Source organism: Muscardinus avellanarius (genome assembly GCF_963383645.1).
Source record: "Muscardinus avellanarius genome assembly, chromosome: 2".
NCBI classification, from domain to species: Eukaryota; Metazoa; Chordata; class Mammalia; order Rodentia; family Gliridae; genus Muscardinus; species Muscardinus avellanarius.
Genome location: NC_137787.1, coordinates 66,369,275 through 66,441,363, shown reverse-complemented (window position 1 = coordinate 66,441,363; position 72,089 = coordinate 66,369,275). Strand labels below are relative to the sequence as shown.

At 43.4% G+C, this 72,089-nt stretch overlaps 2 protein-coding genes across 2 annotated transcripts in view; one reads left to right on the top strand and one right to left on the bottom strand.

Moving 5' to 3' along the window:
* The window catches only part of LRP2 (LDL receptor related protein 2), a gene marked incomplete at both ends in the record, with an annotated part of 215,934 nt that extends 205,196 nt beyond the window's left edge, over nt 1-10,738 (bottom strand). The window contains one exon of the mRNA XM_080688848.1: nt 10,678-10,738. Within this exon, the coding sequence (XP_080544974.1) occupies nt 10,678-10,738 (61 nt within the window). The remainder of the gene's footprint in view (nt 1-10,677) is intronic.
* A 51,464-nt stretch (nt 10,739-62,202) lies between these two features.
* On the top strand, nt 62,203-62,442 carry LOC308259348 (cyclin-dependent kinases regulatory subunit 2-like; the record flags this gene model as incomplete). Its single annotated transcript, XM_080690296.1, has 1 exon — nt 62,203-62,442. One exon carries the CDS (start codon nt 62,203-62,205, stop codon nt 62,440-62,442), a length of 240 nt encoding a protein of 79 aa, XP_080546422.1.
* Nucleotides 62,443-72,089: the final 9,647 nt, after the last annotated feature.

Genomic DNA, 72,089 nt, shown 5'->3' with positions numbered 1-72,089 from the left:
AAGGAGAGTCTGAAACAAGCATGGAATTCCAGGAGATACTAAGGAGAGGCCAGCAAGGAAGGACGGACACCAGGAGAGAGCAGATTTTTGGGAACCAAACTAAGCACTTCATGAAGGAAGACAGGAGCCACCGTGGCTATAAGATCAGAGTTAGGATGGAGGTGCAGCTCAGTGACAGAGAGAGCACTTGCCTAATGTGTGCAAGGCCCAGAGTTTCATCCCAACACTGGAAAGAATAGTAAGACCATCGCTGAAAGTGGATCGCTAGATTTAGTAACATTATGGTCAGCAATGACTTAGACAAAAGAAATATCTGCCAAGACTGAGAGAAGCCAGGTCTGGGAGCATACGCCTCTAACTCCAGTACTTGCGAGGCCGAGACAGGGGGATCATCGATTTGAAGCCAGCCTCAGCAATTTAGCAAGGCCCCTCAGAAACTTAGCAAGATTCTGTTTCAAAATAAAAATTAAAATGGCTGAGGGTGTGGCTGGGAGCTAGAATGCCTCTGGGATCAAACTCTAGCATCAAAAAAAATAATAATAAGGAAGAAGAGAAGGAGGAGGAGGAAGAGGAAGAGGAGGAAAGAAAATGAGTGGAATGAATCTTAGGAAAAATCAGGGAGAAATTACAGTGTATATACAGACAAACCTGTCAGAATTTTGATGTAAAGAGAAAAAAAAATAGGGTGGTATCTAGAAAGAACTGTAGAGAATTTTGCAAAAGAGAAAAGAGACGATTGCTGTGAGTTGAGAGGAAAAGGCATCTAGCCTTAAGACAGTCTTGGACAGGAAGTTCTTCCAGAACTACAGGAAGACTGACTGTGTGGGCTAAAGCGGAAGTGATGGCAGTCCAGTCTGCCAGGCTGTGGAGTGAGTTCTCTCCCTGTCGCTTCTATCTTCACATTTATAAAAAGCAAAGTCAAGCTGGGCGTGATAGCACCTGCCTGTAGTCCCAGTACTTGGGTGACTGAGACAGGATAGCAGGTTCAAGGCCAGCACACAGTAACTTAGCAAGACCCTGTTTGAAAATAAAAATGAGCCAGGCGTGGTGCTGTGTGCCTGTAATGTCAGTACTAAGAGGCTGACTGAGACAAGAGGATTGCAGGTTTGCGGCTAGCCTCAGCAACTTAGCAGGATCCTCAGCAATTTAGAGAGACCTTGTTTCAAAATAAAAAACAAAGTAGGGCTGGAGGGTGTCGCTCAGAGGTAGAATGCCCCTGGTTTCAATCCTCAGCATCAAAAAGTGGAGGAGAGAGTGTGTGTATGTTTAGGACCTGTCACACTGGCCAGGGAGAAACCTGCAGTACCAGGTAAGACCATCTCCTAAGTCTCAGTTTACAAAACTCAAAAATGAGAGGGGTTAACTGAATCAGTTGTTCCCAAAGTGTTCAACCCTCAGACCCACCTGGAAACTCTTCAAAATAAATTTTCATACCCATGATTTGTAAGTGTGAGGTTTCAAAATAAAATAGGCTTGGGAGTATAGTCAGAGGTAGAATGCCCCTGGATTCAATCCCTAGCACCCAAATAAATAGATAAATACTAAAAGCTTTTTAAATGTTGAATTCCTGCTAGGTATGATCAAAAAAACCACATCACCCCATTTGCCTTGGCAGCCATACTACATCTATATGGAATAGAGACTAAAAACGAAGCTGAAACCTAGAATGGAGTCAGAAAAAACACAGAGGGAACTGGAGCCCCAACAGCATCTCACCTGAACTCCACTCAGACTCCGGGTTTTCACAAACGTGAGCCAATAAATTCCCTTTATTGTTTAAGCCAGTTTGAGCTGGGTGCTCTATTTCTTGTTTCCGGAGGGGGGAGTAGATTGTCTTCCAAACTCTTCTCTGAGTCAAAATTAATTTGGTGTGGAAGTACACACTAGCATTTTTCTCCTATAGTAAGGTTAAAATGTGGGGGAAATTGACATATTTCACATAAGGTATTTCCATTCTTTTATTCAACATTCAGGATTTCCTTATGGAATAAATTCTTTTCATGTTTTTAGCCTATACTTAGAAGAGTGTTTCCTTGCTAATTAGATAAAAACCAAAGCACCGAGAGGGGCATAGTGGCTCGTGCCTGTAATCCTAGTACTTGGGAGGCTAAGACAGGAGGATCACAAGTTTGAGACCAACTTGACAAAACTTCAGCAATCTAATGAGACCCTGTTTCAAAACAAGAAAATATAAGGGCTAGTATTGTAGCTCAGAGGTAGAATGTCCCTGGGATCAATCCCCAGTAACACACACACCATTGGGCCCAAAGTGACATGCAAATCCATGAAACAGTAAGGTACAATGTCTTTTTCATGGGAATCTGAGAAATTCTAGCAAAACAAAATTGTAGGCACTTTCTCTTCCCTGTTTTCAGGTTTCCTCAACACCCACTGAGCCCTCAAAATTAAGTATGTTGGAACTCAAAATTAACCAGCAGATAAGTTCAATGAAGACTGATTTTCAGAGTTTGGAGGAATCTTCATGTGTTATGTGCTGATGCTACACAAACTTAAAAGAGACCTCTGGGTATTGCTTACAAATCTGACTTGGATCCCAAGATCTGGACAATAAACTAGCCATTGTATCCATAGAAACAGTGGCTTAACTTCTCAATGCACAGAATGGTAATTACATTTCCCTCCTTTCATTCATTTCTCACTGTTTCCTATAACCCTGGGGTCAAGCATGACCTGACGGCTAATGACCAAAAGTATTGAGATTTCAAAGTGAAACTTCAAATTGTCTAATCTGTCATTTTCTGGGAGAGACACTTTTCCTTCATCCTGTTTCAGTGTTGTCCTAAATCAGAAGTGTCCAAATATAAAAGTTAACCATCTTAGTTTAGGAATGATAGCGTTTCCATTTTCTCTACACATGCTATTAAAAATAAGAATTTGCCGGGCGTGGTGGCCACGCTTGTAATCCCCCGCTCTTGTGAGCCGGAGACAGGAGGATCGCACAGGTTCAAAGCCAGCCTTGCTGGCTTAAGAGACCCTGTTTCCAAATAAAAATATAAAAAATTAGGTCTGGGAGTGTAGCCCGGAGGTAGAAGGGCTTCCAGGAACCCCAGTACCACCAAAAAAAAAAAAAAAAAAAAAAAAAAACCAAGCATTAAACTGGTCATTGTCAACATGCAGCCCCAAGCTCTGATGCTGAACATGTCAGATCTTTTTGATAACAGTGAGGTTCTGATTGGGGTGAACTGTGCTAGAACTGGAGAGCGATACTCTCTGAACACACATGTAGAGTTGCCATGCATTCACTCCTCAGCTCTCATCTTCCCTAGCCTTTCTGTAGTATTGCTACTATTGACTCACCAGCATACTGTAGACACATAATACTAACAAATGGGGAATGAACCTGGGTAGTATCCATATTTTAAAAATTCCTCAAGATCACAAAGTTAATAGGATAGGATACGACCATTAGAGTTATACCAGTGAACATTCCAAACTCGTTTTCTCATTCTAGAATAGAATTACTAGTACTAGAAAGTAGTACCTTTTTAGTTGTTCTATATTCATCTGTCAACTTTGAGAATCCTTTTACTTTAAATTCAAATTTTCATATAAACACCCTCTACTTTGGGGACAGAGAGTTACTAGGGATTGCACCCCCAGCCCTTTTTTAAATTTTTGTTTTGAAAAAGGATCTTACTAGGTTGCTGAGAGTCTATACACCAATGAAACTATCCTCAACCCTGCAATCCTTCTGTCTCAGTCTCTCAATTACTTGAGTTACAGGCATGGGCCACTTTACCTGGCTACCCTCTGCGTTTTACTTACCCTGTTCAAATTATTAGGATTTAACAGACACCCAAAGCCAATATAACACAGGAAATACATCTAGGTTCTTAGTATCATTATTTTAAAATTATAATAAAATTGAATTCAATTTCTTGGTATTTAAATTTAACTCAGGGCATTCTACCTCCAAGTTATACTTGTAGCCCTTTTAATTTTGAAACAAGATCTCACTAAATTGTTAAGGGTCCCATTAAGTTGTGAGATTGGCCTCAAACCTGCAATCCTCCTGTTTCAGCCTTCCAAGTGCTTGGATTACAGGCATGCATCACCATGCCTGGCTGAAAAATTTTAACAACCTGCCAGTGTTCTTAGAGTGCCTGCCTTAGAAAACGTACACAATGATTAACCGATTAACCATAACTTAATAAGTACCTTGAATAAGACCAAAAACATAGTTCTTCCTCCTCTCATCCACCTCCACCCACTCCCGTGTTAGCAGGAATTGAACCCTGGGATGTTCTGTGTCTGAGCTACACCCCCAGTGCTATTTTTATTCTTTATTTTGAAACAGGACCTCACTAGTTGCTGAAGCCCTCACTAAGTTGCTGAGGCTGGCCTCGAACATGCGATCTTCCTGTCTTAGCCTCTCAAGTACTGGGACTACAGGCATGCACCACCATACCCAGCTAAAAAATCTAGTTCTACAGCTGTCTCCTCTAAAAACCCAAAGGTCTTCAGAAATGCGCTCTGATGGTCCAAGAGTTTGCAAAATGGCCCTAAAGGTGTGGTCGTGGGGAGCTGGGCCCTGATGAAGCAGACATTCTGGGCAAGGTGAAAGCACCCGGCACACGGCTGCTTGAATCCTATCACAGGATTCCTCTTTGGCCTGGGACGGGAGGCGGATCCAATTTTTTTAAAGATTCACTAAGGCCACCTACGAGTCATACTTTGCCTCATCTGATAAGATGAGAAATCTTCTCAACCAAAGAGGGTGGTGACATGTGCTGGACAGGTATCTAAAAATGGTCAAGTACAAAGAGGAGGAATGTGGTGACTCAGATTCAGATCTTTGACTATCACAGGCTACATACCCTTAGGCAAGATACTTAATCTCATTGGTCCCTCCTGGGTTAACTGCTTATCTGTAAAATAATTCTAGCAGTTGATATCTAAAGTTCCTTCCAGCTGTAAGTCTAAGTTTCTATTGGGCACATTATTCAAAGGAATTCAGGCAGAAGCTTTATAAAGAATAAATAAACAGGCTATTTAGTGAGGCCCTCTGCAACTCAGTGAGGCCCTGTTTCAAAATTAAGAATAAAAACTAGGGCGGACAATGTAGCTTGGAAGTAGAATGCTCCTGGTTTCCATCCCCAGTACCACCAAAAAATAAAATTAAGAATACAAAATAGGCTGGGAGTAGCCATGTATAGGTTAGAGGTAGAATGCCCCTGGGTTCAATCCCCAGTTCTACTTTGAAAAAAAAAAGAAAACACAAGTCAACTGCTATGAAATAAAAAACAGCAGCCAAGAAACAGGCATATGATGCAACAAAAATGCAGCATGTTTGCTATTGGTCCCAGGTTCTTTTGTTTGTTCATGTGTACATGTGTGTGTGTGTACACATATGTGTACGTTACTAGGGATCAAACCCAAGGGCATTTAGCATCAAACTACACCCTTTTTACTTTTTGGTTTGGGTCTCAATAGGTTGCTGAGGCTGCCCTCGAACCTGCAATCCTTCTTTCTCAGCCTCCCAAGTACTGGGATTATAGGCAGGTACCACTATGCCTGGCTATAGTTTTTTCAATGCTGGGTATTCAACCCAGGGCCTCCTGCAGGCTAGGTAAGCATTTTATCACCACGGTGCATCCCCAACCCACCTTATGATCCTTTTAAACATATGAAACATAAGAACCTTACTGGAAAATGTACTTGTCAAAAAGGTAATACTACCTCCTTAAGGCATCTTCATATTTTTGCTAAATTAAAGAATATATCTTTGTTTAAGGCCAATACAGTTTTCTCAAAAAAAAAAAAAAACTTCCCAGTAACTGCTGGAATCTGTGATATCCTCAAAGAACTGTTAGTGGAAAATGCTTTAAAAATTTTTTTTCTGAGCCAGGCATGGTGGCTCACACTTGTAATCCCAGCATTGGGTAGGCTGAGACAGGAGGATCACAGATTCCCAGCCAACCTCAGCTACTTAATGAGGCCCTCCACAACATAGTGAGACCCTGTTTCAAAATTAGAAATAGGAACGCAGGGCATTGTGGCACACACTTGTAATCCCAGCATTGGGTAGGCTGAGACTAGAGGATCACGGTTCGTGGATAGCCTCAGCTACTTAGTGAAGCCCTCCGCAACTTAGTGAGACCCTATTTCAAAATAAAGAGTAAAAAATAGGGCAGGAGGTGTAGCTCAGAGGTTGAATGCCCCTGGATTCCATCCCCAGACTGGCAAAACAAAAACAAAAACAAAAAAAGGAATAAGAAATTGGGCTGGAGGTGTAGCTTGGAGGTAGAACACCCTTAGGTTCAATCCAATGCTGGGGGAAAAAAAAACCAAAAACAAAAATAAAAACACTTTTCTATGTACATTTGAAAGTTGGTAATATAAACAGTAAAAGATTATATTCCTTTTTTTTTTTTTTTTTTTTTTTTTGCTGTACTGGGGATGGAACCCAGGAGCATTCTAACCTCCCAGCTATACACCTCAGGCCCTATTTTTTATTCTTTATTTTCAAACAGGGTCTCATTGAGTTGCAAAAGGCCTCACTAAGTAGCTGAGGCTCTCCTGGAACCGCATGTGCCACCATGCCCAGCAGTATAATCCTTTAAGTATATATATTGACAGGCTGAGATAAGAGGATCACAGGTTCAAGGACAGCCTCCACAATGTAGTGAGGCTTTCAGGGCCATTCTACCTCCAAGCTACATCTCCAGCCCTATTTTTTATTCTTTACTTTGAAACAGGGTCTCACTGAGTTGCAAAGGGCCTCACTAAGTAGCTGAGGCTGTCCTAAATTGGGATCCTCCTGTCTCAGCCTCCCAAATACTGGGATTACAAGTGTGTGCCACCACGCCTGGCTGTGAGATCCTATCTCAAAACAAAAACATAAAAAGGGCTATGGTAGCTAGGAGGTAGAATGTCCCTGGGTTCAATCCCCAGTGAAACACATACACACACACACACACACACACACACACACACACACACAGTATTATATAAAAACAACTACTAGCTCATGTTCATTATATGCCTATGCTATGCTAAGCACTTTACATATTTTAGCTTTTTATGCTCATAAAATATCGCGGGATACATTCTCTTATTATGTGTCAATTTTACAATACTTCTCCAAGGTCACAGCTAGAGGATGGTTAAGCCATTGCTGCAACCCAGATAGTTTAGCTCCAGAGTTCAAGTCCTCCTCAATTTATTCTTGAAAACATTATGCAAACTATGAGAATATGAAAATATTTTTAATTACATATATAATTCTTTAAAGAAATACTAACCATGGGAGACTTAAAGTTCTTCATTTTTGATTTCTAGTTGTACAAAGTTTGCAGTGGTTTCCAATCCAAAACATAGTACTTAACTAAAGGCATTTATGATTTTATCTCATTTTGCTTCATATGATAAACCAGGATGAATAAAAGGGGAATATAAAAATCTCAAACTACCAGGTTAAGGACATGGTGAGGGCATATAAAAATAATCAAGTATTAAGACTAGGAATGAAGAGACGTGGGTTTAGGTCTTAGAAACCTGAAGTTTCTGAAACAAAACATATCCACAGTAACAGGTAAAATGTACCTAATATGGTAAAGACTTTTGTTTTTGGGGGGGTTTGGGGGGTTTTTGTTTGTTTTTTGCAGCACTGGGATAGAAATGCCCAGGAGCATTCTACCTCTGAGCTACACCCCCAGCCCTATTTTTTATTCTCTATTTTGAAACAGGGTCTCACAGAGTTGCGAAGGGCCTCACTAAGTAGCTGAGGCTGGCCGCAAACTGTAACTGTGATGGTGACCCTCCAGTCTCAGCCTCCCAAATGCTGGGATTATAAGTGTGCACCACCACACCCAGATGTATGGTAAAGACTTTCAAAATGCCCCTCTGCTCCTTTAGTAACTTTACACATGTAATTTAGGGAACATGACATTTTTAGTACAAAAGAAAAAAAGAAACAGAGCCATATACTTGTAGTGGTTAAATTAGACTCTAGAGTGAGAATTCTTTAGGTTTGCCTCATAGCTCTGCCATTTTCTAGCACTGTAACCATAGGCAAATTATTTAATTATGCCTCTATTTCCCACCCACCCATAAAATAGGGATGAAAATGCTTACCAGAGACATGATGCAGCCAAATGTTGCATGTTTGTTATTGCTCCAAGATCCTCTTTTTTTTTTTTTTTTTTTTCGGAACTGGATATTGAACCCAGGGGCATTCTACCTCCAAGCTACTCCCCCAGCCCTATTTTTTATTCTTAATTTGGAAACAGGGTCTCATTAAGTTGCAGAGGGCCTCACTAAGTAGCTGAGGCTGGCCGTGAACCTGCGATCTTCCTGTCTCAGACTCCAGAGTACTGGATTACAAGTGTGCACCATTTTGCCTGCTCCAAGATCCTTTTAAAATACAAACCTTGCCCAGTGTGGTGGAGCACACTTGTAATCCCCATGCTTGGGAGGCAGGGACAGGAGGAGCACACAGGTTCGAAGCCAGCTGTGCTGGCTTAAGAGACCCTGTTTCCAAATAAAAATATAAAAAATAGGTCTGGGAGTGTAGCCCGGAGGTAGAAGGGCTTCCAGGAACCCCAGTACCATCAAATAAATAAATAAATAAATAAATAAATAATTAATAACCTCATGTAAAGATGTACTTTTCATTAAAGATGATACTAAGTCTTACAGGTATTACTAGATTTTTATTGTATTAAGGAATATAACTTTGTTTACAGTCAATACTGTTTTCTTAAAAAAAAAAAAAAAAAACTTCAGAGTACATCCCAGAATCTGAAGTCCTCAGAACTGTTAGTGGAAACTGCTTAAAAGACTTTCTATATATATTTGAAAATGGGTAGTATAAATAATATACAAAAGAGTGCCTTACTTTAAGTAGATCTGCCACATATGTAAGTGTATGGTATGTTATTACTAGATCTTATGATCATAGAATGGAAAATACATGGATATAAACTGTCAAGAGTAGGTACAGGTATTTAATGACTAAACCATGGACTGAGAGGGGGAAAAAAATGTATGTTCTGGATGGATAAGACTCCCTAGATGAGTCAGGGCGAGATTTCCTTCTGCCCGGCAGAGGCAGTAATAGAAATATATAGTAAATTCTATCACCTATCACCGTATTTAGCACGTGAGATCTAGATAACCCTAGGCACCACGCAAACCCCTCACAACGACAATAAACCCTCTTTCTGTGTTTCCAACGCTCAGAAAAGGTGTTTAAAGAAATAATTATTAACAGTCTCACCCTGACTCTCCTCCCTCTCCAAAGATTTCTGCAATACCAGCGGGGTTTGTTGGCGTTTCCAAACTTCTTCCCAGGAAGTCTGAAATGGGTGCTGCTAGGAGTTGCTGTATAATTACTTACTTGATTCTCTCTAAGAAGCTTACGCTAAGAATTGAAGAAAGAAAGCAGATTAACCGTTTGAATACATGCCACGGCCCATCCACAAGCCCTCCCCTCTCTTCTCCATAAATGGGGGCTTCCACAGTCCCCACCCGTCATCCCCAATATGTGATCCCGGGAAATCAATTTATTGCTTTGGCTAATCCTGCAACAATGGGGGTTTCATTTTTATTGTAGGGCAATTAAGTTGTCCGACGGGAAGGAGCAGGAGAGGAAAGGGGGGACTCCCCCATCCCCGCAGACAGATTAGTCCCCGCGGTGGCAGCCGCGTCCGCTGTCTGTCTGCTGGTGGGTCACAAGCAGCTCCAAGCCGCTACCTAGCAACGCAAAGCCAGGGAGAGAGCTCGCGGGTTCTCCTGCCGCCTCCGGCCCTTCCCATTCATCCCGGCCGACCGGCTCGCTCGCTCGCTCCCACTTGCTCTCTCTCTCTCTCTCTCTCTCTCTCTCTCTCTCTCTCTCTCTCTCTCTCTCTCTCTCTCTCTCTCTCTCTCCTTCGCTTTCTCCCCTTCTTCCCTCCTTTCCTCCTTTCTACTTTTTGGTCGTTCCCCTCCACTTCCCTCCCTTTCTTCCCCTCGCCCCGCTTCTGTAAAAAGAAAAGTCTCTGACATCTTGAGAGAAGTTGAATGCGGTACTAGAAACTTTCTGCATTCGAGCCCCAAAACCCTGGCGGCGCAAACGGGCCCCATTCATCAACACAAAAGCCCCCACCTCCCAGTTGGAAAGGAAAACTCTTCAAGAAAATGCTCCAAGTATATCAGCCGCTCTCTCGGCCAATCCTGCCTCCGGCCTTATCAGGCTCGTAAACGATCGGCATCGTGAGATGCGGTCTCTTGGGGGTCACGGCGCGACCAGGTTTCTCGGGTGATGGGAGGGGGCGCCTGGCCGGCCGCCCTGGGCGCGCTCGGGGACCTCCCCGCCGGGCGCTGCCCGCGGAAAACTGCGCCCGAGCTGCGCCGAGGACCGCTCAGCGCCGGCGGGAACCCGGCCGCGGGAGCCGGCTCCAGACCCGCGGCGCGCTCCGGGATTCCTGGATTCGCCGGCTCCCGCTGCAAAGTGCTTTCGGGAAGGGTCTGGACAAAACCCCGTGGGAACAAAGACGGGGGTCCCGGTGGGGTGAGCTGTCACCGAAACCGGCGGAGCTGCATTCCGGGCTCGGGCGGGCGGAGGCGCGCGCGGGGCAACCTGAGCGCCCCGGGGGACCGCGGCTCCCGCGCCGCCCCCCGCGCCCCGCTCCCCAGACCCGACGCTGCGGCGGGACCGGAGGTCCCGGAGCTTACCTTGGCCGCCCACCCGCGCCAGGCACGCGGCGAGCGCCAGCAGCAGCGCCCCGCGCTCCATCCCCGCGCCGGCCCGCGCCTCGCAGCCCCGGGAGGTGGGCGCGCGTCTCTGCGCCCGCAGCTCCTGGCTCCGTCGGCTCCCGCAGCCCGCACCTCCGCTCGCGCCTAGTGGCAGAAAGCCTGCCCCGACGCCCGAGGCATCCCGTTTTCTACCCGCGCCAGTCCCCACCCTCCAGCCAGTGCATAAAGCCCTTTAGACCCGACCGCCCCGGAACTAGCACGCGGGAATCCGGCGGGGCAGCCCAGCGCCCGGCCCGCCCCCTGCACTGGGCGGCGGGGAGGACGGGGCTCGCCCCCTGGCGCACACTCGTGCGCGCACGCACGCCTCGCTGTCACACCAGTTGACAGCCGTACACGTCCGCACACGACCCGGCCACCCGCACCCAAACACCGGCGACAGTCACTCTTGGGCACGTTCACGCGCGGGTGGGTTCATCCCCCCAAAGAAGCGGGAGGGACGGCCCCCGGGGAGTCTACCAACCCACACGGCCTTAGAAGTGAGCCGTGGGGGCGGTCAAAATAGAGCAAGAAAAATAAGAGGCGGAAAAGAAAAGAAACGCCAGGCGGAAAAGAATAAGGGAAAGAAAAAAAAAAAAAGGGAAGGGAAGGGAAAGCCGGGGACGGGAAGGGCAGGGGTTCCAGAGCCGGAGCCGCGCCTTCCCTCCGCGCCCGGCCTCCCCAGGCGCCCGGACCCGCTCGGTGTGTTTTTACAGGCTGGACGGTGGCCGGTCACTGTGGAGGACATGATTGGCTTGCTTGGGTTTTCTTAAGCCACAGGTGTCACGGCCAGATCGAGCATCTAACAAGTTCATTCGTTTTGAATTAAAAGTATGAGTGTCTTTCTTTTCCGTGTTACCCGAGGGCTCAGAGCACCCCGCCGCGGCCCTCTTTGGGGGGCCGCTGGGCTGGCTGGGGAGGGGGCCCCCAAGAGCGGAGCCAGAGCCGCTTCAGGCGCCCTCGGAGCCGGGTCCCCGCCCCTGCGCGACCCCCGAGCGCCCAGGAAACAGGAGATCCAGCTGGCCGCTGCTTCTGCCCCGGGCTCCCGGAGCAGTTCACCGCGGGGCGGTGTGGCCGGGACACTGCGTGCAGGTCCAAGGAGCCGTGACGCCGGGCAGCGGCCGCCGCGCGCCCACGTGGCCCCCGGACCTGGCCGCCGCCCGCCCCCTGCGCGCAGCCCCCAGGCTCCGCGGCTCCGCTGACACTGACAGTCGACAGTCGGGGTCGCGTAGCTCCGTGGGCTTGGTGGGGGGTAGGTGTTACTTTTGAAAAACAAGACACACGACTTAGATTTAAATGGAGTGAGGATGTGGCGGGCGGTCCCTGCACTGGGAAACCCAGAGTTGGGTGCTCAGGGCAAAATCTCTGCAACTCTCTTTGCTTCCTGCGGCGCGGCGAGGAGGAGGGGGCCGCCCGGGGACCCCAGGGGCCGGAGGGGAGGCCCCGGGCGGAGGAGGGAAGCGCGAGGGGGTGCGCTGCCGCCCTGCATCCCCGCCCGTGATTTATGCGGTTCCCGGCGGCCGGGGCGATGGTACGAGACCGCGCCGGGGTCAGGCCGGTCCGACGCCCGCCCCGGCCGCGCTGCACTGTCAAAGAGCATCCCTGCACCTCCGGGCTACAAAGAGCCGCGGCCGGCGCCCGGCGGGCAGGTGGGAGGGAACGAAGGAGGGAGGGAGGGAGGAGGTGGGAGGGAGGGGCCCGGCCTCCTCCCGGAGCGCGCGTGGATGCGCAGGCGCAAGTGTGCGCGTGAGTGTGTGTGTGTGTGTGTGTGTGTGTGTGTGTGTGTGTGTGTCTTTTCACTGTAGCGGTTGGGGCTCCAAACATTCCTTTCTGCACTGAAGAGTTTTCCTCATTGTTGCCGTCTGCGCTCCCGTGTTGCCAACTTACTGGAATTCCTGACGTGGTTGCACAGCGGGGCTCGGGCTGACCGGAGGAGCCAGCTGCGTTTGAGTGTGGGGCCGACCCCGCCGCTAATCCCAGAATAACGCAGAAGCGGGAAAGAAGAGAGAGGAGGGGGCAGAAAAGAGTGGGTATGGGGGACCACAGCACGATCGTTTCTTCTTCACACTTTTCTAAAAAAAATAAAAATAAAATAAACTCAATGTAATCCCAAATTCATGTCTTTGTAAACAGCCTGCACCTTGCACGTGTTTGCCTGGGGTATCCATACCGGCGAATGCTTGTTGCTAGGTTTGGAGAAGTAAACCTATGGACGCATCTAGGAAAGTCCAGCTGATTCATTTGTGATGTAAACCAACACCATTTCTCCACAAAAGTGCTCTTTTCCACATTTTTCTTTTCATATATATATATAGGACTTTATAAGCAGTTAACCGAAAAAATGACAAGGGAAAAAACTGAAAAGTGAAATTCGTTCTAGCAAATTTATGTTAACTGACTTCCTTAGTACTTTTTTTTTAATTTGCTTATCTACAGTATTTTGCTTGCTCATCTAAACACCTAATTACTGGAAATATTTCAGAGCATCTGTTTCTATCCTGAACCAATTGAATGCTTCCTGCAGTGAGCCTGAGGGTGTAAAATCTCCTTAGGTAAAGTCCAGCTTCAGTTTACTAATCACCCAACCCCGATTTTCCTCCTGAGTGTCATATACCCAACTGCCTACTGGACAGCTTCAATCCAATATCCTAAGGTCCCAAACTCAACATGATGGAGCCTGAACCATAAAGCTTCAGTACCTACATTTTAAAAAATCCACTGTACAGGCCAGGCCAGAAATTGATGTCATTTTCTCCACACCCATATGCAAATAATCATGCAATTCTGTCAACCCAAGTTTCTCAATCCATTCACTTCTTTTTCAAATCCACCCACTTTTCTCAGCCTTTTTGTCAGTAACCATCAACCTCTCCCCTTCCACCTATTTTCCATTCAGCAACCAGATACATCAAAGTTTTATCTATGTGCAACTAGTGCTTTCCAACAGAAGTAAAAAAATCCATTAGAGAATTGTAAAATCAGTTCAGCAGATCAAGGCAAGAATTATTTTCAAATGAAATAAAACAGAATAGAAACCAAAATTAACTTTCATGTGAAAAAGATATTTTCATCAAACTACTGTGTCAGTCTGTGTGTACATGTGACATGTGTATATGCTGACATATATGTGTCACCATGCAAAATCTATTTCTCATATACATCTCATTTGGAAAAGTTTGATGTCTCCTCCCACAAATTACTTTTTTTTAAAGTAGTACCAGGGATTGAATCCAGGGAAATGCCACCTCTGAGCTATATCCCCAGCCCTATTGTTGGCATTTTATTTTGAAACAGGTTCTCACTAAATGCTGAGGCTGGCTGCAAGCCTGTTATCCTCCTATCTCCCAAGTACTGGGATTATAGGCATGCGCCACTATTCCTGGCTCCACAAATTACTTATTAATCAAAAAGGGAAATGAGTAACTTTAAGCCGACAAACCTGGCAAATGTTTTAATAGGGTCTATTACTACTTATGTATAGTAAGGTCAACAGATCAAGAGACAACTACCATTGAAAATACAGTTCATGATGAGAACACAGTGTAGACAAACATGGCTGCTCCAATTGCAACCCTAAGGTTGGAAGAAAGTAACATCCAGAAAAACAGGGACTGGATGGAGACCCCTCCAAGGGACTCCACAGACTACTGAACTACCATGCTGCTAATGCAAGAGTATGCCTCAGGTCAGCTTCAAGTCTGGGTGTGTGTGTGTGTGTGTGTGTGTGTGTGTGTGTGTGTGTGTTGTGTGTTGCGCTAGGGGTTGAACCACAGGCATTCTACCCATGAGCGACACATCCAGCCCTATTGTTTTTTGTTTTTTTGTGGGGTTTTTTTGCGGGTCTGGGGATGGGACCCAGGGGCATTTGACCTCCAAGCTACACCCCCTGACCTTTTCTATCCTTTATTTTGAAACAGGATCTCACTGAGTTGCAGAGAACCTCACTAAGTAGCTGAGGCTGTCCGCGAACCAAGATCCTCTGGTCTCAGCCTCCCAGATGCTGGGATTACAAGAGTGTGCCGCCATGCCTGGCATATTTTTTTATTTTAAAACAATGCTTCACTAAGTTGCAAATGGCCTTGCTAAATTGCTGAGGCTGACCACGGACCTGCCATCCTCCTCTCTCAGCCTGCCAGGTATTGGGATTACAAGTATGCACCACCACACCAGGATGTCAGGTCTGCTTTTGAGTGCAATTATTACCACAAGCCCTCCATCTTTACCTAGGTCTCTGGCTAAGCCTGGGTCAATTTAGTGACAGCAAATAACTAAACAAAGAAATCTCTGGGACTGTACTTAGAAAGGTCACATAATAATTATTAATACTAATATCAATACTACTAATATTAATAAAGTGATGACTATGTGGGGAAAAAGAAGAAATACCAAAGAAATACTATACTCACAGATCCTAAGAGAAGGAGTATACACTATGTCATAGGAGACCACACAGGAAGGCAGAAGGGAAGAGAGAAACTGGGGGCAAGTGTCTTAAAGTGATTCCGGCACTTTATCAAGTTGTCCTGAACAAGGTGTGCATGCAGGACAGACTGCTGGCAAGACCACATAAATATGGGTATGGTAGCACAAACCTGGAATCAAATGACAAGTTCAAGGCCAGTATCAGTAACTTAACGAGAGCCTGTCTTAAAATAAAAGAATAAAATAAGCTGGGCACACTTGTAATCTCAGTACTTGAGAGGCTGAGACAGGAAGATTGCAGGTTCAAGACCAGCCTCAGCAATTTTGAAAGCTTCTCTTTTGCAAACCTCAATGCAAAATTAAAAAATAAAAAGGGCTGCAGGTATAATTTGGAGGTAGAATGCCCCTGGGTTCAGTATCACAAAAATAAAAGAAAGAATAAAATGAAAAGAACTGGAGAAGTAGCTCAGTAGAGCATTCTTGAGTTGAATCCCCAATATAATAATAATAATAATAATAATAATAATAATAATAATAATAATAGTGGCTGGGTGTGGAGGTGCATGCCTGTAATCCCTGTACTTGGAAGGCTGAGACAGGAGGATCACAGGTTTGAGGACAGCCTCAGCAAGTAATAAGGCTCTCATTAACCTAGCAATACCCTGTTTCCAAATAAGAAATAAAATCAGGCTGGTGGTGTAGTTTGAAGGTAGAATGCCTTTGGTTCAAGCCCCCATACCACAAAAATTATCATCACCATCTATCTAGGCAGGGTGGCACATGCCTGTAATCTCAGTACTTGGGAGACTGAGACAGGAGGACCTTGGGTTTGAGGTTAGCCTCAGCAACTTAGCACGACCCTGTTTCAAAATAAAAATTAAGAACCTGGGCGTGGTGGCACACGCTTGTAATCCCGGTACTTGGGAGGCTAAGACAGGAGACTCACACAGGTTTGCGGCCAGCCTCAGCAACTTAATGAGACCCTGTTTCTAATAAAATATAAAATAGGTCTGGGAGTGTAGCAGAGGTAGAAAACCCATGGGTTCCATCCCCAGTACCACCAAAAATAAAAAGTAAATAAATAAATAATAAATAAATAAATAAAAATTAAGGGCTAGAGGTGTAACTTGGAGGCAGAATGCCCTGAGTTTAATCCCCAGTAACAAATCATCATCATTATTTTTTGTAATCATTATGCAGACCATATCACTCCCCTGAATATAGCCCTTAAATAGTTTTCTGTTATTTCTGTAATAAAATCCAAAAATGTTAGCATAGTCAGTGAGCCCATACATGATATGGTCCTTGACCTCTATCTCTCAAACCTCACATGACAGTCCAGCCACACCGGCCTCCGCCTGGCTCCTCAAATGTACTATCTGCTTCCCCAACCCTGAAGGCACGATTGAGAGACCTAAGAGAGAGGTAAAGGTTCATGGAGTTGCCCAACTTCCTGGCAGCTCTTCAGGTTCTTGTTCCTACCTAATGTATCCTTAAAAGTCCCTCTTTTGCTTGAGTGAGCTTAAGTGGATCTCTGACCTTGCAAAACAGAGTCAGACTGAACCCACCAAGAAGTGTTGGTACTGGGATGTGGCTCAGTGGTAATGTACTTGCCTAGCAAGTAGAAGGCCCAGGGTTCAATCCTCAGTAGTGCAATAAACAAACCAAGAGAGCTTTTTTTAACCAGGCATAGTGGTACACACCTGTAATCCCAATACTTGAGAGGCTGAGACAGGAGCATCACAGGTTTGCAGCTAGGTAATGAGATCCTGTTTCAAAATAAAAAATAAAATAGAGCTGAAGGTGCAGCTCAGAGATAGAACTCCCCTGGGTTTGATTCCCAATACAAAAAAAAAAAAATGGTAGAACATATAATTAGTATACCCAAGGCCCTGAATTCAATTCCCAGCAACTAAAGAATAATATTTTTTTAAAAAGTATCCAGACACACTGCCTATAATCCCAGTACTTGTGATGGGAGACAAGAGGATCACAGGTTTGAGGCTAGCCTTAGCAAGTTAGACAGACTGTATTTCTTTTTTATTATTTCTTGTGTTTTTTAATTTTTGTGATAATCTTATATCATAATGTAAATCATGTTAACAATGACATGCATGCACATGCTTTTGGTGCCCCCCCATTTCCCTTCCCCCCAATACAGAGTACCCAGATTGACTTTGGTATATGTTGACATTGGTACATAGACTATGGTTTTATTTCCATTAATAAACCTAAGTCTTCCTCCACCCCTACCTCCTTGGCTCCCCTGAGGTTTCTCCTCATCATCTGGAGTTTCTCTTATATCCCAGTCGCTCTCTATTCTGCACATATTAAAGAAAACATATGACCCTTCATTCTCTGTGATTGGCTAACCTCACTTAACATAATGTTCTCCAGGTCTTTCCATTTTCTTGAAAATGATGTAATTTTTCTTTTTTGCTGAGTAGAAATCCGTTGTGTGTATTTCCCATGATTTTGTAATGCAAAATTGAGGATCCTAGGTTGAGGGAAACCTAGGTTGGTTCCATAGTTTGGCTATTGTGAATTTGAACTGTGCTGCTATGAACATGGGTATGCATATGTTACTCTAGTTCTCTGATTTCAATCCCTTTGGAAAGATACCAGGTAGTGTGATGGCCGCATCATATGTTCCAAAACTGGATCCATTCCCAGTTTTCTAAGAACTCTCCACACTGATTTCCTTAGTGGCTAGACTAGTTTGCAATCCCACCAACAATGTAGAAGAGTGCCTATTTCCCCACGGCCTCGCCAACATTTATTGTTACTTGGCTTCTTTATGATTGCCATTCTGATTAGGGTTAGATGGAATCTCAGTGTAGCATCTCCCCGATGGCTAATGATGTTGAACATTTGTCATGTATCTATTGGCCATTTGTAGCTCCTCTTTTGTGAAATGTCTGTTCAATTCAGTTCCCCATTTCTTGATTAGGTTATTTGTTTCTCTAGCGTAAAGTTTTTTAAGTTCCTTGTATATATTAGTTTATTAGAGTTCTGTCATGGGGAAGGCTGGTAAAGATCTTCTCCCCTGCTGTAGGCTTTCTCTTTAGACTCTTGGTGATTTCCTTTGATGAGCAGAAACTTTTTAGTTTTATTCCATCCCACTTATTAATTCTTGTTTTAATTTCCTAAGCTTTGGGGGTCTTGCTGAGGAAGTTCTAGCTGTGCCTATATGTTGGAGTGTTGAACCTGTGCCCTCCTCTAACAGCTTCATAGACTCTGGTCTAACTTCCAGGTCTTTGATCCATCTTGAGTTGATTTCTGTGCAGGATGAGAGGAAAGGATTTGGTTCCGTTTTTCTACAAGTGAATAGCCAGTTTCTCCAGAACCATTTATTGAAAAGGCTGTCTTTTCTCCAGTGTATATATTTTGCCCCTTTGTTGAAGATCAGTTAACTACAAGTGCATGGATTAGTTTCTGTATCTTATATTCTGTTCCACTGGTCTGTGTGCCTGTTTCTGTTCTAATACCATGCTATTTTAATTACTATAGCTCTGTAGTATAATTTGAAGTCAAGAATTTGATGCCTCTTGCATGATTCTTGTTATTGAGAATTGCTTTGGTTATTCTGGGTCTTTTGTTTCTCCAAATGAAGTTTATGACTGAATGTTCTAGGTCTATGAAGAATACATTGGTATTTTGATAGGGATTACATTGATTCTATAGGTCACTTTTGGTAGAATGGCCATTTTGATGATATTTATTCTGCCTATCCTAGAGCAAGGGAAATATTTCCATCTTCCAAGGTCTTCTTCAATTTCTTTCTTTAATGTTTTATAATTTTCATTGTAAAGGTCTTTGATTAGGTTTATTCCTAGGTATTTTACTGATTTTGAGGTTATTGTGAATGGGATTGTTTTTTGTATTTCTTTCTCTATGGATTCATGGTTGCCAAATAGAAAAACTACTGATTTCTTTAAGTTGATTTTGTATTCTGCTACTTTGCTCTAATTGTTAATCAGCTCTAGTAGTCTTTTGGTTGAGCTTTTTGGGTCTTCTAGATATGGGATCATGAAGATACTCTATTTCAATTTTATTTTTAATGTCTGTTCATGTACAATATACAGTATGTGGTGTTTTCAGACACTTAACAAATTGTACTTCCCTTTATTTTTTATTTATTTTTATTTATTTATTTTGCAGTACTGGGGATGGAACCCAGGGGCATTCTACCTCCAAGCTACATCCCTGCCCTATTTTTTATTATTTATTTTGAAACAGGGTCTCACTGAGTTGTGAAGGGACTCACTAAGTAGCTGAGGCTGTCCTTGAACCACAGTCCTCCTGTCTCAGCCTCCCAAGTACTGGGATTACAAGCATATAGCACCATGTCCTACTTTCTATCTCAAAAATTAAAAAAATAATAATAAGTCAGACATGATGGTGCATACCTGTAATCCTAGTATTTAAGAGGCTGAGACAAGGGGATAGCAGGTTCACAACCAGCCACAGCAACTTTTAGTGAAGCCCTCCACAACTTAGTGGGACCCATTTTCAAAATAAGATAAAGTAAGGCTGTGGTGTAACTCAGAGGTAGAATGCCACTGGATTCAATTCCCAGTACCACAAATAAAATAAAAAATAAAAAGGACTTGGGTGTAACACAGTGGTCAGCTGAGCATGGTGGCGCACACTCATAATCCCAGCATTCGGGAGGCTGAGACCAGAGGATCGTAGTTCGAGGACAGCCTCAGCTACTTAATGAGGCCCATGCAAATCAGTGATACCCTGTTTCAAAATAAAGAATTTTATAAAAAGGGCTGGGGGTGTAGCTCGGAGGTAGAATGCCCCTAGATTCCATCCCCAGCAACACAAAAGAAGAGAAATAAATAAATAAATAAATATCCCAGGTCCAATCCCCAGTACCACCAAAAAAGGAAAAAAAGTGCTCAAAGATATCATAAGCTATTTTTCCCACCAGGCAGCCTCAAAATTCATGACATGCTTTGTTTTTGAAATTTTTTCCCTAAAAACTTTGGACATACCAGCTTCAGGACCAAGTTGCATGCCAAATGTTAACTGGTGAGCAGCCAGGACCAGAAAACCTCCAACAAGACCTGAAGGGACAACCAGTGCAGCCGCCATGTTTTATATATTATATTATAATATAGTATATTATATATGCATATTTGTAATTTTTTGTAGTACTGAGTATTGAACTCAAGGCTATTCTACCTTCAAGCTACACCCCCCAGCCATTTTTTTTTTAAACAGTGTCTTGCTAAGTAGCTGAGGCTGGTCTTGAACTTGAGATCCTCCTGTCTCAGCCTCTCAAATACTGAAATTACAGGTGTGTGCTGCCACACCTAGCTGTAGCAGCCATATTTTCTGCACCAAAAACGAAGACCCTCAGTACAAAATGCCAATGGAATCCTCTTGGTGTGTGAATGAAGTCATTCAGAAAGTGTTGGCAAAGATTTGGAGAAACAACAGAGGCGCGTAAGTCTCACAATTGAAAATAAGTTGAATAAAATTAGGCTTCCCAGGAAAAAAAAATTCAAGGTTTAAAGACGCCATGGCAGGTAGTCCTGGGGTGACCTGGGGCTAACTAAGGTAAGTACAAAAGTTCTGACCCAGCCAGAACCATGGGCACCTACGTGGAGCGCCTGCGCAGGGAGCCCTCGCAGGGAAGGATGAGAATGTAACAGCAAGGTCAAAGCGGTCAGCCTCCCTGCTTTAAAACCCCTCTCTCCTGAGAGCAGTGTCTTTGCAGGTGAAGGCCAAAGAAAACATCTAGCTAGATAATGAGTTGCAGGGTCAGAAGATCAATACATGCCATCAGCCCCAGGTCCCTCTCTTATCGCAGAGATTGTGAAGGGGCTGGAGGTTGTAGAAAGGTCTGATACAGAGTGGTATACACAAAGACCTAAATAAAGTCAAGTCCGTACATCATCCTAGGAATGAAATTAGGGCAGTTTCCTCAAGGCCATCATGGCCTGTAAATCCAGGATCCAAATTGCTCAGATTTGAGAGCATACTACAGAACTCAGCCAACTTCCCTGTCAAAGGAACTTATTCACCACTAACGCCCCAGAACCTGAAATAGGCCAGGTCCTCAATAAATGCTTGGTGAATGAATGAAGGCAACAAAGCAGCATAAACCCTGCATTTGGCTTCTGGCATTTTTATTTATTTATTTATTTATTTATTTATTTATTTATTTATTTATGTTTGCGGTACTGAGGATGGAACCCAGGGGCATACTACCTCTGAGCTGCACCCCTAGTCCTATTTTTTTATTCTTTATTTTGAAAAAGGGTCTTACTGAGTTGCAAAGGGCCTCACTGAGTCGCTGGGGCTGTCCTTGAACCATGATCCTCCTGTCTCAGCCTCCCAGTGCTGGAATTACAAGCGTGCGCCACCACGCCTGGCTGGCATTTTACCCTTGTTAGAGTCTAAATGTTAGACTGAGCTTACAGGAGGAGGTCTTGAGATCGTTAATACCAGGAGAAGCATCCTCAGAATGTTTTGATTTTTCCTTAGCAACACTGCCTTCGGGGCCTACAATTAACTTTGCAATGTGAACTAAAATACAAGAGTATTTCTTTAATGTCCCCAGGGGACATTTGGCATTATTTGGAGATGTTTTTACAATGCATAGAACAATCTCTCATGACAAAGAATTATTTTACCCCCAAATTTCAATAATGCAAGATCAAGAAACCTTAAGAGGCAATCAAATCTTTAAGAATTTGACAGTAAAGAGCCAGGCGTGGTGGCGCACGCTTGCAATCCCAGCATTCATGAGGCTGAGACCAAAGGATCGAGGTTCACGGACAGCCTCAGCTACTTAGTGAGGTCTCCACAACTTAGTTTTTTAAAAAAAACTTAGCAGGGCGTGGTGGCGTACGCTTGTAATCCCCGCGCTTGGGAGGCAGAGACAGGAGGATCGCACAGGTTCGAAGCCAGCCACGCGTGCTGGCTTAGGAGACCCTGATTCCAAATAAAAATGTAAAAATAGGTCTGGGAGTGTAGCCCGGAGGTAGAAAGGCTTCCAGGAATCTCAGTACCACAAAAATAAATAAATAAATCTTAGCTAATAAAAAAAACTTAGTTTTCTTATTTTATAAAAAATAGGCTGGGTATAGCTCATAGGGTTACGAATGCCCCTGGGTTCCATCCCCAGTACTGCCAAAAAAAAAAAAGACAATAAAATCTTTGAGTTGGATTTCAGATCTTTAGGTCAAGAACAAAATCAAGGAATCTGTTATGCATTTAAAAGTCATTTCATAGCCGGGCGTGGTGGTGCACACTTGTAATCCCCGCGCTTGGGAGGCTGAGACAGGAGGATCGCGCAGGTTCGAAGCCAGCCTCAGCTACTTAGTGAGGCTCTCAGCAACTTAGTGAGACCCTGTTTCCAAATAAAGTATAAAATGGGCATGGGAGTATAGCCCGGAGGTAGAAAGCCTCTGGGCTCCACCCCCAGTACCACCAATAAAAAAAAAAATAAAAGTCATTTCATCGTTCTATTCTTGTGTTGGGGGTGGGGTACTGGAGATGCAACCCAAGGGCATTCTACTTCTGAGCTAAACCTCCAGCCCCTTTTTTTTTTTTTTTTTTTTTTGCGGGTCTGGGAATGGAACCCAGGAGCATTTGACCTCTGAGCTACAGCCCCTGCCCTATTTTTTTATTCTTTATTTGAAACCAGGTTTCACTGAGTTGCAGAGGACCTCACCAAGTAGGCTGAGGCTGTCCGCAAACTGCGATCCTCTGGTCTCAGCCTCCAGAATGGTGGGATTACAAACCTGCGCCAGCACACCCTGCTCAGCCCTTTATTTTGAAACAGTTTCAGTAAATTACTACATGCTAGTTTATAACCTGTGATCCACCTGTCTCAGCCTCCCAAATCTTGGGATTTTAGGTGTGTATCACTGCACCCAGCTTTGGGGGGGGGGTACTGGGGATGGAACCCTTCTCAGGCTACACTCCCAGACCTACTTTATATTTTTTTTATTTGGAAACAGGTACTCTTAAACCAGCGAGGCTGGCTTCGAAGCTACAGGATCCTCCTGTCTCCGCCTCCCAAGAGCGGGGATTACAAGTGTACACCACCATATCCAGATACACACAGCTTTTTTTTTTGAAAGTTAGGGATAGCACCCTGGGCCTCACACATGATAAGCCAGCATTCTACCACTGAGCTACATCCCCAGTCCCCATCTTTCTAGGACTATAATTTTGTAGATCAAATTCTACACAAAAGAAATAGGCATTAAGATGAGGCATGCCTATCAAAGTCAATCACTAAGCCAAACATGAGAAGGAGGGAGGGGGAGGGAATGGGGTGGGAGATGGGTAAGGGCGAAATGAGTGATGTATGCATGTATGCCTCTACCATCTTGTACCCCATTAAGATGTAGACTACAGCCGGGTGTGGTGGCACATGCTGTAAAACCTGCGCTTAGGAGGCGGAAAGCCAGCCTCAGCTATTTAGTGAAGCTTTCAGCAACTTAGTGAGACGCTGTTTCTAAATAGTCTGGGAGTATAGCCCGGAGGTAGAAAGCTCCTGGGTTCCACCCCCCAGTACCACACACACAAAGAAAAAGATGTATAACTACAATTCACCAAAAAAAAATTAAATAAAAAATAATGAGGCATACCAAGACATATTTTAAAATGGAAAAGGCAAATGCGCTTCTCTATTCTTCAGCACCATTTAAAAGCAAACTACATAAGAAAAGTGCTTCTTTTCGTTTTCTCCTCTCCTCTCCTCTCCTCTCCTCTTTGGTTGACTAACTGCTGTTTTTGTTTTCAAGTCCTAGGCCAAATATGCACTCCTTTGTGGTGAAATCTCCACCTCTTCTAGAAGCCCTTTCTTTTCTGTGATCCTATCCCACCAAACACTTGCTTACCTTCATTAGGATTCTCACCTAATGGAATAAATTTTTTGGTTATATTCACATCTTCCCAAATAGCTCCTCGAGGTCTTGTTTTTTTTTAATACATTTTAAAAATGTAGAATCAATTTACTGAAAAATTGCAAAGATAGTATAGAGAATTTCCAAATATCTCACACCTAGTTTAGCATATTATTAACATCTTACATCAGTATGGCTCATTCATCACAATAATTGAACTACTACAGTATTATTATTATTATTATTATTATTATTATTATTATCTTACTTTTCAGATTTCCTTAGTTTTCTTTTCTTTTTTTTTTTTTTTTTCTTTTTTTGGTGGTACTGGGGGTGGAACCCAGAGGCTTTCTACTTCCAGGCTATACTCCCAGACCATTTTATATTTCATTTGGAAACAGGGTCTCACTAAGTTGCTGAGAGCCTCACTAAGTAGCTGAGGCTGGCTTCGAACCTGCGCGATCCTCCTGTCTCAGCCTCCCAAGCGCGGGGATTACAAGCGTGCGCCCCCACACCTGGCCAGATTTCCTTAGTTTTCATTTACTCTCCTCTTTCTGTTCCAAGACTCCCTCCAAGACACTACATTACATTTAGGTCCAGTGTCCCCTTAGGTTTGTGTATTCCCTGCCCCACCACAGAATCAGTCAAGATCTTCTTATTCTTCATTTTATCCTACAAAACTGAATATTTACTGAACATTCTCTATGTGCCAGGGAGGAGACAAAAATCTCACATGCCTGAGTATATGTACTTCAGGCAAAATTTAGTTAAATAGTATGAAATGAATAAAAATTATTTGTAATACATTGCTTGGAAAATGTTCTTATCTTTATAATCAGGATGAGAAAGCCTCCTAAGTAATGCATAAAGGATTCAATCCAGAATTGAAAGAATTTCTAGTTTTACCCATTAAAAAGTCAAATGAAGCCGGGCGTGGCAGCACACGCTTGTAATCCCAGCATTTGTGAGGCTGAGACAGGAGGATAGGGGTTCACAGGCAGCCTCAGCTACTTAGGCCCTTAGCAACTCAGTGAGACCCCGTTTCAAAACATAAGCAATAAAAAATAGGGCTAGAGGGGTAGCTCAGAGGTAGAATGCCCCTGAATTCCATCCCCAGTACCGCAAAAAAAAAAAAAAAAAAAGTCAAATGAAGCCATATGTAAAGCATATGCCTATTGTCCTAGCTACTAGGGAGGCTGGGACAGAAGGATCCATTGAGCCCAGGAGTTTGAGGCCAGACCAAGAAACATAGCAAGAACCAGCTCAAAACAACAAACAACAAAAGAAAAGCAAACAAACAAATATGTGCATTCCTGTAATCTTTGTACTTGGGAAGCCAAGACAAATTCAAGGCCAGCTTGGGCAATTTTCCTAGACCCTATCTCAAACTACAAAATAAAAAAGGCTAGGGGTGCAGCTCAGTGGTAGAATGCCCCTGGATTCAATCCTCAGTACTGAAAAAAGAAAATGTTGGAAACTAATAAAATCTTAAGTACCCTACTTAAAAGCTAACATTAATGTAATGCCTACTATGTGGTAGACAATTCACAGCGCTTTATGAATACTAACTTATTTAATCCTCACAGCAATCCTATGAAGTAGGTACTATAATTACTCCTGTTCTTTTTTTTTTTTTTTTTTTTTTGGTGGTACTGGGGGTGGAACCCAGAGGCTTTCTACCTCCAGGCTATATTCTCAGACCTATTTTATACTTTATTTGGAAACAGGGTCTCACTAAGTTGCTGAGAGCCTCACTCAGTAGCTGAGGCTGGCTTCGAACCTGTGCTATCCTCCTGTCTCAGCCTCCCAAGTGCGGGGATTACAAGTGTGCGCCACCACGCCCGGCCTTAATTACTCCTGTTCTACAGATAAGGAAACTGAGCTCAGAGAATTTAAGCTATTTTCCCCAAGATCACACAGCTAGTTACTAGCAGACCTGGAATTTGAACCTGATCTGATCATCTCCAAAGTATTGAAGGTTGTTCCTTTCTTAAAAGCAGATCCATGATCCAAAGACCCCGGGGGTATGTAATTTATTTGAGAAATAACTCCAAGGAGCAATAGTGAAGGATAAGATAGCATGAGATAAGGAAGGAGGAAAGACTAGCTAGAGTTTTATCAGTGGCACTTAGTTTTAAGGAAGACAGAGAAGTGTCTCAGAATTGCCCGCTTGAGGATGCACCAGAGAAGCCCCAATCCAGCCTATCCACCAGCCACCACACCCTATTGATGAAGAGTTATCCTGCGGGCACTAATGTCTCTGTAACCTGGGATAAGGATCTGTTCTTAGACAACCCGAGTCTACAGCTATGGAGAAGCTCTAGGGCAGAAAGTGAAAGCATATCTGACTTGCACCTGAAGCACAATGCTTCCAATGTAAGACAAGTGAAAGCCCTACTAGGAGGCAGGCAGTTGCCATACCTTAAGGCTCTGCCATAATCTAACTGGTAGAATCATACCACCGAGGAATCAGGATTTGTAATCCAGCATAGCCTCAGAGAGCAGAATGGGAGAGAATTTCTTGAGGCAATGGGGAGAAGCACCAATCTTTCTTTTTTTTTTTCTTTTTTCTTTTTTGGTGATAGTGGGGATTAAACTCAAGGACATTCTACCTCTGAGCTACACCCCCAGCCATATTTTATTTTTTATTTGCAAACAGGGTCTCACTAAGTCGCAAAGGGCCTAAGTAAGTTGCTGAGGTTAGCCTCAAACCTGTCGTCCTCCTGCCTCCACCTCCCCAGCACTGGGACTACAAGTGCGCATCACCCCGCCCGGTGCAGTCTTTCTTCTATTTATTGAGATAGAGCACCACACGTCTGCCATACACTACATCCTATAGGACTGTACTCCAATCCCACAGTTGTTTGTTGTTGTTTTTTTCTGGGGATTGAGCCAGGGCCTCGAGCATGCGCTAGCATGCTCTGTCACTGAGCTACGTCCCCAGCCTGAGCTGGTGATTTAGATGAGAAATGACCACTCCATTGTTTTACTCAGGTGGTTGCTTCTAGTTATGACATGTATAATAGGACTAAGGCATTCCAAGGTCATATACCTACTGTTACATTTCCTTCACTGTGAGTTGCTAATGAAGACAAATTCATACTCAGAGAATCTGTCAGTTCTAGTAAGGACAAATCACTTTTCCTACTCCATTGGGAAAGGGTCTGATGTAATCAGCGTACCACCAAAGGGTTTTTATTTTCCTATTTCTTCTCATATCATAGTGTTGAAAATTTTTACTTTTCTGGGAACTTTTAATTTCATCTAACTATTCTAATACATTGGCATAAACTCGTTCACTCTATCATCTTGGAATTGGCATGGTTTGTAGTATTGTTCCTTTTTTCATTGCTGTATTGCTTGAGTGCTCTTTTTTCTCCTTTCTCTTTATAAGTATTGTCAGTCCTGTTGGTCTTCCAGAGAACCAACTTTGGGTTTGTCTTTTATCACCTCAATGACTTAGCAAGGCCCAATTTCAAACAAAAATAAATAAATAAAATAGGATTGAGAGCAAACCCCAGAGGTAGAACACTCCTGGGTTCAATCCCCACTACCACAAAATATAAAAAATAAAAATATAAGCCGGGCGTGGTGGCGCACGCTTGTAATCCCAGCATTCGGGAGGCTGAGACCTGGAGGATCGCGGTTCGCGGACAGCCTCAGCTACTTAGTGAGGCCCTCTGCAACTCAGTGAGACCCGGTTTCAAAATAAAGAATAAAAAATAGGGCAGGGGGTGTAGCTCGGAGGTCAAATGCCCCTGGGTTCCACCCCCAGACCTGCAAAAAAATAAATAAATAAATAAACAAAAAACAAAAAATAAAAATATATATTTAACTAATACATAAAAATAGCACTGGGTATATATTCCAGAAAGAGTGCTTGCCTAGCATGCATGAGGATTTACTCAAGTCCAACTACCAAAAAAATAAATAAAAATATATAAAAATAATATGTATACATCATTAGATGTATACATTTTTATATGATTAATGATGTATACAAAAGTTTCAATCTGGTTAAGCTTATCTTTTCCAACATTTATCATTCTTTTATGATAAAAACTTTCAAGATCCTTTCTTCTAACTTTTTGAACTATGCAATGCATTATTGTTATATTTAGTCACCCTACTGTGAAATAACATACCATAACTTCTTCCTCCTAACTGTAACTTAGTACTCATATTTTTGTTTTACATATCATTGATAATCTCTTTTATTATTTCCTTCTTCCTACCTACTTGGGACTCTATACTAAACTTTACATCTACTAAAATTTTCTTTCCGTCATTATACTTTCAGCTCCAGAATTTCTACTCAAATATATATATATATATATTTTTATATATATAAAAAAATATAAATATATATTATAATATATATAATATATTATATAATATATTATATAATATTATATAATTATATAATATTATATAATTATATAATATATAATATTATATAATATATTAATATAATATATTATAATATATATAATATAATATATATAAATATATATATATATATATATTTTTTTTTTTTGCAGGTCTGGGGATGGAACCCAGAGGCATCCTACCTCCGAGCTATACCCCCTGCCCTATTTTTTATTCTTTATTTTGAAACCGGGTCTCACTGAGTTGCAGAGGGCCCCACTAAGTAGCTGAGGCTGTCCACGAACTGCGATCATCCAGGTCTCAGCCTCCCAAATGCTGGGATTACAAGCGTGCGCCACCACGCCTGGCTTTCAAATATATTTTAGAGAGCCCTGTTCTTTTTGGAAATTCTCTATTTTTTCATCTATTTTCTTGCAGAAATCAATCATGATTTTTTTTTTTTCTTTTTTGCAGATCTGGGGATGGAGCCCAGGGACATTCGACCTCTGAGCTACACTCCCTGCCCTATTTTTTATTCTTTATTTTGAAACAGAGTCTCACTGAGCTGCAGAGGGCCTCACTTGTCAGCGAACCGCGATTCTCTGGTCTCAGCCTCCTGAATGCTGGGATTACAAGCATGCACCACCACGCCCAGCTTCATTCATGATTATTTTAAAGTCTGTGCCTGGTGACTTTGATATTGAATTTCCTCTTGTTTGTTTTTGTTTTCGGTCACTTCGTCCTAGCTTTCAGGATGCCTGGCAAATTTTAATTGAGTAACTTATATCAAATATGAACAATTATGTAGGCTATGAAAGATGCTGCCTTCTCCAAAGAGGATTTCTTTCCTTCCAAGCAGGCAGCTGAAATAGAGATAAGCACTTGATTCAACTGGAATAATCTTAAGATTGGATTTGAGTCTTTTGTCACCCTGAGCTGAGGATTGAACCCAAGGCGTTTCCCAGGCAAGGTCTCTATCACTGAGTTATGCCCCCAACCCTGGATTTTGGTTTTGTTCTTAACACTAGGATATAGCCCTTCAGGTATCTCAATGGAAAATGGAGTACTTCCCTCTATGATAGGCTCTGAATCCACTGCGTATCTTACCAGCATCACAAGACTACAAAGAGCTCTGACTTTCAAATATACCTTCCACCTTATATTAGACATCTCAGTGCTATGTTACTTACAAATTCAACTTTTACTTGAAATAGAAGAGGATTTGAGTTTGCCTTAGTATTTTTCCATCCTCTTTGGATCTTTGGTCTCTTACTTGCTGAATGTCTTGTTGTTCATATTTTAAATGTTTAAATATTTAAATAAGCTGGGTGTGGTGACGCACGCTTGTAATCCCTGCGCTTGGGAGGCTGAGACAGGGGGATGGCGCAGGTTCGAAGCCAGCCTCAGCTGGCTTAAGAGACCCTGTTTCCAAATAAAAATATAAAATAGGCCTGGGAGTGTAGCCCGGAGGTAGAAGGTCCCTGGGCTCCATCCCCAGTACCACCAAAAAAAAATTTTTTAATATATTTTTCAGATTATTGTGACGGTTCTCTGATACTCAGTGAGGTTTTCGGGGTGTATTCTGTTTTGTTTTGTTTTCATACTAGGGATTGAACCTAGGGGCATTTTACCTCCAAGATACATCCCAAGCTCGCTCGCTTGTTTTCTCTCTCTCTCTCTCTCTCTCTCTCTCTCTCTCTCTCTCTCTCTCTCTCATTTTGAAACAAGGTTTTGCTAAGTTACCAAGTGTGTCATTTAGTTGCTGAGGCTAGCTTCAAACCCATGGTCCTCCTGTTTCAGCCTCCCAATTACTGGGATTATAGGTAAACACCATTGTACCAAGCAAGTGATAGATTCTTAAAGTTTAATTGCAATATGGAATCTGAAACTATATAAATTAACTTTTATTATCAATTTAAAACTCTTTTTTTTAAAATCTGTGACTTTTGTATTATGCATTGATCACCTGGAAAATATTTGCTCACTGCAATTCAATTCTTCTAAATGCTGATTTTTTTTTTATTTTTTATTTTTTTTTTTTGTGGCACAGGGGGTGGAACCCAGAGGCTTTCTACCTCCAGGCTATACTCCCAGACCTATTTTATATTTTATTAGAAACAGGGTCTCACTAAGTTTCTGAGAGCCTCACTAAGTAGCTGAGGCTGGCTTCGAATCTGTGGGATCCTCCTGTCTCCGCCTCCCAAGGGCAGGGATTACAAGCGTGCGCCACCACGCCCGGCTTAAATGTTGATATATTTTTAGCCGGGCGTGGTGGCCCACGCTTGTAATCCCTGCGCTTGGGAGGCGGAGACAGGAGGATCCCACAGATTCGAAGCCAGCCTCAGCTACTTAGTGAGGCTCTCAGCATCTTAGTGAGACCCTGTTTCCAAATAAAATAAAATAAATAAAAAGGTCTGGGAGTATAGCCCGGAGGTAGAAAGCCTCTGGGTTCCACCCCCCCAAAAAAAATGTTGATATATTTTTAAAATTGCATTTGTTAATATTGCCACCAGACTCATAAAAAAGAAATCTTAGCCAGTTGTGATGGCACATGCCTATAATCCCAATACTAAGGCCAGCCTCAGAAACTTAGTAAGATGTTTCAAAATAAAAAGGGCTGGGTGTAGCATGAAGATAAGATGCACATAGGTTCAATCCCCAGTACAAAAAAGTTATAAGTATTTTTTTAAAGTCTGTGCCTGGTGACTTTGATTTTAAATTGCCTCTTGTTTGTCTTTGTTTTCAGTCACTTCATCCTAGCTTTCAGGATGCCTGGCAAATTTTAATTGAGTAATTTATATTGAATATGAATTTATATTGAATTTATACCAAATATGAAATTATAAGATTTTTTGTACTGGGAATTGAACCTATATGCATCTTATCTTTTCATTTTTTATAATTTATAATTTTAGTTTTAATAATCTTATAATTTTTATAATTAAAAAAATTATAAGTAATTTTTTAAACTTCAAGATTCAAGTATTAGGTACAAGTTTTCCAAATTCTAATTTTTCCACTGAAAATGTAAAATGTTCTTTCTAATTATTACGGAACCCTAATTGTTATAAGAACCTCTTTAGTAACATGTGTGTCCAAAATTCCTACTATATTTAAATATATTACAAGGCAACATTTGAATGACATATCATAAAAAGTATAAATAAAAATTTAAAGTCCAGCATGATGTAACACACTTGTAATCTCAGTACTTGGGAGGCTGAGACAGGAGGATCGCAGGTTTGCGGCCAGCCTCAGCTACTTAGTGAGACCCTGTTTCCAAATAAAGAATGAAAAATAGGGCTGGGCTGTAGCTCAGAGGTAGAGTGCCCCTGGGTTCCATACCCAGTAGAGCAAAAAATAAACAAACAAATAAATAAATAAAGATAAATTTGGGTTTTCAGTTGTCATTGGGAACAGCTGGTTGGGTTTCACACTACAATGAAAATGAGTGCAGAGAGTAACTTTGCCAGAACCCTTACGAAGCTGACAAACTCTTCCCCAAAAGCTCTGGATTGACTTTGTATAACATCACAAATCTTCTCTTGAAAGACCATGTGATTAATACTTTCTCCTTGAGATAATATCCTTGGTTTGCTAGTTATTGTCATTTTCTATAGGCCACAAAATCCTTTGCTTGAATCCAGGCGAGGATAAAAAGCAATAGGTCATCTTTTTTTTTTTTTTTTTTTGCGGGTGGGGGATGGAACCCAGGGGCCTTCAACCTCCGAGCTACACCCCCTGCCCTAATTTTTATTCTTTTTTATTTTGAGACCAGGTCTCACTGAGTTGCAGAGGCCCTCACTAAGTAGCTGAGGCTGTCTGCGAGCCAAGATCCTCTCGTCTCAGCCTCCTGAATGCTGGGATTACAAGTGTGCGCCACCACACCTGGCTAGGTCATCCTAACAGTGGAGTAGGGTGAGACTTAATATCTTTTCACTGGATAAACACATTGGCACTAGTTTCCGCAATGGACATGTTATAGTAAATGCAAAAAGTGGGGTCAGCAAAAGTACAAGTGCATATCTAAGCATGAGTAATCTCAAAACCTAGAGGCTGAGACAGGATCGAGGTTCACGGCTAGCCTCAGCAACTTGGTGAAGCCCTCAGCAATTTAGCGAGACCCTGTTTCAAAAATAAAAATAAAAATAAAACAAGGCTAGGGTGCAGCTTAGAGGAGAATGCCCCTGGGTTCAATATCTAGACACACACACACACACACACACACACACACACACACACACACGTGCTTGATTTTAGTTCTCAGCAGACTACAACTGAACCCCTTTCCTCTCTTCACTCATTTAACGATTATCTTGACTCCATAATCCATAGCAATAGCAAATGATAATCACCTCGGATCCTCACAACCCTGGCTTATAACCCTTCAGAATCATACTTTGGAGCTGGGTGTGGTGGCACACACTTGTAATCCCAGCACTTGGGAGGCTGAGACAGGAGGATCGCACAGGTTCAAAACCAGCCTCGGCTACTTAGTGGGGCTCTCAGCAACTTAGCGAGACTCTGTTTCCAAATAAAGTATAAAATAGGTCTGGGAGTATAGCCCGGAGTTAGAAAAATCCCTAGGTTCCACCCTAGTACCACAAAGGGGGGGGGGAGAATCATACTTTGAATTGGAAGAACAAGAATCTTTTGCATTAGTAATATTAGAATAAATAAAAATTCTGAGGTTCTTTAATATGTTTGCTCCAGCGTTTCTGTCTTTCATTCTACCAATGTGCATTTCATATATTCTTCCTGAGCAATAGCCTATTTTCTGCAGAAAATAAAAATTAATAAAACTTTCTTGAAGCAAAAAGGCAATTTTTGTGGAATATATAAATGAACACCAAAGGTGAGCCACAAAGAACTTTATAGATGGCTAATGTTATTAGGCCCTGCAATTAGCATGAACACATTTACTGAACACCTATGTCAGGAAGCGATGAATAAAAATTTATCTACCGCCCCAAAGAACAAAATTATGTAATTCACAGGAAAAAGGGTAGAACTGGGGAACACCATGCTATCTGAAATCAGCCAGACTCAGAAAATCAAGAGTTGAATGTTTTCTAGCTGGAAGCTAGAGAGAAAAAAAAAAAAAAATAAAGAAAATGGGCTTATAAAAATGAGGAGAGAGAAGCCGGGCGTGGTGGCGCACGCTTGTAATCCCAGCATTTGGGAGGCTGAGACCTGGAGGATCGCGGTTCGCGGACAGCCTCAGCTACTTAGTGAGGCCTTCTGCAACTCAGTGAGACCTGGTTTCAAAATAAAGAAAAAATAGGGCAGGAGGTGTAGCTCAGAGGTCAAATGCCCCTGGGTTCCATCCCCAGACCCACAAAAAAAAAAAAAAAAAAAAAAGAAAATGAGGAGAGAGACCAGTAACATAGCAGAAGAGGCTGGGAGAGGGTGGAGGAGAAGAAAGATGTTATTTGGGGAAGAAAACAGCAATATTATGTGCATATGTGAACGTACCAATTCTATATTAATAGAATATTTTAAAATATTCTTGTCATGTATTTTTATATAAGTTATTGCTTTGAATATGTTTTAGAGACCAATTTATAGATTTCCTAAAAATATCTCGTTTATATAATTACTTACAAGATACTTAACAGACCATAAAAATATTACAAATTGAGGCAGTCTGGTGGCACACACTTGTAATCCCAGCTACTTGGGGGGGCCTGAGTCAGATGGATCATAAGTTCAAGGTCAACGCAGTCTCAAAATTAAAAAGGGAGTAGCTCAGGGAGACAGCACCCCTGGGTTTTATCCCCAGTACCACACACACACACACACACACACACACACACACACACACACACACACAAAATGGCATCTATGTAAATGAACAATCTAGAATCACCCTAAATATTTGTGCATTGGACATATTCTTAGTAAAAAAAAAAATCCCCTAGAATAGGGAATATTTAATATCATTGGAAAACTTTGAGGGTCCAAAAAAAGTGTTTTTATATATCATAATCAAGACAAGTGCTGTAGTCACACCTACAGCCCCAGCTACTTGGGAGGCTGAGGCAGAAGGATTGCTTGAGTTCCTGGTTTGAAACCAGCCTGAGAAACAGTAAAATTTCTATCTCAAAAAAAAAAAAGAAAGAAGCCGGGTGCGGTGACGCACACTTGTAATCCCAGCATTTGGGAGGCTGAGACAGGTTCTTAGTGAGGCCCTCTGCAACTCAGTGAGACCCTGTTTCAAGTAAAGAATAAAAAAATTGGGCTGGGGCCGGACATTGTGGCGCACGCTTGTAATCCCCACGCTTGGGAGGCAGAGACAGGAGGATCGCGCAGGTTCGAAGCCAGCCGCACGCCCTGGCTTAGGAGACCCTGTTTTCAAATAAAAATGTAAAAATAGATCTGGGAGTGTATCCCGGAGGTAGAAGGGCTTCCAGGAACCCCAGTACCACCAAAAAAAATAAATAAATCTGGCTGGGGGTATAGCTCGGAGGAGGTCCGCAAAAAAAAAAAAAAAATAATAATAATAAATAAAACATTAAGTCTGTATCCGTATGTCTTGTGGCTTAAAAGGCAGTTAATAAGAATGTGCTGGTCCCCAGAAATCCTATATGACTGCCAAAGTAGATGACCTGTGTCAGTGGTCCAAAGGTTAAGAGCCTCCCAGCCTGATGCTCACTGAGTAGTCAAATTTTTACCCCTTTGCCAAGGTGTTTTCTTAGTTAAACCCTTCCCAGAAACCCAGCTCTTAGAAAAAAAGCAAAGTTCCAACCCTTGGACCTGCAAGGATTAAGGTAACTGTTTTACTTGGTAAACCATGAAGGAAGTTAGGAAAGGAAGGTTTAGCTTTTGATGCTGCTTTTGTATACACTAAGAATTTAGGAGCTTAGTGTAGCTTCCACTTAAGGAGTCCTTTATAGAAGGGTGATATTTTTTAATCAGTGCCCCCAGAACCTCCCCATATTAAAACCAGAGCCTCTAATAGGCAGCATCACTCTTCAGAGCTATACTTCCTGAGTTCAAACCCCATCTCTACTCCCCCAGCTAGGGAAACTTGGCAATAAAGCCTGAGTTTGTAACCGCCTGTGTATCAGTTTCTTCATCCACAAATTGTGCTAATAATTGTTAGTATTCAGTATCAGCTATTAGTACCAATTGTGCCAATGTATGATTTTTCTAGAAAATCAAGAAACCCACTTTTCTTTCCTTTTGTGTGTGTGTGTGTATGTGTGCGCGCGCGTGCGTGCGTGCGCATGCGGTACTAGGGATGGAATCCAAGGGCCTTCTACCTCTAGAATATACCCTTAAGCCTATTTTTATTTTTTATTTGGAAACAAGGTCTTACTAAATTGCTGAGGGCCTCACTAAGTTGCTATGGCTGGCCTCGAAACTGCAATCCTCCTGTCTCAACCTCCCAAGTACTGGGATTATAATCATGTACCACCATGCTCAACTCCATTTTTCTTTTTCTGTTCTCAGTCTCCTCCAGGATCCATGTACTAATGACCCCATACTTCCCAATATAGTATAAAGTTCCTGGCTGGTCACCACTTATCAGACTCTATGAAGTCCTTTATGAGATATAACTTCGGCTTCAGAAAAGGTCAGCTCTTTTCCTTTGCAAGAAGAATGAACAGGCCAGAACTCAGTTATTAGAAGAATCTATCTACTACTGAAGAGCCAACCTAAAGACCATTTGAACTGTATTACAATTTACAGTCCTGGCCTCCATAGCCAACAGCGGCGCCAGAGCTGTCCTTTAGTCTTCCAAGATCCCCAAAGATCGGTAAGCCTCTGTAGACTAAACTGATAGTCGCCTGGCTCAAGAACTAGATTTGTGACTATTAGAGTAAGAATTAATGACAAATACCAGTAACTGGTGATGCTCAAAAAGTCTCATAAAAAGCAAAGTAATGCCGGCGTGGTGGCGCACGCTTGTAATCCCTGCGCTTGGGAGGCGGAGACAGGAAGATCGCACTGGTTCGAAGCCAGCCGCGCTGGTTTAAAATACCCTGTTTCCAACTAAAAAAAAAAAAAAAAAAAAAAAAAAAAAAAAAAAAATATATATATATATATATATATATATATATATATATATATATATATATGGTCTGGGAGTGTAACCCAGAGGTAGAAGGGTTTCCAGGAACCCCAGTACCACACACACAAAAAAGCAAAGTAATAAAGGTAGCAGGGATATTGTTGAATAATCATCTGTGCAAAAATCGGCTGTTTCAGAAAAACCTAATTAAAGATTGCATTTTGGGGCTAGTGTGTGATTCAGTGATAGAATATTTGACTAGCATGTATAAGGCCCTGGGTTAGATCCCCAACAGCATGCCCACATGCACGCATGCACATGAGTGCACACACACACACACACACACACACACACACACACACACACACACAGTGTAAAGACTGAGGGTTTCCACTTACTTACCAGAAACTTGATATAGTCTTTCAGTTTAAACCTCTTCAATGAGAATGTCATTTTTTTGGACTGGTGAAGTATCAAAGACCCATTTGGGTGGATGGATTAATTCTGATGAAAAGAGAAACATGCCAGCAGCTTCACTTGCTCTGAACATTTTTCAGCTTTGCATCAGAGTGGATTATAAATAATTAATTTGTGCTATTTCATATTTCCCATTGAAATACAGCCAGGCCTTCATGTTCTGAGTTCGAGATTCCTTTGCCCCTGAATACATAGCCGTGTTTTGCATGTTTCCCAAGTTTTTGGGGGAAGCTCAGCACAGCCAAAAAGATAATAAGGTTTCTGCACTCCCAAGGAAAAGAAAGATTCAATTTTACTTTCAAGAAGTGTTGGAGCTAGGCATGGTGACACACGCCCATAATGCTAGTACTTTGGAGGCTGAAGCAGGAGGATCACAGATAGATTCAAGGACAGTCTTAACAACTTAGTGAGACTCTCTGCAACCTGGTGAGACTCTGTTTCAAAATAAAAAATAAAAAGAAGCCAGGCGTGGTGGCGCACGCTTGTAATCCCCGCACTTGGGAGGCAGAGACAGGAGGATCGCGCTGGTTCGAAGGCAGTCGAACTGGCTTAGGAGACTCTGTTTCCAAATAAAAATATAAAATAGGTCTGGGAGTGTAGCTGGAAGAAGAAGGGTTTCCAGGAACCCCAGGAACACCAAAATAATTAATTAATTAATTAATTAATTTAAAAGAGCTGGAATTATAGCTTGGAGGTAGAATACCCCTGGGTTAAAACCCAAATACCAGCCAGACATGGTGGCGCACGCTTGTAGTCCCAGCATTCGGGAGGCCGAGACCAAAGGATCGTGGTTCGTGGACAGCCTCAGCTACTTAGTGAGGCACTCCGTAAATTAGTGAGAAAATATAGAATAAAAAATAAAGAATAAAAAATAATAAAGAATAAAAAATAGGGCAGGGAGTATAGCTCAGAGGTGGAATGCCCCCTGGGTTCCATACACACACACACACACACACACACACACACACACACACACCATTACCAAAAAAAAAGAACTGTTGGAGTCCCACAAGACAGGTGTAGGAACGAAGGAGGGAAGATCTCTGTGGAAGGGAATCTTATACCCACTTTCCTGCATCCTGGATGTTGAAAGGGCCAGAGGGGGACCAGCGTCTTGGGAATAAGCAAATGAGGCTCTCCATGGCAAACTTGCAGAAATTAAAAATGACTCTGATAAAGGATGCCTCTGGTCTACCTTAAACTGAACAGTGAAGGACCAAGGCAGGACAGGGCCCCCAAGTATCAAGAGAAGTAGCTTGATAAGGTGTCCACTCTGGTTCGGAGATCGCCCTTCTTTGTCATGTCCGTAGGCCAGGGTTCTTGTGCACCAATGGTGGGTGAGTGATTTGTATTGAACTGATTATGAACCTGGACAAATTGGAATTGGGAAAGTGATTCAGTTTTATTTAAATAAATCAAAACAATGTGAAAAGTTGCTATAAAATCATGCAGTTCTAGATTCTTTCACTCCTCCATAAAGCAGGAATAGTAATGACATCCATTTCGTGCCTCAGGGTATAGCTTAGTGGCAGAGCTTATGCTTAGCATGCACAAGCCCTGGCTCCAATCCCCAGCACCAAAAAATTAATAATATTAATAAGATATATTATCCAGATGTGGAGGTGCACACTTGTAATCCCAGTACTTGGGACTCTGAGACAGGAGGAGCATGGGTTTATGGCCAGACCTAGCAACTTAGTGAGGCCTTCAGCAACCTCGTGAGAAATAAAATGGGGCTGGGGATATAGCTTGGAGGTAAAATGCCGCTGGGTTCAATCCCCAGTAACATACACACACACACACACACACACACACAGGATATACTGATACTGTGTGGAATATAAAGTGACCTTCAAATGTTTCTTGTGCTGGGTGTGGTGGCACATGCCTGTAATTCCTGTACTTAGGAGGCTGAGATAGGAAGGTCACAGGTTTGAGGTTAGCCTTAGCAAAGTAACAAGGCCAGCAATTTAGTGAGACTCTGTTTCAAAATAAAAAATAAAATCAGAGCTTGGGGTATAGCTCAAAGGTGTAACACCCCTGGATTCAATTCCCAGTACTAAGGAAGGAAGGAAGGAAGGAAGGAAGAAGGGAGGAAGGAAGGAGAAGAAAGAAAGAAAGAAAGAAAGAAAGAAAGAAAGAAAGAAAGAAAGAAAGAAAGAAGAAAAATATTTCTTGTCCTATCACAGGTACCCTTCCCCGTCCCTTGTGGGGAGGTTGGTTAATTGTGCACCTGGGCATTCTCTTTCTTCCTTGCACTCAGATTTAAGGCTCATTTCACAGCAGCCAGCAAGAATAGTTCTATGAATATCAAAAATAAAAGAAAGACTTCAGCCAGGCCTCTGTGTTGGAGGAAGGATTTTCCTTCCCTCCCGACACCAGCACCTTATGCTAACACCAACACTACCATAAGGCCAACAAGCAGAAGCTCATGTTGATGCCCACGTCCACATCAGTGCAATTAAATCACAATCTCTAGGAGTAAGACTGAGGCAGGACTAATTTTCAAAATACTTCAGGTGATGCATCTAGGTGGAGAACACTGGCCTTAGGAATGCTATTGCTTAAGCAATATTAATAACTTCATAGACCTGTGCAGACAGGATAATTAAAGAAAGGACTTGAAGCAGGTTAGATTTTCAATCCAATTCCTGTTCCTGTGGGCTTTGTTATGAGTTCCACTTATAAAATATGTACCTAAGAAAGGGTTTTCAACCTGATTTTTTTATTCTTTATTTTGCAGCAGGGTCTCACTAAGTTGCAGAGGGCCTCACTAAGTAGAGAGGCTGGCCATGAACCTGGAGCCTCCTGTCCCAGCTGCCCAAGTGCAGGGATTACAAGCATGCGCCACCACGCCCAGTCTAAGAAAGGGTTTTCTAGGTCATCTATTTTTCCAGTCCAAACAAACTGATTTTTTTTCTTTTTTCCTTTTTCTCTTTCTTTTTCTTTTTTATTAGTGTGTGTGTGTGTGTGTGTGTGTGTGTGTGTGTGTGTGTGTGTGTTACTGGGGATGGAACCCAGAGGCCTTCTACCTCCAGGCTACACTCCCAGACCTATTTTATATTTTATTTGGAAACAGGGTCTCTTAAGCCAGCTGAGGCTGGCTTCAAACCTGCATGATCCTCCTGTCTCAGCCTCCCAAGTGCAGGGATTACAAGTGTGGCCACCACGCCCAGCTCCAGCTCTATTTTTCATTCTTTATTTTAAACCAGAGTCTTACTAAGTTGCAGAGGGCCTCACTGAGTAGCTTAGGCTGGTCTTGAACCTATGATCCTCCTGTCTCAGCCTCCCAAGTACTGGGAATACAAGCGTGTGCCACCACGCCCTGCTTGATTTAATCATATTCTTGCGCATGTACACACACACACACACACACACACACACACACACACACACATACATTCTTGGTCCCTTCCCTGTGGTTTTGCTTTTTTGGCGGGGTTTAGTACTTCTCTTATTATCCACTCCAAAAATGACCTCTGGATATAACAGCAACATTCATGCATGGATAAAGTGAGTACAGAAATCTAGCCAAACACTGTAGGAAGCTTTATTTGGTTTGAAAGCCACCACTGTGACTCTCTTGGGAGAACTATATTAAAGAGAAAATGGTTCAATAATCTAACTTGGAGACTAAAAGAGACAACACTGAATTACTTAACTGAGCCTAGCTAATCAGAGAATATAGATAACATTTAGATGAATATCTAATTTTGTGTGTGTGTATGGTACTGGGGATGGAACCCAGGGACATTCTACCTCCAAGCTACAGCTACACCCCAGCCCTATATCTTATTCTTTATTTTGAAACAGGGTCTCACTACTGAGTTGCAGAGGGCCTCACTAAGTGGCCGAGGCTGTCCGCGAACCACGATCCTCCGGTCTCAGCCTCCCGAATGCTGGGATACAAGCGTGCACCACCATTCCCGATTCTGAATAGCTAAATTTTAGCAGTGTTCAGTAAACAATTTCTTAAAAGTAGCTAGGGGATTTAATTAGTGAAGGGTTTTATACCAGAAATCATAACTCTTTTTCTCTCCTCGTGAACCACTGAGGGAGATGTTATAGCATTTGTTACACAAGAGGAAAGAGAGAAAGAACAGTTACGAAATTTTCCCCAGGTTTCAAGACATAGTAAATGCCAGAACAAGGATTGGAGCCCAGATTTGTCTCATCCAAAGTCTAGATTCCTGACCTTGAAACTCTAGGATCATTCTGGCTTTCTGACGACAGCACCCAACATCTTTGCTCCCTTCCGGGTCTTATCTCCTCCAACACAATCCCAGCCTCAAATAGGAACCTCAAACACAAAGAACTCCAGGGGCCAGGCTGGTGACATGAATGAGTTAGCATGGGTTATATTTAAGGAGAGGAGGGGGCAAACCCCTACATTGTTCTACTATATTATTTGGCTACCACTCCGCTTCAACCAGGAGAAGTTAGTCCTAGAATTAACAGTTCTCCTCCTTTTATAGACCGAAGACAGAAATCAGTTTTTGTGAGAAACACCCCAATTTCCGAATGTTGGCAGTAAATTTACTTGGTTTTTGTTTGTTTGTTTTGGTTTGGTTTGTTTAAAGAATTTAGCATGGAACAATGCTGAGCAGCTAAACTACATGATCTGTAATTTGCAAGAGAAAAGGAGACTGGAAGAAGACAGGAGATTCTTTCACTATTCTTATCTTTTGGTTTCTCATAGATATCAGTTAGTTTAGGTACAAGTAAATGAATTTCTAGACAACACAGGAAGAGAAGGGGCAATGTCCACAGTCCTCAGTAGGAAAAAAGAGTTAGTTCATTAATTAATGAAAGTCTCATTTTATATACATCCTGAAAGATAACCTTTGATGGTCCTAAAGATTTTATGCCTTTCAGAACAAGGGTTGGCATATAAGAGTACTATATACCAATTATTGTAGATATAGATACTATATGAAATTTACACATATCTCCTTTAATAATAAATTCACTAGAGTAGTTTAAAGTTAAATCAAAATTGACTCATTTCTGTAAGGCAGAAGCTTTCTTATCTGCAACTGACCAAGGAAGCATTATCAGGATTGGAGGTAGGTGGTTCTTCCCCCAGGAATGACAACTCAAATGAAAAGCCCTCAGGTTGAATTACAGGGAAAAAAAATTCCTATTTTCTAAAATCTCTCTTTAACTCTGGCTCTCAGATCTCTGAACTAGAGATAGGGCTGGAATGTGGATACAGACTGGGGGTAGTGGTGCCAGAATCCATTCAATGGATATGCTGCTAAGCACACAGTTTTTAAAAGAAATTGTCCAATATCACTCAGTGGAAAAAAGTTTTGTTACTTAACCTCTGGGCCTCAAAATACATACTGAGCCAGTACTTGTGTATCCATTTTGTTTACACCACCCAACTCACATTAGTATTTTCATTTGTCTCTTTTTATTTTCTCCTCTCAGCTACATACACTCGTTAAAACCATCCTTGTAGCCAGGCGTGGTGGTGCATGCTTGTAATCCCCACGCTTGGGAGGCAGAGACAGAGACAGAGACAGAGTTCCACGCTGGCTTAAGAGACACGGTTTCCAAATTTTTAAAAAAGTATAAAATAGGTCTGGGAGTGTAGCCCGGAGGTAGAAGGGTTTCCAGGAAGCCCAGTACCACCAAAAAATAAATAAAGAAAGAAAATACAATAAAAATAAAGCCATCATTGTAAACCAAGTGTGGTGCCACATGTTTATAATCCCAGTGCTTGGGAGACTGAGACAGAAGGATCGTAGATTTCAAGGCTAGTCTCAGCAACTTAGCAAGACCCTATTTCAAGTTAAAAAAAGAAGGAAAAAAGTAGGGTTAGGGACATAACTCGCAGGTAGAATGACTCTGGGTTCAACCTCCAGTACAAAAAATAAAATAAAATAAAACCATAGCTGTATTTGAAGCTTTACACCTTAAATCATTTTGAATGCCTCATTAAATGTGTAAAGGCGTAGCTTTCCAACAGAATACACTGAAAGATCAAAAGAGTAAAAGTGAAGAACAGAAAAGTTTATAAGTCCATTTTCCCTTGAACTTATTCTAATACAAAATTTATTCTAAAGTTAAAGAATTGAGTTAAGGTAGGAAACCCTCTCTACCCAAAAACAGGTTTAAGAGTCTTTATTTTGTATGATGCTCTAGTTGGAGCTTGATATGTAACAAGTATACCATAAGTAGATATTTCTAAACTGTATGCTGAGGGTTTTCTAAAACCTGAATTTGTTGGGGGGTCAGTACTGGGGATCAAAGCCAGGGGAGTTCTATCTCTGAGCTACAATCCCAGCCCTTTTTATTTATTTATTTATTTATTTATATATTTATTTATTTATTTGAAACAGGGTTTCACTAAGTTGCTAAGACCAGACTCAAGCTGGAAATCTTCTTGTCTCAGTCTCTCAAGTAGTAGGATTACAGGACACTAAACCCTGAATTGAAGCAGCATAGACGTCCAGATGTTTGTTCTTTGAATGTCTGTTTAATTCTGTTTTGCTTTTTGCTTGTTTGATTTCTTTTATTCATAGGTATTTGTGGTCTGCCTTGAGATTCACGGAGTTGGAACCTAAGAGTTTTTGTACATCTTGGGGAGTGAAACTCAGGGAATGACTATATGGATCAAATAAAAATGTTGACAAGGGTTCTTTCCACTTCTGAATATTTCAGTGACATAGAAGGACATTTTTTATTCCCAAAATCAAAAATTAATATTCCAATCAGAATAGGTAAAGTGAATTTTTAGGAACTTTGAATACACTTTAAAAGAATTTTTAGCAATTCTGAATGCACACATATATAAAAGAAAAGCTTTATATAATATTCTGTCATTTTTTAAGTAGCCAATTAATGAAAATACAGAACCCTGAGACAACTATAATAATATTAATAGAAGTCAGGTGTGATGGCACACACCTGCAATCCTAGTACTTGGGAGGCTGAGACAGGAGGATCACAGGTTGAAAGCCAACCTTAGCAACTTAACAAGACCCTGTTTCCAAGTTAAAAAACTAAAATAAAATAGTGTGTAGCTCAGAGCTAGAATACTCCTGGATTCAATCTGTAGAACCACAAAAACAAAAAACTCCAAATACAAAAGGGACCGTATTTTCTATAATTAATTTAGGTGGGTTTTTTTTTTTTTTTGGCGCTACTGAGAACCCAGTGGCATTCTATTTTTGAGCTACACCCCTAGTCCATTTTTATTCTTTATTTGGAAACAGTGTCTCACTAAGTTGCAGAGAGCCTCACTAAGTAGCTGAGGCTGGCTTTAAAGCTGTGATCCTCCTGTCTCAGCCTCCCAAGTACTGGGATTACAAGCTTGTACCACGACGCCTGGCTTAATTTAGTTTTTTTTAAAAAAGCTATAAAATAGCCGGGCATGATGGCACATGCTTGTAATCCCAGTGCTTGGGAGGCCGAGATAGGAGGATTGCAGGTTTGAGAACAGTCTCATCAACTTAGTGAGGCTCTCTGCAACTTAGCAGCACCCTGTATCCAAATAAAAATTGGGGGGAAAAAAGGGTTGGGGAAGAAGCATAGAAGTAGAATGCCCCTTGGGTTCAATCCCCAATATAAAAAAAAAAATCTATAAAAACTGTAAAAGCTGCAATTACTCTGGTGGTCTAAAAGGATACCACATTTTCGATGGAAAGCTTTAATTGAAACTTTTAAAGCTGGAGATCATGGCAGAAGATCAAAGAATGAGAAATAGTGGTAGGATGTGGTCGGTTCTACATCAACAGCATGCAGCCGCCTCCTCCTCCTCCTTCTTGATAAAAACCCATTAGTTCCCACTCCCTCCTGTGCTAACATTCATTTCAAGAAAAATGGCCTTGGGCCCGCCTAGGGCATGCAGACCTTGGGCCCGCCTAGGGCATGCAGGCCTTGGGCCCGCCTAGGGCATGCAGGCCTTGGGCCCGCCTAGCACATACATGCCTTCACACTGCTGGGAGAAGTAGAGAAACAGGGTGAACATCTGAACTATTTCTGTCCCACTCGTGCTGCATCTGGCACCTCTGCCCCTCCTCCGCCACCTATGCGTCCTTTCAAGGCCTAGAGGAGGATTTATCATAACCTTTCATTCCTGGGAGGGGGGAAGAAGATCAGATAAGGGCACATAAAAAGCTTAGGCAGTGACCAAACAGGGATGAGGGGGTCTACTGTGGGCTTGTGGTAAAAAAAAAAAAAAAAAAAAACAGAAACCTACAAGCGCTCTGTTATTTTTCTATGGGATATGAGCAAAAGATTCCCATGGGGTAGATTATCAGTTACGTGTGTGTGTGTGTGTGTGTGTGTGTGTGTGTGTGTGTTGTGTGTGTGTGTGTGTTTTACTGGAGACAGAACCTTGGGACCTTCTACTTCTAGGCTATACCCTCAGACCTATTTTATTTCTAACTTGGAAACAGGATCTCGCTAAGTTGCTGAGAGCCTCACTAAGTTGCCAAGGCTGGCTTCGAACCTACGATCCTCCTGTTTCATCCTCCCAAGTACTGGGATTATAAGCATGCACCACCACGCCTGACTTATCTGTTAAATTTCTTAAATAAATTTGCTAACTTTGGAGAACCTGGATTTCCAGGAAAAGAGCGCAAGGACTGAGGTGTAGGATGAAATCTGATCATTCCAAAATGTGATTCTCTGTTTCAGTTCTTCCTGTGACATGGGTAAAACATGCACCTTGCCGGGCGTGGTGGCGCACACTTATAATCCCCGCGCTTGGGAGGCGGAGACAGGAGGATCGCACAGGTTCAAAGCCAGCCACGCTGGCTTAAGAGATCCTGTTTCCAAATAAAAAGTTTTTTTTGTTTTTTTTTAAAAAAAAGGATCTGGGAGTGTAGCCCAGAGGTAGAAGGGCTTCCAGAAACCCCAGTACTGTTAAGTTGGGTCCTGCACTCATGTGACTTTGTGTCACATGACCTCTGCAGGGCAAGGGAGGGGCTGAAACCCCCGCGAGAATTGGGCGTTCCCGCGAGTAAACCCTCATCTCGCGAGATGCATACCTTGAAAAGGAGAGCCCGCGTCCTCAAGCTTCGGACAGGTGCGCGGGCCCCACAGTGCCTCGCCCTGATCCCCGGGAGAGCCGTGCCATTAAAACTTTACATGCCACGTGTACCGGACCTCTCTCGTGTTTTTCACACTCCGCCGTACTCACTTATTTTTATTTTACTCGCATTTAATTTTTTATTTTACTTATCATTTGGTGCCGAACCGGGAGAACTCTTGGGTCCCTCCCCATTTTTTTTTCCTTTTTTTTTCTGTTTTCTCTTTTTATTTTTACTCTCTTTTTGAGCCCCGGACTCTCCGACCCGCCAGCAGCTCGACTGTGAGGTCCCACACCAGCGCTCCGCTTGCAGGCGTTGCTCCCGCCACTGCCGCCACTGCTGCCCCGTGCCTGCCCGGACCGTAAGCCATCTTTTCAGCCCCGCGCTCTCCGGGAGAGCCGGCGGCCTTCTTCCTGCCCCGGGCTCTGCTGAGAGTCCGCGGCCATCTTTCCAGCCCCGAGCTCTGCTGAGAGCTCACGGCCATCTTTTCGGCCCCGCGCTCTGCTGAGAGCTCAAGGCCGTCTTTCCGGCCCCGCGCTCTCCGGGAGAGCCGGCGGCCTTCTTCCCGCCCCGGGCTCTGCTGAGAGCTCACGGCCATCTTTCCAGCCACGAGCTCTGCTGAGAGCTCACGGCCATCTTTCCAGCCCCGAGCTCTGCTGAGAGCTCGCGGCCATCTTTTCAGCCCCGCGCTCTGCTGAGAGCCCGCAGCCATCTTTTCGGCCCCGCGCTCTGCTGAGAGCCAGTGGCCATCTTTTCCCGCCCATGTGCTCTCTTCCGGAGCGCCGGCGGCCATCTTCCGCGGCCACCACCGCTGGGGCGTGCAGGCTCCACCGGCCGCCAGGCTGCTAGTTCCACCCGCCCAGAGCCAGGCTCCTTGGGTGATGCTGGCACCTGTTCTACTTGCTGACCTCCTGCACGGGCCAGGACCTCTGCCTGCTGCTTGGACCTCCTAAAACCGCCGTTCCCGCCTGCCCACGCCGCCCGCCGCTGGAATGGGAACGCGCCGCCCGCGGACTGCGCCACGCCGTGCACCTATGTCTTCTCCACGCCTGGCGTTGCTTAGACCCGCCTGCCGGGGCCGCCTGCCTCCTCCATCTAGGCGGCCGCCACTCTGCTAAACAGCCCCCAGCCCGCCAAGTCCAGCCCGCGCTCCAGCTGGTTCCTCCACTCGGACTCGCGCCCTGGCGCCCTTCACCCTGTGCCTGCCCACCCCTGCTGCCTGGGCCTGGCCATTCCGGTAAGCAGCCACATGGGATTACTGGGGGGGGGGGGTCGCCAGCTTTGGCCCGCCATCTTGCACACGTGGAATCACTGGGGGGCCGCCATCTTGGCCCCACCATCTTTAACCCCTCCCACCTCATGGCCTCACTGGAGGCCTCGCCATCCTTAACCCCTCCCACCTCATGGCCTCACTGGAGGCCTCTCCATCCTTAACCCCTCCCACCTCATGGCCTCACTGGAGGCCTCGCCATCCTTAACCCCTCCCACCTCATGGCCTCACTGGAGGCCTCGCCATCCTTAACCCCTCCCCTCATGGCCTCACTGGAGGCCTCGCCATCCTTAACCCCTCCCACCTCATGGCCTCACTGGAGGCCTCGCCATCTTTAACCCTTCCCACCTCATGGCCTCACTGGAGGCCTCACAATCTTTAATCCCTCCCACTTTCCACTCCTAACCAATCCTAGGAGTCGGCGGCCATCTTTCCGGCCCGAGCCAGGCAGCTTGGCACTTGCTCTGCCTGCCAACTGCCTGCGCGGGCCAGGACCTCTGCCTGCCGCTTGGACCTCCTAAAGCACCGTTCCAGCTTGGTTCTCCGGTCACCGCCGGGACCTCTGGCCGGTTTGCCCCACCCGCCCCGAGCCAGGCTCACTGGCGGTGCTCCTCGGGGCCCAGCCTCAGCGTCTGGTGCGTGCCTGGAAGCCATTTTGTCTCCACGCCGCCTGCCCGGCAAGCCATGCCGCCTGCGCACCCCCACTGATCCTACCTGCGCCAGCCGCCAGTGCCGTCCACACCAGCCACCGGCATCCACGAGCCCCAGCTCCACCACGCTCCCAGCAGCTTCTCAGTGCTTCTGTCGCAGCCAGCGCTGGCTGGCAACACTTCACTCCGGTAAACTGCCTCCTTCCCTTGGTTAGCGGGTTCCGGACTTGGGTCTTCCGGTCCACTGGGACCCAAAAATCCAAGCGCTTGGTGACCCATTGTCCCCCGGTCCACTGGGACCACGCTGCGGATGACCAGGTCATCCTCCGGTTTTGAGAAGGAATGAAGACGTTCTTCCCTATCTCTTAACCTCTGTTTCCGAACGATTGAGCAGGGAAATCGGGGACGCCCATTTCCTGTTCTTCGTTTCCGCCCGCGAAACAATTATGGGGAGTCGAACCTTTATACTAGCAGATGCCCTGAGAGCCTGTCTGCCTTGATACGAGTTGGGAAATAGGTTGCGGTGGCCCAGGAATAGTTAGGAACTTTTATAAGCGGTCTGGTATCCCTCCAAATGCTCTCCCCCATCAGCTTCCATTTATTTTCCTGCCAGCTGCCATTTTGTGATGGCGCATAGTCACTGCCTGGTGATGTCACAGTCACCATCTTGGCCTGCGCCAGACTGCAATTTTGCTGGGTGGCCCGCTCGGGCGCGCCCTAGGTGCTGCGGGAAACGACAGGCCGGGGCTGGGGCGACACTCTCTGTCTGCCCGTGCGGAGTCCGCGTTGCCATTCTTGCTGGACACCCGTCTCGGGACTTGCTCTTTGTGAGTATAGGTCCGTCGCAGCTGACAGAACCTTAACATAGCATCTAAGTTTTAATTCCAGAGAGAAACAGGCGGAAATGGAGCATACACTCCGACTTTGCCAAAAAGCAGATCCCTGGTAGCTGCCCTTCGGCTGGCGGTGGCGGCTCAGCCCCCTGGAGCGCCACCTAGGTGTGGAGGACTGCAACAACAACTACCTCCAGGAGCCTGCCTCAAGTGGGGCAAAGCCACGCCTAACTGCTCGGCATGTGGCCAGGAGGGCCACTGGAACAATGCCCTTGGAAAAGGGTGAGCCCCAGGTGCCTCAACACAGGGGGAGCACCTTTCCAGACCAGGCCCCGCCGCTGGCCCTACTCAGCCTGGCTGAAGACTGATGGCTCCTGGATCCCTCAACCTCCATCCTCTTTGCCAGCTCAGGGTAGCTCTCCAGGTACTGAGTAAACCAGTCTCCTTTTTGGTCGCCTGCTCAATCTCATGATTTGTTTTTTTCTTTAATAGCCCTTGCCTGTTCAAGCCTCCTCAAGCGCACATCACTAAGCTGTCCAGGGTAACCTCCAATTCGCACTGCAGCTATGCACCCACCTGCATCCCCTTCTGGGGGACTGGACTCCCGACTCCTCCCGGCCTGGGGCCCCTGACGACGCCCCTTGACAGCAGGAAGAAGCTAGAGGGTCCAATCGTCATCCATTATCCCTACCATCAAAAGGCCGGAATGTTAAGTTGGGTCCTGCACTCATGTGACTTTGTGTCACATGACCTCTGCAGGGCAAGGGAGGGGCTGAAACCCCCGCGAGAATTGGGCGTTCCCGCGAGTAAACCCTCATCTCGCGAGATGCATACCTTGAAAAGGAGAGCCCGCGTCCTCAAGCTTCGGACAGGTGCGCGGGCCCCACAGTGCCTCGCCCTGATCCCCGGGAGAGCCGTGCCATTAAAACTTTACATGCCACGTGTACCGGACCTCTCTCGTGTTTTTCACACTCCGCCGTACTCACTTATTTTTATTTTACTCGCATTTAATTTTTTATTTTACTTATCAAGTACCACCAAAAAAAAAAAAAAAAAAATGCACCTCGATTTTTATAGATGGTCTATAGATGGCACCAACCCAATACACACACTTTGTTTCCTGGCACTGGGTTTAATCCCCAACACCACAAAAATAAATAAATGCAGTTATTTGCAGTTTTCACAAATTAATCCATATATTCAGAAGATCCAGAACTGAATAGAGTATTTTTGTGTACTTGACTTCAGATAAAACCTGCAGGGGTGTATTGGACCAACCTAGCTGTCCCGGGCATTCATTGTCTGAATTCTTGGCTATGCATATACTGTGTAGCAAATACCATTTTGGAACAAAAAACCTCCAGATTTAGTACTGCTCTGTCACTAACAAATGAGGAGTTCTAGAGGGAGTCATTTCCCCATTTGGATCCTTAAATTCCTTCTTTGTAAAATAAGTAAATAAGTACATTTAACTAGAAAAGCAACAAGTTCTTTTTTTTTTTTTTTTTTTTTTTTTTGGTACTGAGGACAGAATCCTCTGAGCTATAAACCCCAGCCCTATGTTTTACTCTTTATTTTGAAACAGGGTCTCACTGAGTTGCAAAGGACCTCACTAAGTAGCTGAGGCTGTCCATGAACCTGGGTCCTCCTATCTCAGCCTCCCAAATGCTGGGATTACAAGCAGGTGCCACCACGCCTGGATCAACAAATTCTTTTCTGAAAGAATATCCTGCCTGGCCATGGTAGTGCATACCTGTAATCCCAGTGCTTGAGAGGCTGAGATAGGAGGAGCATAGGTTTGAGATCAGCCTTGGCATTTTAGTGAAACCCTCAGCAACTTAGCAAGACCCTGTTTCAAAAACAAAAATTAAAAAATGCTTGGGGTATAGTTTGGAGGTAGATTGCCCCTGGGTTCAATCCCCAGTACTCCCCCCCCCTCAAAAAAAAAAAAAAAACCCAGAAGAAGTGAATCTCTAGTTTCTAGAATTTCATGTATCCAAGTCAAAAGAGCAGGTCCTTGCTGGGCATGGTGATACACATCTCTAAACCCAGTACTGGTGAGCCTGAGACAGGAGGATAGTAGGTTAGCGACTGAGCAAGGCCCTCAGCAAATTACTAAGATCTTGTTTCAAAATAAACAAAAAATATAATACGGCTGGGAATGTAGCTCAGAGGTGGAATCCTCCTGGGTCAATCTCCAGGACAGAAAGGAAGGAAGAAGAATGAAAGGAAAGGAAAGGAGAGGAGAGGAGAGGAGAGGAGAGGAAGAAGGAAAGGAGGAAGGAAAGGAAGGAAGGAAGGAAGGAAGGAAGGAAGGAAGGAAGAAAGAAGGGAGGGAAGGAGGGAGGGAAGGAGGGAAAAAGAGGGAGTGGGCAGAGGTCAATCTTTTGTACAGTCAGTCACTAATCTGATCCTCTTTTAGACAAAGAATAATTAAATGTATCCTGTACCATGCAAGTAACCTTCTTTTCTAATATTAGTGGCCCACTTATTAAACACTTACACTGGGCCAATGTTGTGTCAAGCCATCAACAAACATCATCTCATTTATTCTGTAATCAATGCCATTTTTATCAATTTTATTTCACAGGTGAAGAAACTGTTAGGACCTAGCTCAAGGGGACACAACAAAAGGCATAAATCCCATCTTTCTCCACTGAAAGGCCAGTCTGACCCTGGGTAGCAGCAGTTCCCAGCCAAAAGCAAAAGTAGAAACTAGAGGCCAAAGTCCCCCCAAGAGAACTCATTCTTCTGGATCATTGGTGGCAGAGGCCTGAGAGGTGAGGAGTAACACAGCCACTCTTTTGTGTGCTGCTGCCATCCGCCTCTCCTCCTTTGTACTGATGCTTTCAGATGCTGCACTAATGTTCTCAAGGCCTGGAGAAGTTAAACAGCAACCAGGTTCTAAAGGCACAATGAAAGAGCTCTGGCCAGGCGTGGTGGCACACACTTGTAGTCCCAGTTCTTGGGAGGTTGAGACAGGAGGCTCACAGGTTTGCAGCCAGCCTCAGCTACTTAATGAGGCCATCCACAACTTCGTGAGACCCTGTTTCAAAATAAAGAATAAAAAATAGGGCTCAGGATGTAGCTCAGAGGTAGAATGCCCCTGAATTCAACCCCCCAGTACCACAAAGAGAGAGAGAGGAGAGAGGGGGGGGGAGGGAGAGGGAGAGGGAGGGGGATAGGGAGAGGGAGAGGGAGAGGGAGAGACTGCTCTGGAAGCTCTGGGTGACGCACAGTCAGGCCTAACTAAGCTGTTACTAAAGCTTCTGAGGCCAACGGAGACTTCAGCCGCAGAGTATAAAGTACCCAACACTCCCCTCTGCATTCAAGCGCTGACCATTTCCCCTAACTTGCAAACTCAGTGCTTTAGACTCATACCAAACAGCCTTTTTATACCATTTGAGAATGATAAAGAACTGAGGAGCACCCCACCCCCGCACTGGGTCTGAACCCAGAGGCCCTCTACCACTCCTTTTCCTTTTTTTTTTTTTTTTTTTTTTTTGTGGTACTGGGGTTCCTGGAAGCCCTTCTACCTCCGGGCTACACTCCCAGACCTAATTTTTTTTATATTTTTGAAACAGGGTCTCTTAAACCAGCGCGGCTGGCTTCGAACCTGCGCGATCCTCCTGTCTCTGCCTCCCAAACGCGGGGATTACAAGCGTGCGCCACCTTTCCTTTTTTATGTTGAGATAAGATTGTCAAGGACATCCGCCCCGGGTCCTTTGCAGCATTCAGCAGTCTGAAAGACGCCTGTGATTCCCAGGAGGCTTGTCTTTCCATAGCCGCTTCTGGCTCCCAACCTTGATGCCTCTGAATCGTTCAGAATCTGTGCACCAGGGGGGCACCAGGAGCGTGTGCATGTATGTCATTGTCAACATGATTTACATTATGATGTGAGACTATAACCCACCAATAAAAGCACACGCACACAAAAAAGAATTTGTGCACCTCTTCACAGATTCCTCGTCTTTCTTCTGAGCCATGAAATTTAGTTCCTCTGTCTGATTTCTACAGGGTGAAAAGCATGCACACAAAGCTTCTGTGTCAAAAGAATTTACTTAAAATTTTGTGAGAGCCGGGCGTGGTGGAGCACGCTTGTAATCCCAGCATTCGGGAGGCTGAGACCGGAGGATCATGGTTCCCTGACAGCCTCAGCTACTTAGTGAGGCCCTCTGCAACTCAGTGAGACCTGGTTTCAAAATAAAGAATAAAAAATAGGGCAGGGGGTGTAGCTCAAAGGTTGAATGCCCCTGGGTTCCATCCCTAGACACGCAAAAAAAAAAAAAAAAAAAAAAAAAATTTCTGAGATGCCGCCGGGCATGGTGGTGCACACTTGTAATCCCAGCATTCGGGAGGCTGAGACCGGAGGATCGCGGTTTGCGGACAGCCTCGGCTAGCCCTCTGCAACTCAGTGAGACCCAGTTTCAAAATAATTAAAAAAAAAAAAAGGAATTAAAAAAATAGGGCAGGGGGTGTAGCTCGGAGGTAAAATACCCCTGGGTTCCATCCCCAGACCCGCAAAAAAAAAAAAAAAAAAAATGTGAGATGAATAGGGTTTACATCATAATCTTACAGGTAACTTAAAAGTGAAACCTCCGCCAGGCGTGGTGGCGCAAGCTTGTAATCCCCGAGTTTGCGAGGCAGAGACAGGAGGATAGTGCAGGTTTCAAAGCCAGCTGCGCTGGCTTAAGAGATCCTGTTTCCAAATTAAAAAAAAAAAAAGTATAAAAATGTGTGTCGGAGTGTAGCCCGGAGGTAGAGGCGTTTCCAGTAATCCCAGTACCACCAAAAAAAAAAAAAAAAGTGAAACCCCCCAAGGCTTTTCAAAGGACCACGTACTGACCAGGGATTCTACTGCATTAAAAAAAAAAAAAAAAAAAAAAAAAACACTCTGCTTGAAACAGGATGGGATGTCAAAACCCAACAGCAGGCACAGTAACTCCAGAAAGTTCGGAATCAAGATACTTGTTGAAGCTACATCTCAACACATAATGATTACGTTGGTTTTAGAAGGATCACTGACATTTTGTCCAGAACAGTTTCGGTGTCAATACAACATAATGGAAGGGTGATGCTGGAGCCACAGTAACCCCTAATAATCACAGAGACTCATTCAAGGCATCCCTGTTTATGGGATGTGAGATTTAAGTCTTAAACTATTAAATTTGAGAAAATGAAAATACGCTTAACCTGAACAAGTAGATAAGGAATTAATGCAACTTCACTATTTTAAAACTTCCCTGTTTTAAGCCATTAAAGTTTTTTAAGTTTATTTGCAAATATCCAGCCTTATCTAATTTTATGGAATATTTTCTTCTGTGCCCTTACAACACGATGGTGTGTCCTCAGAGCCATGGCTATGGCTTGGCTCATATGGACCACCAGCTTCTAAGAAGATTTATCGGCAAGTTTTAGATAAACAGAAGTCAAAGATAGGTTGAAAATTGTTGGAGGAGTTTGGAAGGAGGAGGCGGTGAGGGGTATCAAAGGCTTGCAGACCATCAGAGATGAGGCTGTCTGACTTCTCTGTGTTCTATTCCTCTAATCTGGATGGGCATGTCTGACCAAACGCATGCCTTTGCCGCCACTTTTAAAATCCTAACAGATGAGAACATCAGAGAACTATTTATTATCTTTCAAAAAATATGATCTCAATTCAAAATGAGAGATCTATATTAATAGATACAAAGCAATGTTCATGATACATTATCAATTTTGTGTGTGTGGTACTGGGAATGGAACCCAGGGGCATATTACCTCTGAGCTACACTCCAGCCCTATTTTATTTTTATTTTGAAACATGGTCTCACTAAGTTGCAGAGGGCCTCACTTAAGTTGCAGAGGTTGGCCACAAACCTGTGATCCTCCTGTCTCAGCCTCCTAAGTACTGGAATTATAAGCATGCACCACCATGCCCAGCTCAAATATTTTTAAAAGTTACAAAATGGAGCGGGGAGTGGTGGCACACACTTGTAATCCCAGCGCTTGGGAGACTGAGACAGGAGGATCACACAGGTTCAAAACCAGCCTCAGCTACTTAGTGAGGCTCTCAGCAATTTAGTGAGACCCTGTTTCCAAATAAAATATAAAATAGGTCTAGGAGTATAGCCCGGAGGTAGAAAAGCCCCTGGTTCCACCCCCAGTACCCCCCCCCCAAAAAAAAGTTACAAAATGGCATATGAACTCTACCATTTGTGTTTAAAAAAAGATGGAGCCATTTGTAGTGGTGGACGCCTGTAATCCCAGTATTTGGGAGGTTAAAATAGGAGGATTGCAGGTTTGAGACCAGCTTCAACTCCTTAGTAAGACCCTCTGCAATTTAGTGAGACCCTGTTTCAAAATAAAGAATAAAAAATAAGACTGGGGTGTAGCTCAGAGATAGAATGCCCCTGGGTTCAATCCCCAGCACAGCAAAAAAAAAAAAAAAAAAAAAGAGGAAAGACAGGCATGGTGGTACACACCTGAAATGAAATCTCAGTACTTAGGAGGCTGAAACAGAAGGATCGCGAGTTTGAGACCAGCCTCAGCAACTGAGTGAGGCTCTTTGCAACTTGCTGAGATTGTTTCAAATTTTAAAAAATGGGACTAGGAGTGGAACTCAGAAGTAGAATGACCCTGGGTTCAATCCTCAGTACCACACACACACACACACACACAAAAAAAAAAGAGTGGGGAGAGAAAAGTTAGGAATTATATACACATAAATGTTGGTGTATATAATAAGAAAAGGTTATATAAAGGTAGCTGTGAGGCTAGAAGTCCCCTGTATCATACAATCTTTGCAAATTTACCTTTTTCCTGTTTGAAAAGATAATTCTAAATAAAATGTACCACATCACTTAGAAAGCTAGGCTTCTGAAACCAATATTTGACCTATAGGACTTGGAAATTTTATGTAGATCACTATAGAGAAATAAAATCACCCAATGACATCTTACACAGCTGCTCAAGCTTAGCCCAGGAACCTTTTCAAAGTACAGATGTCAGCACATTTTTGTTAAACGTGCTTCTGTTGCTGTTATTTTCTGTCTTTTTTTTTTCTTCCTCAGATTTCTGAAGATTAAAATCTTCATGATGGCAAAAGAGAAATGACAAAGATTTTTTTTTTTTTTTTTTTTGTGGTACTGGGGTTCCTGGAAGCCCTTCTACCTCTGGGCTACACTCCCAAACCTATTTTTACATTTTTATTTGGAAACAGGGTCTCCTAAGCCAGCGTGGCTGGCTGCAAACCTGCGCGATCCTCCTGTCTCTGCCTCCCAAGCGCAGGGATTACAAGTGTGCGCCACCACGCCCGGCTTTTTTCTTTTCTTTTCTTTTCTTTTTCTTTTTATCTTTATATCTTTTTTCTTTTTCTTTTTTCTTCTTTTTTTTCTTTATTTTTTCTTTCTTTCTTTTTTTTTTTTTTTTTGTGGTCCTGGGGATTGAACACAGAAGCATTCCACTCTGAACTACACCCCCAACTCAATTTTATTTTTTATTTTGACACAGAATCTCGCTAAGTTGTGAAGGGCCTCAAAAGCTTGCTAAGGCTAGCCACAAACCTGTGATCCTCTCAGCCTCCTAAGCAGCGGGATTGCAAGTGTGCCCCACCACACCTGGCCTTGGAGATACAATTCTGAGGAAAAACTATAGCCCTTTGAGGAGTTCCCGTCCCTAACTACTTATGAATATGGATCAAGATTGACACCCAGTGGCCAAATTGAATTCTTTTTCTTGCTGAAATTTCCTTTCTGTTCAACTAGTCATTTTCTAGAATATCTCTTCATCTGTTATAGATGGAAAATATTATTTATTTATTTTTTTGGTGGTACTGAGGGTGGAACCCAGGGGCCTTCTACCTCCGGGCTACACTCCCAGACCTATTTTCTATTTTATTTGGAAACAGGGTCTCACTAAGTTGCTGAGAGCCTCACTAAGTAGCTGAGGCTGGCTTCAAACCTGTGCGATCCTCCTGTCTCAGCCTCCCAAGCACAGGGATTACAAGCATGCGCCACCACGCCCGGCTTGGAAAATATTATTTAAACCTATGACTTGTGGACTGAAAGTAAACTGTGCCTTAGAAAGATGGGTTAGATTTGTAGGTCATATTTTACACACAGTTGATAGTCTAATTTCTGTATCCTTCATACTTTTTTTACATAACATTAAAAAGTAATTTGCCTTTAGTTGACAAAACAACGTATTCAATTCCTAGTAGAACTAATGGGACAAGTTGGAATTATGTAGAAAACCTAATTGGACAACCAGATAGTTTATATCCATAACTTTTCCTATATTAAGTAACAAAATCGCCTATTTCTGATAACTACTCCATTTATAATAATTTAATGTTTTGTGTGTGTGTGTGGGGGGGGTGCTGGGGGTGGAACCCAGAGGCTTTCTACCTCCGGGCTATACTCCCAGATCTATTTTTTATATTTTATTTGTAAACAGGGTCTCACTAAGTTGCTGAGAGCCTCACTAAGTAGCTGAGGCTGGCTTCGAACCTATGCGATCCTCCTGTCTCAGCCTCCCAAGTGCGGGGATTCCAAGCATGCGCCACCACGCCCACAATAATTTAATGTTTTAATTATCTTGAAGTCTTGAGGGTGATGTAATTGTTCACTAAATATGCTACTCAGAGTTTAATCTTACTGCCATAAAATATGAAAAATAATCATAAAATATATAATCATAAAATGAGCTCTTATATGAGCACTCTGAAAGTTTTGTAAAGAAAAGAAAGTTTAGATGAAATATGCACTGAGCACCCATTTTAAGCATTTTTAAGAAAAAAAATAATTTTCATGAAATTAATGTCATACTAGCATTTTAGCAAATACATCTAATATGTTTAACATAGATTAGCATACAGAAAAGCAGTGAATTTTATTTTGTATTTTGTTGTGTCTGGTATTAGGGATTGAATCCAGAGGCATTCTAAATCCCGAGTTACACCCCCGCCTTACTTTTATTTTTATTTTTAAACAGGGTCTCACTAGTTTGATGAGAGTCTCACTACTTGCTGAGGCTGACCTTGAACCTGCAATCCTCCTGTCTCAGTCTCCCAAACACTGGGGTTATAGGCATGGACCACCCTTGGCTATATTTTGAACCCTGGGCCTCACACATACTAGGCAAACACTCTACCACTAAGCTATATACTCCTAGACCATAGTGGATTTTATTTAATTTATTATTATTATTATTATTATTATTATTATTATTATTATTATTAGTGTGTGAAGGGGTTGGTACCAGGGATTGAACTCAAGGGCATTCTACCTCTGAGCTATGCCCCAAGCCCTTTTTATTTTTATTTATTTTTATTTTTATTTTTTTATTTATTTTTAACTTTTTTTTTTTTTTTTTTTTTTTTGGTGTGTGAGGGGAGAAGTAATTCCCCCACCACAACCACACAAACAGAAAAACAGAGAAAAACCGCGGATTCTTGTTCTGAGCTAAGTATAAATACACATTAGCCTGATGGAAATACAGAGAACAGGAACAGCTCCATACTAGACTGGCATGGAGGGATGACTCGAATGAGTGCAGCCTTATTTTTAGTTTTGAGACAAGGTCTCACTAGATTGCTGAGAGTCTCTCTAAATTTCTCTGGCTGGTCTCAAACCTGTTATCCTCCTGTCTCAGACTCCTAAGTACTAGAATTACAGAGTGCGCCATCATGTCTGGCTAGTAGTGACTTTTAGAGTCAGATCAAAGTCAAAATCCTAGTTGAGTAATCTTGAGAAAGTCTCTGAATTTTACTAAGTTTCAATTCTACTAAGTTTATTATTGTGAGGATTAAATAAGATGTAAGTTTAAAATGCTTACCATAGTACCTGCACTTCTCAACCTTTTGGAGTGATCAAGTGTAATATATACACAGTTAGACAGTAGCTACTTTTATTGCCAAAATTCCAGGAAAAGGAAGGTTACAAAAGTCAAATGCATGTGCAGACACCTCTTCTTGAATCAGCTTTAACATCATCTGCTTTGATGCCAAAGAACAGTGACCCACATAACCTGAGAGTATAAATATCCAAACCATAAAATAAGACAAACCAGGTGTTGGTAGCACATACCTGTAATCCCAGTACTTGGGAGACAGGAGGATTGAAAGTTCAAAGCCAACCTCAGCAATTTAGTGAGGCTCTCAGCAACTTACCTAGACCCTATTTCCAAATAAAAGTAAAATAAAATCTGGACATGGTGACAAACGCTTGTAATCCCAGTACTTGGGAGGCTAAGACAGGAGGACCACAGGTTTGTGTCCAGCCTCAGCTACTTAGCGAAGCCCTCCACAACTTAGTGAGAGCCTGTTTCAAAATAAAGAATAAAATAGGACTGGGGTGTAGCTCAAAGGTAGAATGCCCCTGGATTCACTTCTCATCATGATAGATAGATAGATAGATAGATAGATAGATAGATAGATAGATAGATAGACAGACAGACAGACAGACAGACAGGGCTGGTGATGTAACTCAAGGGTAGAACCCAGCATGAATGAGGCCAGGCTCTCAATCCTCAGTACTACACACACACACACACACACACACACACACACACCCCAAAGCAGAAAATATGTTCTAATGTCATCACCAAAAAATTCGATGTATTTTACTCAATGGGGAAATCTCTGATCTAAAAGAAACGCTACCTAGATTCTAATCCCAGTTGTGACATAGACAAGTCACTTGACCACTATCTTATTTTTTCACATATTAACATGAGTGACATTTTTATACTTGTCCTAAAGATAGCATGCAATATTATATGCTAGTGAAAGGATTCTACAAATAACTTATTTTTTGGTACTAGAAATGGAACCTAGGAGCATTCTACCTCTTAGATACCTCAGCCCTTTTTATTTTTATTTTGAAACAGGTTCTCACTAAGTTTCTGAGAGTCTCACTAAACTGCTGAGGCTGGCCTCAACCCTGTGATCCTGTTTCAGCCTCCCAAGAACTGGTAGTACAGGTATCTGCCACAGATGATGCAATTATCTTTTTTTGTTTTGTTTTGGTGGTACTGGAGATGGAACCCTTCTACCTCCAGGCTACACTCCCAGACCTATTTTATATTTTATTTGGAAACAGGGTCTCTTAAGCCAGCGAGGCTGGCTTTGAACCTGCGTGATCCTCCTTTCTCCGCCTCCCAAGCCCAGGGATTACAAGCGTGCGCCACCATGCCCGGCTGCAACGATCATTTTTAATGCCCTCCCAACAACAGTAAAAGTACACAACACCCACACATTAGAGAATTTAGTATCCTTTCAGCCCCTCCTAAGGGGCCTGGAAGTTCTCTTTAGAGAAGAGACCAAGGATCACTCCACTTGACCACAGGTAGTCTCACCAACAAAAAGCACAGACATTTTCTATCTTCTGTGACCCCAAGAGGGACTAGCCCCAGGCCTACACCCTTTCTGAGGGAGTCCTTGTTAGCAGTCCCAGGGCTTCTGTGGCTCAGGTGGATGGTTCAATTAGGATGAACCTTAGAAGTCCAGGTGATGGGTCACAATATTTTCTACCACCATTTTTCCCATCTGACCTCTCCCTGAGCAAGTCGTGTTCATCCTTAAAAAAGCACCTGCTTTGACTCACCTGCTTGAACTCGCGGCCTCCACTGGTGCTGTCTCACCAGTTGTCATGGGCCTACTACTGTAGGAGGGACTTCATACACATTACTTCCCCTCCTTTCTAACATTTCACTGAAAGCATTTCAGTGGCCTTTGGGGTTGGAACAGGAATTTATTCTCCACGAAGGACGATCCCATCACACCTCTGCTGGAGCCAGTGCATGGCCTCCTGCTTGCTGATTCTGAGCTTGGTCCCAGGGCAGCCTGAACTGCGCTTCCTGTCTGCCAAGCTGAATCCTGGCCCACCCAGCACGGCAGAGAGGTCCAGGCCGTAGATATCAATGCTTGGGTCATATCTGATGCCCAGGTCAACATGTTCTTAGATCCCAAAACCAAAGTTGCCAGTACCCGAGAAGTTGTTGTTGTCTTGACGTTTTTGTTTGTCTCATAATTCATATTCTCTTACCTTCAGAACTTTCTCCAAGATTTCTTCTATCTTGGACCTATGAACAGTGGACACAATCTTTTTGTTTCTCCTGATACCAAAGGCTGTGACCGTGTGTCTGGCTTTAGAAAGCACAGGAGCCTGGCCTGTGTGCGCTCCAACACCTTGGCTGCCCAGGTCAGTGTGTCTCCACTCTCACTGACAGAGGCTGAGGCCCGGCTTGCAGATGCCTCGTTCCTGCTTGGGGTTCTCCTCTTCACCTTGATCTTGCGCCACGATGGAGAACAGGAAGAGACTTTCCCTTCTTACGACGACCTGCAAGGTGGTGATTATCATCCTACTTTACAGTTATGGAAACTGAGGGTCGGTTTCCCAAAGCCACACTGCTATGAAGGGGAAATTTGAGGAAAGCCAGTTCAACCTTGCTCCAAATCATACATTCTTTCTAAAATATTTCCCACCCTGAGTCTCCACCTAGTTCCTCCTGATCCACCCTCACATTCCGGATCCTGTCTCCTTATTCTTGCAGGGGCTGCCAGGAAACACTAGACCTGACATCCATCTTCCACTTCCAGGCTGATCTGCTAGACCTACTGCCTGCTGGTGGGCTCTGGGGCCACCGAAGTCCTTCCTACATGTGCATGGAAAGAGATTAGTTAAACTTATATTAACTCTGTTCCCCAAAGATGAGCTCTGAAGAGAGATGCCATCCATTTGCTACAGGTCACTTTACTATAGACTAAAAGCTCCGGTTTTTAAAGAAATATCCCGCACTTCCCATGCTCTAGTGAACAAAGCTAGCTTTGAAGTTGGAACTTTAGCTATAATCACAATTATGTAAATTTGGGAATCAACTAAGGAAAATTCATATGATTAGCTGGAAGCACAAGACCCTAGCAAAGTGATTTCAACTCCTAGATGAAAAATATAAATGTAAAGGCATTTCCCATGAGAGAACTGCAATAGTTATTTCAACAGCTCTTAGGAGGTTAGAAGGGAAACTCTGTTCCCATCATGAAGAGATTATCCGGACTTGTGTCACCCCTTGGCTCTAATTGGATTTTAAGATGTGATCACACATGCCTGCTTTTCTCTCTCTCTCTCCCTCTCCCCGCCCCCTTTCTTCCTGTCTGAGGACAGAACAAGTATCACAAGTAAAAAAAGTTTAAGGCAAAATGGTTCAGTGAGGTGCTATGGATGTAGAAAACATACTCTCTTCCAGTACGTGTCTACCTCAGCAAGTAACCTGGGCATCACTTTGGCCTTCTTTTCTTCTGTATCAATACTGTGGTGGGAGAAATGAGGAGATGTCAGTGAAAGTTAAGCTTTCAGTTATAAAATGAGGAGGAGACTGGGGGTGTAGCCTGGTGGTAGAGCCCCTGACTCGTATGCTCTAGGTCCTGGGTTCCATTCTAAAACTGAGGAAAGGCAGTCGTTGCCCTGGCCCGTACGAGTGTCGCGCTGTGCCCGCTCCTCTCTCTCTCCGCCCAGCTGCGCGCCGGCAGGATGGCCCACAAGCAGATTTACTACTCGGACAAGTACTTCGACGAACACTACGAGTACCGGCATGTCATGTTACCCAGAGAACTTTCCAAACAAGTACCCAAAACTCATCTGAAGTCTGAAGAGGAGTGGAGAAGACTTGGTGTTCAACAGAGTCTAGGCTGGGTTCATTACATGATTCATGAGCCAGAACCACATATTCTTCTTTTTAGATGGCCTCTTCCAAAAGAGCAACAAAAATGAAGCATGTCTGGGATCGTCAATTAAATCTTTTTCAAATTTAATGTATATGTGTATATAAGGTAGTATTCAGTGAATACTTGAAAAATGTACAAATCATTCATCCACACCTGTGCATGAGCTGTATTCTTCACAGCAACAGAGCTCAGTTAAATGCAACTGCAAGTAGGTTATTGTAGGGTGTTTAAGATAAAAGTTTGTAGTCAGTTTTTCTCGTAATATAAGTGCCTGTTTGACATTACCTGTTGTTTTTGTTAAATAAAGTTTGCATGTTGCATTTATTAAAAAAATAAAAATAAAAAAATAAATAAAACTGAGGAAAAACAACTTAGTTTGATTGTGAAATCATCTCAGAATCTATACATGTACCAAAACATCATGTTGTGCACCTTGAGTATATACAATTTGTATTTGCCAATTAATGACTATGGTGTAGCTTATTGGTAGAGCCCTTGCCTAGCATGTGCAAAGCCCTGGGTAGAATCCCAGTACCATCAAAAAGATTAACAATGATGATAATGATGATGATGATGATGTCGTCGTCTGGGATGTATTTCAGTGGTGAAACACATGTGTCTAAGAACCTGGGTTTGATCTCCACTACCACAGAAGTAAAAAAAGAATTGTAAATTATACCTCTATAAATCTAGAAAGAAAACAATACTGTGAAGTCTCGTATATTCATGAGAATGGTAGCAAAAACTCCCTGGCCATGCTGACACAGCAGCCAAATTGCCAAGAGAATCTTGAAAGGGTGGAGATCAGAACTAATTAATGTCAGTGGTCCAGCAAAACAGCTAGAATCCACCCAAAACTTCAGACTTCAAAGAGAAAAAAGTTTGTTTCCACACAAGTTGCCATCAACACTGACAGGGTCATAAATGTCACGCTGTGTTGGGCCGTGTTCATGACTTGCTGCTATAATTACGTGTACATGGAGATTTTCATGCCAAGGAATCACGCTGATTGATTTTAATTTATAATCAAGAAACATCGCCAGGCGTGGTGGCACACGCTTGTAATCCCAGCATTCGGGAGGCTGAGACCAGAGGATCGCAATTTGTGGACAGCCTCAGCTACTACTTAGTGAGGCCCTCTGCAACTTAACTTAGTAAGACCTTGTTTCAAAATAAAAAGAATGAAAAATAGGGCAGGGGGTGTAGCTTGGAGGTCGAGTGGCCCTGGGTTCCATCCCCAGACCCGCAAAAAAAAAAAAGAAAGAAGAAGAAGAAACATCAAAAAATCTTTCAGTGAAACACAGGCACAATAACACTGCTCTAAAGCTGGGCGTGGTGGCCCACACTTATAATCCAGCATTTGGGAGGCTGAGACAGAAGGATTGTGATTCAAGGACAGCCTCAGATACTTAGTGAGGCTCTTTGCAACTCAGTGAGACCCTGTTTCAAAATAAAGAATAAGCCGGGCGTGGTGGCGCATGCTTGTAATCCCCATGCTTGGGAGGTGGAGACAGAAGGATCGCACAGGTTCAAAGCCAGACTCGCTGGCTTAAGAGACCCTGTTACCAAATAAAAATATTTTAAAAATGTGTCTGGGAGTGTAGCCCGGAGGTAGAAGGGTTTCCAGGAACCCCAGTACCACCAATAAAATAAAATAAAATAAAATAAAATAAAATAAAATAAAATAAAAAATAGGGCTGGGGGTGCAGCTCAAAGGTAGAATGCCCTTGGGTTCCATCCTCAGTACCACAAAAAATTAAATTAAATTAAATTAAAATTTAAAAATTGTTCTGGCCGGGCATGGTGGTGCACACTTGTAATCCCAGTACTTGAGAGGCTGAGACAGGAGAATCACAGGTTCTCAGCCCACCTCAGCTACTGAGTGAGGCCCTCTACAACTTAATGAAACCCTATTTCCTTTTTTCTGTCTTTCTTTCTTTCTTTCTTTCTTTTCTTTTTCTTTTCTTTTCTTTTCTTTCTGTGTGTGTGTGTGTGTGTGTGTGTGTGTGTGTGTGTGTGTTACTGAGGAGGGAACGCATGGGCTTTCTACCTCCAGCCTATACTCCCAGAGCTATTTTATATTTTGTTTGGCAACAGGGTCTCACTAAGTTGCGGAGATCCTCATAAGTAGCTGAGGCTGGCTAGGACCTGCGTGATTCTCCTGTCTCGGCCTCTCAAGTACTGGGATTACAAGCGCGCAACACCACGCCTGGCTAGTGAAACCCTATTTCAAAATAAAAAATAAAATAGGGCTAGGAATGTAGCTCAGAGATAGAATATCCCTGGGTTCTATCTACTGGGTTTCCCAGTACTGAAAAAAGAAAAAAGAAAAAGAAATATAGAAACTGGCTTGTACATTTTCTTTTTTTTTTTTTTTTTTTTTTTTTTTTGGTGGTACTGGGGTTCCTGGAAGCCCTTCTACCTCCGGGCTACACTCCCAGACCTATTTTTACATTTTTATTTGGAAACAGGGTCTCCTAAGCCAGCGCGCGCGGCTGGCTTCGAACCTGCGCGATCTTCCTATCTCTGCCTCCCAAGCACGGGGATTACAAGCGTGCGCCACCACGCCCGGCAAGCTTGTACATTTTCTTAAGCCTCCATGGGCAATGACCTCGAGTTGGTGTTCTTCAGGAGGGAGCTGTTCTGGATGCCTGGGGCACAGGCAGGCACAGGCGGCCTCGCCTGTCACCCTTTGAGGTTGATGTTTTGGTTCTCTTGCGTTCCTGCTGTCCTCTGGGCAGAGGGGTTGCTGAAGGACACCATGGTAGCTTTGTCATCATGGGGCTTTCTTTGCCAGGCCTGCACATTGCTTCCCTCTACCCATTACCCATCTATGACATTTGAGATAATCCATGTAAATGCCTTTCACAGCACCTGACACTTAGCTGCTTAATAAATATTAGCTATGACTATTCACTTTTTTGGTACTGTTGTTGAAAAACTGTAGCCTTCTGGGCTCAGTGGCATATGTCTATAATCCCAGCTCTTCGAGAGGATGAGACTTGAGGATCACAAGTTTGAGGCCAGCCTGGGCAACTGCGTCAGTCAGCATTCTTGCAGCCATAATCTAAACATCTGACTACATAACTTAGAGGAAAGATTTATTTTCTTACGGATTTGGGCTTAATCCATATGAGGCTGGGGATCACAGATATCAGGGCATGGGTGCGATGGCCAGAGGCGGAGAGAGAGCACATGGGCTGTGGCCCTCAAATCACAGAGGCCAGAGGGTGGGGGGAGAGAGTATGTGTGTGTAGGGGGAGGAGGATCTACATAGAACCTCCAAGGCCGCACCTCCAGGGATCACTCCTCCAGCCACACCCTACAGGGTATCACCCAGGAAAACTCATGGCAATGGATTTATCCACTTCTGGGATTACAGCCTTCATGACTCAATTACATCAGCTTCAAACATTAATAAATGAGCTCTTTAGGGGACATTTAATATATAACTATAACAGCAACTTAGGGAGATCCTGTCTCAAAAAAAATTTTTTGTGTGTGGTACTAGGGATAGAACCCAGAGACATTCTACCTCTAAGCTACATCCCAGTCCTATTTTTATTCTTTATTTTGGAACAGTGTCTCACTAAGTTGCTGAGGCTAGCCACAAACCCATGATTCTCCTGTCTCAGTCTCCCAAGTACTGGGATTACAAGCGTATACCACCACACCCAGCTCTGTCTCAAAAACTTAAAAAAAAAATTTTTTTTGATTTTGCCTTGCAGCACCAGGCTCCAGAGAGGAAGGGAACTCATAACGGAGCTCAGAAACCAGAGGAGATATGTTGGCCTCACGCCCGAGAACGCAGTAGCAGCGCCTTACTGCTGGCAGCAGCAGCGAGTTCACCGGACAGCACCAGACCAACTCACTCAACAGCCCACCAAGCTCCAGAGAGGAGCGGCAGACAGCGAGCCGAGGTGAGGCGCTGCGGAACAGCCGGGCGGGATTCGGCAGATCTCTCGGCGCAGGGAACAGCTAAAGCTCCCAGGGGCTGGGCTCAGCGCACCCTGCAGGGACTCAGAGTGGAGTTCAAAAACAGAAAAGAAATACGCCAGCCTCACGGCCGAGGGCGTGGCAGCGGCGCCATATTGCTACCGGCAGCAGCAGCAGTGAATTCACCGAGTCCACAACAGCTCCATCTGCACACTCAACAGTGAGTCAAATTGCAGCCCCTAGAGGAGAAATCCCAGTACTATACTCCCAGGGACTTGACCCAGTGGGGGAGTGGTGGTGGCAGAGATATTACACCATAGGAGAACGCCCAACCTGGCATCCCCCATGGTCTAAAGCAGCCTCGATTGACTCCCTGGGTCTGAGACTCTGCGATACAACCCAGTAAAGGAGTAGTGGGGACTGAGATACCACAGACTCAAGATCCAGAGCACCTTAAGTGAAGTCATAGTGACCCAGGGAAGAACCCAGAGAAGGCACAAACTTCCAAAATCATGGGAAAGAGGAATAACAATGGAGCAATGAATGCCCACAACCCCACAACATCAGAACCTGATAAAACAGAAATTCAGAGATTTCTAGAAGATCAAATCAGGAAAATAACTGTAGAAATAATAGAGGTGTTTCGAAAAGAATTCAGAGAGAGCCAAAGAGAGATAAAGGATGCAATTAATGAAGTAAAGGCCTCAATTCAAAGTACAAACAACCGATTAGACCACATGGAGAATAGAATCTCGCTCCTAGAAGATGATCATTCAAAAAATGAATGCACAGTTTCTAATTTAGAAAAAAAAAATCCGACAGCAGGAATCTGACATTGAAGAAATACGGGCCTATTTTAAGAGAGGTAACCTTGCCGGGCGTGGTGGCACACGCTTGTAATCCCCGTGCTTGGGAGGCGGAGACAGGAGGATCGCGCAGGTTCGAAGCCAGCCGTGCTGGCGTAAGAGACCCTGTTTCAAAAATATAAAATAGGTCTGGGAGTGTAGCCCGGAGGAAGAAGGGCTTCCAGGAACCCCAGTACCACCAAAAAAAAAAAAAAAAAAGAGAGAGGTAACCTAAGAATAATTGGAATAGAGGAGGGAAAAGAAGGTGAAACCAAAGGGATCAACAATCTCTTCAAGGAAGTAGTAGCAGAAAATTTTCGACTACAGGGAAGATGGCGATGGAGCAAAACGGGGCTTACGAACCCCGCTAACAACCAATCTCTATTACCACAAAATCAGCGCCTTTCATAGCCAGAAAACACCATCAGCAGAGAAACAAAAAATGTAATTTTAAGGGACAGAGAAAAAGAGGGCTGGAAAAACGAGACACCAGAAACCAGACCGCAGTGCTGCAGCCGGAGCCGCGGCGTGAAGTGGCAGGCGCCATTTTGCTTTGCAGCACCAGGCTCCAGAGAGGAAGGGAACTCATAACAGAGCTCAGAAACCAGAGAGGAGATACACCAGCCTCACGCCCGAGAACGCCGCAGCAGTGCCTTGCTGCTGGCGGCAGCGGCGAGTTCACCGGACAGCACCAGACCAACACACTCAACAGCCTACCAAGCTCCAGAGAGGAGCAGCGGACAGTGAGCCGAGGTGAGCCGCTACGGAACAGCCGGGCGGGATTCGGCAGATTTCTCGGTGCAGGAAGCATCTAAGGCTCCCAGGGGCTGGGTTCAGTGCACCCTGCAGGGACTCAGAGTGGAGTTCAAAAACAGAAAAGAAATACGCCAGCCTCACGGCCGAGGGCGTGGCAGTGGCGCCATATTGCTACCGGCAGCAGCAGCAGCGAATTCGCCAAGTCCACGACAGCTCCATCTGCACACTCAACAGTGAGTCAAATTGGGGTTCCTAGAGGAGAAGTCCCAGTACTGTACTCCCAGGGACTTGACCCAGTGGGGGAGTGGTGGTGGCAGAGATATTACACCATAGGAGAACGCCCAACCTGGCACCCCCCATGGTCTAAAGCAGCCTCGATTGACTCCCTGGGTCTGAGAATCTGTGATACAACCCAGTAAAGGAGTAGTGGGGACTGAGATACCACAGACTCAAGATCCAGAGCACCTTAAGTGAAGTCATAGTGACCCAGGGAAGAACCCAGAGAAGGCACAAACTTCCAAAATCATGGGAAAGAGGAATAACAATGGAGCAATGAATGCCCACAACCCCACAACATCAGAACCTGATAAAACAGAAATTCAGAGATTTCTAGAAGATCAAATCAGGAAAATAACTGTAGAAATAATAGAGGTGTTTCGAAAAGAATTCAGAGAGAGCCAAAGAGAGATAAAGGATGCAATTAATGAAGTAAAGGCCTCAATTCAAAGTACAAACAACCGATTAGACCACATGGAGAATAGAATCTCGCTCCTAGAAGATGATCATTCAAAAAATGAATGCATAGTTTCTAATTTAGAAAAAAAAAATCCGACAGCAGGAATCTGACATTGAAGAAATATGGGCCCATTTTAAGAGAGCTAACCTAAGAATAATTGGAATAGAGGAGAGAAAAGAAGGTGAAACCAAAGGGATTAACAATCTTTTCAAGGAAATAATAGCAGAAAATTTTCCAAACATAGAGCAAGAGGTTGATACACAGATCCAGGAAACTTATAGAACTCCCGTTAGAGAGGATCAGACAAGAGGATCCCCACACCACATAATTGTCAAAATGACCAATGTGGAAGCCAAGCAGAGAATCTTAAAGGCAACAAAAACAAAGGGCCAACTGACATTCAGAGGCAAACCAATTAGAATCACTCCAGACTTCCCAAACCAAGTCATGAAAGCCAGAAGGGCTTGGAGTAACATATTCCAAACTCTGAAAGAAAACAACTTCCAGCCAAAAATTTCCTACCCAGCAAAACTTTCTATCAAATTAGATGGGGAAATAAGAAGCTTCCACGACAAACAGAAACTGAACGAATTTATGTCTTCAAAACCAGCACTAGAGAAAATACTCAAAAGAGATTAACTACAAAGAAGAAATAGGTAACACACACCAGAACCAGAGAAACAAGATTTTCCATCCAACAGACAACTAAGATTGGTTATCTGTGGAGATTCATTATTTATGTTAGTCTTTTACCTATCTCTAAATTGTATTGTTTGCTTTTATTGTTGCTATTTTTAGGATTTCTAGTTGGAATATTAATATACCTTCAGATATAGCATTTGGAAATATTTTATCCCATTCTATCAGTAACTTTTAACTCTGTTTACATTGTCTTTGGATATACAATATTTTTTAATTTTTTATGGAGTTTGTATACTCTTCTGTTGCCTGTGCCATTGAAATCATATCCAAGAAATCACTGCCAATTTCAATGTTGTGAGGTTTTATGACCCAGATTTTCTTCTAAAAGTTTATAGTATTAAGATTTATATTTAGGTCTTTTTCTATTTTGAGTTAATATTTGTATATGTGTTAGGTAAGAGTCCAATTTTATTTTTTTCATGTAAGTATTATTTTTCAACAATATTTAGTTAAAAGATTATTATTTCCTCCACCAAATGTTCGTGGAAACCTTGTCAAAAATAACTTGACAATATATGGAAGAATTTATCTCTAGGCTTTTATTTAACTCCAATGGTTTATATATCTGCCTCTGGAACAGTACTACACTGTTTCAATTATTGTAGCTTTATATAGTTTGAAATCAGAAAATATACATCTTCTAGCTTTGTTCTTCTATGAGATTGTTTTGGGTATCTAGAGTCCATATTCCATATCAGGATAGATTTTTTCTGAAAAATAAATAAATTAATGTATGATAGCTTCACCTAAAAAAAAAAAACAAGAGAAAAAAATATTCTCTGGTAAGAAAGAAAGCAAAAAGAAATATTGAACTGTTATCTTTTAGTCATCAAAAGCTTGATATCAGACAAATGAAACTGTTTTGTGAGATTATCATTGTTAATATTGGATAAATTGCTATAAAACTAGATGTCAACCACTAAGCCAAGCATGGGAAGGAGGGATGGGGAGGGAACGGGGTGGGGATTGGTTAGGGGCTAACTGGGCAATATGTGCATGTATGTCTACAAAAGTATTTTCTTTATACCATTATGATGTATGAATACATTGCACCAATAAAAAAAATTTTTTTTAATTTTAGAGGACTGGTGGTAGTAGAGCACCCCTGGGTTCAAGCCTCAGGACTATAGCTTAAGTAAAAATCAGATCAAATTCATTGATTATTTTTATCAAAATCCCGAGTTTTTCAAGGAAAATAAGCAACTCCAATTAAAAACTCATAGTTCCATACCTAACTACTGCTATAATAATTACAGCTTTATATTATTGGTTAGCAACACACAGATGACGAGGCATGAATATTTTGATGATACACTGTTAAAAAAATAATTTTCAAATAAAATCACAATGTTATACAGATATAAAAGTGGACATATAAAGACTTACTCAATGAGAAAACTGGGGAGATGTTATACTCAGTTCAAAGGAAAAGTAAAAGAAGCACAATTCAGTCGGGCGTGGTGGCGCACACTTGTAATCCCAGGGCTTGGGAGGCTGAGACAAGAGGATCACACAGGTTCGAAGCCAGTCTCAGCTACTTAGTGAGGCTTTTAGCAACTTAGTAAGACCCTGTTTCCAAATAAAGTATAAAATAGGTCTGGGAGTATAGCCTGGAGGTAGAAAAGCCCCTGGGTTCCACCCCAGTACCACACACACACACACACACACACACACACACAGAGCACAATTCATATGTTACTCAAATGTTGAAAAGAATGCAAAAATGGAAACAAAATTAGTATCTTTCACAATGGGAGAGGGTAGTCACCTGGACCTTCCTCAAGAGGACATACTCGGAATGTCTACAGACAAGAATCATTTTATGCTACCATAGATTATCAAACTTTACAAAACTGTTGTAAGTGGTTTAGTTTACAAATTGTTGTAGTGTGTATAGAGTCAGAATTGGATGAAATCAAAGGGCGTTTCCTGGACAGTGCATAGTTTTCATTGAAACACCAATGTTTCCCGATAGCACCTGTGTCTAGATCAAGTTGAGATCAACAATAAACTGACGGATCGGTAACTGATCCATGCTGTTGTCCAAGTAAAGAGTCTGAAAGAATGGTACAAGCTGCCAAAGGTCTTTCGAGGAGCCTGGCCCAGGAGGCTGTCCCCAGTGTCCTACCACAAAATGCCACCGCCTGTTCAACCGTAGCAGCACTCTCACGTGTCCAATGGTACAGACGGGTGCTTTCAGGATGCTAATTCAACCGCTGCATTGTGTGGATTGAGGAGCCAGAACTGTTTATTTGGTACATTGCTTTATCTATACCTAAGTACCATTCCTTTTTTACTACAAGAGTAGGATCTATAGATCTGGAGAGAAAGAAAAAAGAGCACTATAATTGAGATGATGACAATGCTTAAATATAATGTTCCAGATTTGGGTGAGCATCTAGAAAGGCCACCCAATCAACGGCGGGGGTTCTCCTCTAGCATCTCCTCTGAGGCCACTTGGCTTTGGGTTTCGCTCGGCTTCTTTTCACTTTATCTGGCGCTACCAGCTGAGATCCCAGGAATCTGCTAAGTGCAGGAAGCAGCAATTCCGGTCTAGTTACCCGCTGGCCAAAACGAAGTCAACTGTTACATCTATGCCTACTTGCCTAACTCAGAGATGACCTTACAAATGGCCCTCCCTCTTTTCTTTTCGTTTTGTTTTGTTATTGGATTTTGTAGGGAAAAAAGTACTGGGGATTGAACCGAGGGGCATTCTAC